This window comes from Papaver somniferum, chromosome 2 (genome assembly GCF_003573695.1).
Source record: "Papaver somniferum cultivar HN1 chromosome 2, ASM357369v1, whole genome shotgun sequence".
NCBI classification, from domain to species: Eukaryota; Viridiplantae; Streptophyta; class Magnoliopsida; order Ranunculales; family Papaveraceae; genus Papaver; species Papaver somniferum.
This window is the reverse complement of record NC_039359.1, coordinates 153,382,764-153,454,852: the sequence shown is the minus strand read 5'-3', so window position 1 is coordinate 153,454,852 and position 72,089 is coordinate 153,382,764. Positions and strand designations below refer to the sequence as shown.

The following is a 72,089-nucleotide window of genomic DNA, read 5'->3' as shown; positions in this document are numbered from 1 at the left end:
ATTCAGACAAAACAACTCCTACCAAGATACACATACTAACCTAGTTACCTGGTCTATCTTTTCGTCGTCTGTGTAACAAGAGGTGTCTACATACAAGACAATTTCTATTTTTGCAGGTGCAGTGCAGCATTATAAATGAATCTACTGACCATCTCCTTAGTTCAACATCGACAAGAAATGGAACCACTTATTGTCCAGCTTCAAAGGGTTAACCCCTAACTTACTAAACTTCAATTAGCAAGTTGGTTGCAAAATAAAATGTTCAAAAAAAAAAAAAAAGTAAGTCCTTTCCGAGAATTAATCATATGAATCAAAACTAAGAAAATGGAAGATGAATTTAAGATTTTGATATTAACCCATTAATCAATTAGACAAAAAATACAAAACCCAATACTAAGTTTAGTAATTGATGGAGAAAAAGGAAGAAAATTTTAATTTGAATTGGGTTAAAAAACGAACCTGCATTAGGGGATTGAGTGAGAGATAAGAACCCAGAGCAACCTCGAGAAACGAGATCATAGAGATGAATGTGTGATGATGAGATTTGTTTAACTAGTCCATCGCCATAAATTATCAGGCTTCTACTTGCTTTGTCCGCCATTTTTTCCTATTTTCGAGAGAAGAAAAGTGCGGATTATGTACGCGGATTGATACTTTGGTGATTTGCGTGTCGGTGTGGGTGTAAATAGTGTGTGCCTGTGTGGCCCGCACGGATTAGTTGAGGCCCGCACGGCCTACACTTGCATATTCTTAACCTAAAGCCCCCCTACGGCTAAATTTGGGCATTAAATTATTGAAAGCCTAGTTTAATTGAGGCCATAACTTCTAATTGGAAGCCATGCATTACGGGACAAAAATGTCACCCAATCCTAATTTGGGTCACCCCTTAAAAAAATATTTTCTAAATGGCAAAACTGTCCTTATATGATTAGTAATTAGTTTGATTAGTGTGGTAAGTGTATTTAGATTAAAATCTGATTTTAGGAGAATATTATGGAAAATGTGTTTTATGTGTTGAGAAGAAGAGGAGGAGTTTTGAGAGGAAAACCTAGGGTTTTTACAAATGGGTGATTCAAGTGGAGGGAATGAGATTGGTGAAGCTTCAAATAACAACAATGATTGTGTTGATGGTAAGATTGTCTCAACTAATGATATGGGTTGGATGTTTGATGAGGAGATGTTGATAGAGGAAGGCATGAATAATGGTTGGAATGAAGATCCCATTGCTCAAGATGAAGGAACCAACACTCAAAATGAGAAACCCCAAGGCCAAAACAATCAGGTAAACTTCCTATACTCTTCAAATTGTCTGAATGGTGCTCCAAGTGGTCGAATCATCCACACTATGTAACAACTCAGAGAAAGGGTCGTCATAGTCGGGGGGTGTATACCCAAACGACTCTCTGAGGTCGTCAGTATATTGACACTACCAATAACGACTCAAACCTGCAACTTTTCCAGGTTATGAAAAATCGTTAGGGTAGTGTGCTAAACATTGACGACCCTTTAACACTAGGTCACTTAGAGTCGTTTTGTTTTTTTGTTTACACATAGACGACTCTAAAACCAAAACTCTCTGTAAAAAGTAACACTTAGGGTCGTCATACATGTAGTCATATGAAATGACGATCCTAGCTATCAATTACTAATTTCTTTTAGAGTGGTTAGTTTGATTAGTTATATAAAGTAACGACCCTTGCACTAGATTCTCATAATTTTTGATTTCATAGAATCATTTCATTGAATCGTAAAAGGCATACATCTCGCATAGCGTTGCATTGAAGGAAATGAAATACAATAGAAAATAAAGGTGCACTTATACACTTAATCATATATGGCGTAGTTATATCTAGTGCCTTCCAAGATAAAGTAGCAATCGTGGAGCTCAAACTTTTCCCCACGAAGCTCCTCATAATAGCGATACGCCTTCCCCAACTGAAAATGCAAATATACTTAATTAGTATCGATCAAAGCTTTTTATAAGTTTTACCTCTTGTTCAAATACTTACTCTTACAACACTCAACATATCCGGAAAGGCTTCCCTAACAGCCTTAAGTTCTCTTTTCAAAACATCACACTCGAATTGTATCTTCTGGAAGCGTTCCTTGACTTGTTTCAAAGACCTTGAGTTGCAATTTTCGTCCAACGCCACAAAAACGATGAATACACGGTACCACCAAGCATCTAATGTTTCATCAATGTCTTTGTCTAGACTTTCAAAGCGGTTAGTGACTGTTTTCCAAGCTCTTGTAATGGCAAAATTCTCTTCATTAGTGAATGAAATCATGTTGTTTCTCTTTTTTTTGCTCTTAAATGGTAATTAAATGAGAAGGAGAAGAGGAGGTTGATAATTAGGGTTTTGATATGGAATAGGTGAGATATGGACCTCTTTATATAGAATGGAGCGACCAAACTGCCTCAACCACATTTGGTTGAGTTAAATTCAAAAACAAATGCACCCACTAACATGAATCGTTAATCCGTAAAGATTAAAACCAAACGAATCTTCATATGTATCATAGAACGACTCTTAGAGTCGTTATTTTATATGTATACAAGGTGACGATTCAAGGTGAAAACTGGGCAGAGTTGGTTATATCTATCAATGTAGAGTCGTCACTTTATAAAGAAGAGTCGTCATACGTCGACAAAAGGGTCGTTTGTCTACAGGAAATCTGGGTGACGACTTAAAGAGTCGTTCACTTGTAAATTTTGCTGACGACTGTCTGGGTCGTCATATTAACATCTTAAAGAGTGACGACCCTATACTGATTTTTTTGTTCTTTTTCTTTAGTTGGTTGTACGAGTGAGCTCTCAACCTGAACCCCTCGACACTATCGGCCCGGATACCTCCCAAGCATATATGACCGATTTGGTACGTTTTTATTGTTTGAGTCAATGTATATCCATATGAAAATTGTTTAATTAGTATTTTATAATGAACATGTTATTTGTTTAATGTAGACGTGGAAAACAAAGACTGAGGTCAAGGAATGGATTATTTCCAAGGGAAAAGAGAATATGTGCGTAATTGTTCAAAGCAAACACGTTGATTGTAAGCAAATGGAGATGGTATGCGAGAGAGCGGGGGATAAGGAAGAAAGTCACAAAGGGAAGAACTACAAGTATGTGAAGAAGACGACGAGGGTCTACAAAACTTCGTCGAAGAAAATAAAATGCCCCTTCAGGATTGTTTTCAAAAGGCATCTCAAAACTCTACTATGGTGGATGTATAGTATTCCGGATGGTCGTCACAACCATCCTCCACCTAGTACTCTTTTAGGGCACCCAGCATATGCCCGATTGAAACCACATCAAATGGAAAAGGTTCGGAAGATGAAGTGATGTAGGCCCCTTAAGATTCTAAATGCAATAAAGGCGGAAGATAAGTCAAACTTGTCTATTCTTTCCACAATCTACGCTGCCAAAGCAACGATCAAGAGAACTGAATGGGATGGTAGATTAATTATGCAACAATCAGAGTGGTTGGCAGAAAAACATAATTATGCCATGCAAACAAGGGTCGATCCGGGCGACAAAGTGACTCATATTTTTCTTGTCCATCCCAGGATGATGCATTTGGCACAGTGCTTTTACCAGGTCTTGTTCATAGACTGCACCTATAAAACCAACAAGTATAACATGCCGTTGTTGAACGTGGATAGTCATACTTCGGATAAGCAATCATTCACCGTGGCATGGTGCTTTATGGAAAAGGAAGAAATAGAAGACTATGTTTGGGCTTTGGAACAAGTTGGGTTGATTTACCGTGGCAAAGAGACACCGCAGGTTATATTTAAGGATAGGGATTTTGCAGTCATGAGTGTCGTTCGTCAATTTTTTCCCCTTGCTCAACATTTTATTTGTACGGGGCACATCCAAAAGAATCTTTTTAATAATTGCAAGAATCAAATCCAAAAGATCAAACCTGCAAAGGGTAATCAACATTCCAAGGAAGAATATGAGCGTCTTAGTAAACTTTCAAAAAAAGAGATAACGGAAGAGAAAAAGAAAGCCAAGGAAAAATTTGATGAAGAGGGGGATGTATAGGAGGATTTATGAAAAGATTGGGACCTTTTGACCCATTCGAAGACCGAAGTAAAGTACTATGCAAATTTGCCAAAAGTTCATCGATGTTTGGAGTACGGATTATAAGAAGGTGGTCGACTATTGCCAAGATACCTGGTTGAATCCTTGGAAGGAGAAGTTTGTTTATGCATGGACCAATAAGTACAAACACTAAAAAAATGAGTCCACTAGTATCACAGAGTAGTCCCATGGACGTTTGAAGAAAATTCTTCGAGAAAACACTGGTGGGGTAGTTACTGTACATGAAGCTATTCATGAGAACGCCCAGGATGATCTTAGCAAGATAGTGACTCAGATGGAGTGTATAGTAAGGACCGTTTTTTAAGCAATACCTGGAAGACAAACAATTGCTACGCGGGGTTTCACACTAAGTGTCATGGTGGGCAATAAAGCATATGATGGCTGAACTTCACAGATTTCGAGCGAAAGCTTCAAGTGGAAAAGTGATGAACTGTAATTGTACAACTGAGACGTGGCTTAAGGAAAAAGTGAGTATTCCGTTAATATTTATACTTCTGTCATGCTTCAAATTTATAACATTCCTCGTTTAATTTCAGCTGGAACGTTTCGATGGGTTATGGACAATACGTAATGGGGAAACTAAGTTCCATTCACCATAAAGAATATACAACATTGACGAACATTTGATGCATCAACTTCAAGAATACCCATATTAACTCTTATGTAATACGAGATAGATGTAATGTTATTTTCCTAATGAAATCAAAATCCTTTTTAGTTTCAAAATGAGAGTCGTCACAGGTATCCATAGCAGAGTAATGACTCCTAAATCCAACAAACAGTTGTCATTGACATGAAAAAGCTAACGACTCTAGCCAAATAAATTCAGACCTCCTGGATATATTTTGTTAACCAAGGGTCGTCATTGATTTCATTATAAACATTGACGACTCTATCCAGAAATATTCTTCCCATCTCCTAGATGTTTTGGGAAAAATGGTCGTTAGATCTCTATTTGAGGATATTAACAACTCTGTGTGTTGAAGTGGTAAATAAAATTAGGGTCGTCAAAGTAGTATGAAACGAAGATGGCGACCCTTGGTATGAGGAAGGGAAATGTTGTGTCCATTGGAGTACTACATGGTTCTAACGAGCATACTTGAAAACATAGTATTTTCAACAAACACAGGAGTTACCAAACATAAAAGTACTCGAAACGAAGACTCCAAACCAAACACATAAGTTTTTTCAACACACACTTAAGTTCAATTCATAGAGTAAAATTAACATAAGTTGAAGTCGACCATCTCGACCTCGACCACCACCTTACTGCCTCCCTGACCTGCTAATCTTCGACTTTTCTTAGGAGGAGCACCCTCTGGGGAACCAACATCTCCTCTAGTAATTTCTTGTACCTCTGAGGGATGTTCATCATGATGTTGGCTACTTTGGCCATGCTCAGCAACTTCTTGTGCTCTTTGTCTACGGGATTTCCGGCTCCTCTTACCTTCCTTAGCCAGCTCCTTGAACATCTTCCTTGCATTGGGATTTTCAATGTGCGTGCAGTAATCAGCGTACCGACGTTGCTTCGCAGGATCCATCACTTCCCCTTTGTCAGCCGAGCAACAAAAAGCCTTGAAAAGAAGCTTCATTCGCTCCCTCTATATGCATTTAAAAACAATTTCACATTAACTCTCTTATATGTAGATGAATAACACAATTACAAAATTAAATACTCACCACTAGTGTCAAAATGGAAATAGCATCTCTACGGTCGACTTGAGAAGAAGAAGAGGTGGATGCTCTGTTGGTCCTCCTACCCGGAGTCGGATCTACCCATATCACCCTACCATGGGAGAAGCCTTCATATCATTCGACGTAATCCGGTGTTGCCTCATGACCTTCATCCACATGCACCCACCATGAGATGTCTACAAGACTATAGTGTCTATCATTCCAATGCTTGACATCAACTTCAGGTTCATAAGCCACCTTTATACCCGCTTCGCCAGCCTCACACTTTTCCAACTTGTGCTTGAACGGAGGTACATAATCTTCATCGGGTGAATCTTGAATAAAACCAAGTTAACGCATGATTCTTATCGGATTTTACATTGAAAAACCGTTAGGGTGAAACAAAGGGCCATGGTAATACACGACATCTTCCATTGCACCAACTCTATTATTCTTGTACGGATTGAAGACTACCTCTTTAGCCGTGATTTTGTCAAGTTTTTGACGCATTTGTATCAACGCATCAGTTTGTTCCCTATCTTGAGAACTAGTGAACAAGTATTTGGTTCCCGTTGGACTACCTTTGCTCCATTTTGGCTTGAGTTCTACATATTCATTATCTTTGATCAGTGATGGGAAATGATCATAAATCCACACCTATAGCAACCAATGAAATAAACATAAATAATTCAATTTTTAAAATGTACAAAAATAAGAAAACGTTCATCAATCCAAATACCTGGATTAGAGCCAAATTCCCATTAATTTGAGAAGTTAGTTTGCGAGATCCCTGAGAAAGCTGACCATTCAGGTGTGCAATTATGGCAGTTCCCCAAGAGTACTTGATCACATCTTCCAAGGGATCCAAAAGCTGAAGAAGGTTGGCGCTCACCCGGTTACCTTTGGTGTCAGTAAATATAACCGACGCAAGGACATACAACAAATACCCAGCCTCCGCATAGCGACATTCCATATCAGAGAGACCTCCTTCTTTTTCCTTCTTTTATGTCCCAGAAAACATGTTCCTAAGATCTAAAAGTTTGAACTCTTTCTTCGGGTACTTATGTCCCTTCTCGAAAAGCCCATTAGTCTTCTCGGAATCCCAGCCAAACAAGTTCTTGGTCCATATATAGATGTCTTCCCAACTAGGCTTTCTCTTGAACTTCTCACCGGTTGATTTTCCTTCGACTTACAGCCCTAATATATGTTCTGCGTCATCAGGAGTTATCGCCATCTCACCAAAAGGAAGTTGGAATGTGTCGACTTCAGCGTGATACCTTTCACAAAAACTAGATACTGCGACATTGTCATACGCAATCACAGAGTTCACAACGTCATTGTACAAACCTGAGTTTTCAACCAAATCTCTAACTCTTGCACATTCACCTTCTAGCGGCCACAACTCCATTTTCTTGAAAGAAGATTGGTGCCGGAAAAGACGTGCGACATCCTTATGATCCTACAAAACATAAACAAACATGTATTTAAAAAACAAAACATAAACAAGTTAACACCAACTAATCAAATAGCAAGCAAATTTGGGATTCTTACGATTGTCTCACTAATGCAATGAGCCCACGATCCAGGATATCCAAATAGAACTTTGCCCCCATATCTAGGTTCTCCTCTAAGTTTACCACCTATAAGAGGAGGCAACATCAAATGAGTAGCGGGAACGTGTCTCGCACTGGGTGCAATATCTGTTACATCCTTCTTAACCCTCTTTACCGGCTTTTTCGCCTTTGCATTCTCTTCCTCATACTCAACAGTGGTTTTACCATCATCACCACCTTCATCCTTTTCATCATCATTACCTTCATTCTCTTCCTCCTCATCATCATTATCATCACCGCCATTATTACCTTTATGTTGTTCCTCCTCATTACCATCATCCTCATCATCACCACTACCATTACCTTCACCCTCTTCCTCCTCTTCTTGCTCTTCTTCTTGTTCCTCTTCTTCTTCTTGAATCTCTTCTTCTTGTATCTCATGTTGTATACCATGTTCCTCCTCTACTTGCTCTTCTTCTTGTTCATCTTCTTCTTCAGCACTAGTGTTAGCTGAAACAACAGGAGTGTCTGATTCTGACGAATCAGACAACTCATTACCTTTGTCTCTTGGTTCGGTGATAGAAAATGATACCTCACTTGGCCTTCTTCCGCGCAATAGACCGGCAAGTAAGTATTTATTGTTGCGGGGAGGTTTCGAAGGAGGAGTTATCGTGATTTCAACCTTGTCTTTCGTTTTCTTGTCACTACATTCCAAACACGAATTTTTTTTATAAGACATCAACTTTATCTCTATCAGTTAAAGAGTCGTCAATGATATGCTCTAACAAACTAACGACTCTTCATTACAAGGTAACGACTGTAATTTATAAGGTAACGACTCTTTCCAAAAATTGGACAGTGAGGATGATTTTGGTCCTTAAAGGGTCGTTAAAGATTAAACTTGGGTCGTCAAACAAGTAACTGCCGACCCTATAAAAGAGATGACGACTCTAGGGATTATAAATTACTGAAGACTCTAGTCTAGGGATTATATACTACTGACGACTCTATCATTTTCTCCAACAGAAGGCATTTCAACTTCAACCCAGAGTCGTTACGCACTAATTTGGGGTCATCAAACTACAGTCGTCATCTTCAACCTAATATGGCGACGACTCTATTCTAGGGCACAAAAGGTCGAAGTAGCAGAACAAGGGTCATCATACTTACACTAACAGGTTAACGATTTTTCATAGAAAAAGCATGCAATGTAAGAGTCGTTAGGGTATTATTTCTTCGATGCTAACGACTCTCACTCTGTAACTTCTATTTTTCAGTTACCAATCTCGATTACACAATCAAAAAACAACCAAAACATCTAATAGGATGTGGGTTTAAGTTCACGTACCCTCTAATTGGAGCCATTCCCTTTTTGGGTTTCGATTTGCTTGCTTCAGGAGCTCTTCGCACGTACACCTTTGCATTCACCGTATCTACAAGATTAGGAATTTGAAGTGCTTTGCGAGCGGTTTGCTTTGTTTTAGCCATATTTGTAGAAGAAGTTAATCGTCGATTAAATTTTTATCATCGACTATTAAGCGATGAATCGGTTCGAAGAATTTTCCTCGGTGGAGGTGGAGTCGTTAATGGTGGAGGTGGAGAAGAGAAAGGGAGGAGAGGAAGATGAAGATAAAAGAGAAACTGATTTTCTCTTTGATTTAGTTAGGGTATATAGATTAGGGGCCTTAATTAGAATAGTTAATTAGTGAAACTGATTTTCAATTAGTGAAGGGTAAAATAGTATACTCATATTGCGATATTTACACCCCTGAAAATTTTGGGGGGAAAACAAAATTCCATGGCCCCCAATTGGAAGTTATGGCCCCCAATTAAACTAGGATTGAAAGGCGTCCACATATTTAATTATATTGTGAAGCCCTTATACTTGTAGCATGTTTGGATACCAGAAGCAGAAGTTTTTCTATTTTTTAGAAGTCAAAAACATAATGTCCTTGCTTCACAAAAAATTAACTTTTTTCCTCTAAAAGTCATTCTAAAATTGAATATCCAAACTTATTTCTGACTTTTCAGCTTCCAGAAGTCAAAAAGCAATTTCTGGAGTGATATCCTAACAACCTATTAAGCCTGGAATTGTTAAAATAAATTTATGTCCTCACCACCACGATTGCTAAAGCCGGGTACCAATCTTAGCGAGGCAGATACCATTTGAGTGGTCCAAAGGTTATGAATTATTATCATTATGGTAGTGAAATTAAACAAATATATGAGAAATTAGATGCTTTTGGATGTCGTATTTCTGATAATGAGATTGTAGTTGTCACCTTATATTTGGTCTTGATTCTGATTATAATTCCTTTGCTACTTCGATCCGGATTTTTCATCCACCGGTCAATAGCACTGGATTGCATTATCTCATGCTTAATGGAGAATTGTTTTAAATAGTACATCTACTAATTCTCATGTTGAATCAATAAATCATGCATTCTTCACTAATGGTAGAGGTACTGGCAGAGGTTATAACAAAAGGTATGGTAGAGAATTTGGTATAGGTTTTAATAATGGTTTCAACAATAACTCTTACTCTGGTAGAGGTTTTTGTCATAATAATAATAAAAATTATAGAAGAGGCTCTACTGGCTTGTTTCCCACACCAGTAACTACTTTTATTGGCTCTTTCACTGCTTATGTTCCACCACCACCTGACATATATTATGGAGACAAACCAACTTGCCAGATATGTAAGAGTATGGTCATGAAGCTAATGAGTGCTGAAATATAATGAATTTATCTTATCAAGGAAGAGGTCCTCCAAGAAATTTTCAAGCAATGCTTGCTTCTGCAAATCTTCTAGGACATAATCCCTGGTACATGTGGACTCTGGAGCAACTCATCACCTCACATCCAATGCCAATAATATTGACTCTACTTCTGGATTTCCTAATGATACTTCTATTACTGCAACTAATGGTGAAGGTATGCAAGTCTTAAATTCTGGCTCTTTTTTAGCTTCAGTTCCTTCACATGACTTTGTTTTACATAAAATTTTCCGTGTTCCTCTTGCTGCCCAAAATTTTATATGGAAGACTCTTTTTCAAGGGCCCAGTAGGAATGGTCTTTATCCTTTTCAATGAAGTCTCTCTTATCCACCAAATAAAGATCAGTGCAGTCTTTCTTATCATCCAGTATGATTTCATTCATCATATAAAGTTCTCTCATGTGTCAAAGCTTCACCAGCCATTTGTAATAAGAGATTGGCTCATCCTTCTTTCCAATCTTTTACAAGAATCTTTAAAAACTACTCATCATTTGAATAATCCTCTCTCTTGCATTGACTTCCAAGTAGGTAGAAGTCATAAACAACCTTTTACTCTTTCTACTTCTATTTCTACTGCACCTTTACTCTTACTTCATATGGATGATTGGGGGCCCTGTTAATTCAGTTGATGATTTTAGACATTATGTGAACATTATTGATGATTATTCTAAATTTTATTGAGTATATCACCTTTTTCTTAAGCCTGATTTTACCTCTGTTTTCAATTCTTTCAAGTCATATGTTGAGAATCAGTTCAATTCCACAATTAAGACTATTAGAACAGATGGTGGGGGTGAATTTGTGAACAAAATTCTTAAAGAAATTCTTTCTAAGTGTGGCATTGTTCATGAAATAACTTGTCCTCATACACCTGAGCAAAATGATGTAGCTGAATCAAAACACATACATCTTATGAAAATCACTAGAACTTTGTTAATACAATCCTCTCTACTTCCTGAATTTTGGTTTGATGCTTTTTCCACAACTAATATTATGATTAATAAACTTACTACAAAATCTTGTCCTAACTCTAGTCCTTTTAAAATAACTTTTAAGAAGAAACCTGATTATTGCTTTCTCAAAAACTTTGGTTGCCTGTGCTTTCCTTGGTTGAAGCCATATACTGATAATAAACTTCAACCTAGGAGCTCTCAATGTGTCTTCTTAGGGTACAACTCTTGTCATAAAGGATATAGATGCCTTGATATTAAATCTAGAAAGGTATATGTCCCTAGACATGGTGTCTTTCATGAAGAGTCCATTCCTTTTTCAAAGCTCAATCAGTTGATTTATCTTCTTTACCTAACTTACTAAACTTCCCCTCTACTACTATTGACTCCCCTTCCTCTAATACTGAACCTCATTCTTTATCAACGTCAATTATATTACCTACTACTTACACTCCTACTACATCTTCCACTTTTGTATCTTCCTTCCACTCTTTGCAAACCATAGGCAAGAGTGGTATTTTTAAACCTAAAGTCATGTTTAACAATAAACATGTTCTTCCAACAACTTATCTTAGTTCTCTATCCATCAAAGCTCTAAGTTCTTATTCTAAAGCCTCTAAACTAAAAGTCTGGGTTAAATCTACAGGAAATAAATGTTTAGCTTTAACAAATGCTGGCACATGGGACTTGGTATCCCCTGATCCTTCTCAGAACCTTGTTGGATGTAAGTGGGTTTACAAGATTAAATATAATCCTGATGGCATTATAGAAAGATACAAATCTAGATTAGTTGCTAAGGGATTTAGTCACTTAGAAGGCATTGATTATAATGACACATTCATTCCAGTTGTGAAACCTGTTACCATAAGAGTTGTGTTATCCTTGGATGTTAATTTTGATTGGAGACATCAGTAATGCCTTCTTACATGGTGACCTGAAAGAAGAAGTTTTTATGACTCAACCACCTGGATATGTTGACAAAGATCATCCTGACTTTGTTTTTAAACTCAAGAAATCTCTATATGGCCTTAAACAAGCTCCTAGAGCTTGGTATGAAAAGCTATCAGACTCTCTAATTGCTCTGGATTTTGTACCTTCTATAGCTGATTCCCCTCTAATTGTTCAGAAGTTGGGTGATCATATTACAATTATATTGGTTTATGTAGATGATATTATCATCACTGGTTCTTGTCCTTCTCATTGTAACAAAATCATTGCTCATTTATCATCTCAATTTCCTATCAAAGACTTAGGTGACTTACATTACTTCTTGGGGTTGGAAGTTAAAAAAACAAAATTGGTTTATTTCTTATCTCAGACTAAATATGCTTTAGATCTCTTGTCTAAAACAAACTTGGTGCGAATTAAGTCATGTAATACTCCATGTCATGTTTCTTTTAAGCTCTTGCCAAATGATGGGGAACCAACAAAATACAAGTTTATAGTTGGTTCTTTATAATATCTCACATAGAAAAGGCCTGAGATTTGTTTTGAAGTGAATCAAATCTGTTAGTATATGCATGCTCCTACTTATGTTCATCTAGTTGCAGCTAAAACAGTTTTACGGTACATTAAAGGTACTCTAGATCATGGTCTTTACTTCACCAAAGGATTCACTGCTCTTCAAGGGTTTAAAGATGCAGATTGGGCTGACAGTCCTTCAGATAGGAAATCTATTAGTGGATACTGCATTTTCTTTGGTGATAATCATGTCAGTTGGTCAGCCAAGAAACAACCAACAGTTTCAAGATCTTCTACTGAGGAAGAGTATATATAGGTCTCTGGCCTCCACAACAGCTGGAGTTTTATGGCTTTGTCATCTGCTAAAAGACCTTTATGTGTTTCTACCTGACTCTCCTACACTATCTCGTGACAACAAAAGCTCTATTGCCTTTGCTTCAAATCCTGTTTTGCATAGTCGTATGAAGCATTTGGCCTTGGTTTTTCACTTTGTTTATGAACTTGTTCGGTCAAAATCTTTGCACTTTACTTATATTGCTTCCATAGACTAAGCTGCAGATATCTTCACCAAGGATCTTGCTCCTCCTAGATATGAATTTCTGAAGTCCAAGCTGAAGGTGTTACCACCCCTTCACCTTGAGGGAGGATAGTGAAATAAAAGTGCAAGTCCTCTTTTGACTTTTTTTTGACTTATGCCTGTGATATTTCTATGGGTGTTTATATGTCCCATGAGGTCTTAACACTTATATTGTCCTGATTGATCAGTTTTCATTGTTGATAGAATCTCTTGATTGAAATTGGTATTTGTAATGTGTAATTCTCTTCTCTTCGGTTAATCAAAACAATTCTCTTCCACTATCCACCACATCTAGGGGTGACAACGGATCCTATCGGATACTACCTGGAACGGGAACTGATTATTTTATTCGGTTCTGGGTTCTAGCGGTTCCGAGTCCGGTTCCTAAAATGATGGACCAAGAACCGGACCCGTTAAAGGCACTAAATACCGGTCGGGTCTGGATATTTATCAGGTCTTCTAAAATCAACTTAGTTTTTGCTAAAAACATGTACATGCACCATGTTAAATTTATATAAATGTTCACATCTGCTAACTCGTTAAATCGGGTCCGGTCCGGTTCCGGGTAATCGGGTACCCGTTGGCAGTCATGCAGTGACGTGGTCCACATCTGCTAACTCGTTATTCCTGATTTTTCTTACGATGAGTAAAATGCCATAAGTGTTAGCACAATATCTGGGATAATCATTGGATGAATAACTCATAAGAGTTCTGGTTCTGTAGTTGAGACAGATCGATGGGTGAGGCTTCCCCGTTAATCATAAAACTCCATCCCAATGTGTATTTCTGTGAGGTTAAAGGAGAACTCGTTGATGCTGACAAGCCAGCGTACATCCAATATAAGAAGATAATAGCCGAAAGATCTGGGTTATAGGACAATAGAGGAACATGAGGTTTAGGCACCCCTATCGGAGCTAATGTAATGGGTATCTCGAGTAGATGGAGATTTTGGTTAATCTCGAGTAATGGGCATCTTCACAATTTTCTTTGAACTGCCTTTTTAACGATCGCAACAAATTTTTGTCCCCTATGTTACAGAAATACGAAACGTGTACCGGTTAAATCATTTTCACCCTTTTTGGTAATGCAACATTTTCGTTTCCAAGGATTATAAGAAAATAGACTTTGAAGGATTTAACTATTAACCGAGCTTAACCTAAATTTATTATTTTCATTAATTCCTTGATTACAATCATACTGATAATAATTAATAAAGTCCAGACCCAACATGAAATGAAACAAGCTTAATTTAAAAGGGAAATTCACCCGGGACTCGGGAAACAAGTCAACTAATGGGAATCAACACAAACAAACTAAAACACCCAATCATCGATCGATATATAAACACTAGATCAAACACCATTCTTGCAGTGCATCACGGATGCTTGTGGTGGTGTTGCTTCATTCACAACATATGCACACTATTGGTAACTCAAGAAATCTAGCAACAAAATTATCGTTACTGCAATCCAGAGAACCAAAGCCACTAGCATATGCGTTACAGAAATCTTCACAATAATCGCATGAAGTTAAACCTTTGATCCTTTTCAGTTCCGCCCCAAGACCGCAAACTGGACCTGATGAGGGCGCTGTCGAACTAACATCCCTGTGTTGTGTATATAAACATGTAAACTGTAGTATTAGACAAAGAGATCCGTTTTTATTATCTCTAACTATTTACACCTAGACAAAAAGTTAGCCAAAGTGGAGAACCATCAAAACGAGAAACTAAAGAAAAACTGACGATCGTTTACCTGAAGTGGAGAAGCATCAGAACAAGCACAAAACCGACGAAAGCAGGCCGAGAGAAACTGAATTGAGCTTTTCCCATAGTTTTTCAAGTTTGATTAATTTGATTGCAGTATTTTTTTGATCCGCAATTTCTTTGTATTTATAGGGGATCCAGTTGTGTTCACTGTGTCATTTTACGGCTTAAACAATTGAAATCACCCTCTTGTTACCGTATTCTATGCTGCTTGTTTGCAGAGTTGGTAGTGTTTGATGCCTTCTAGCGTTTACTTTGAAACTTCCATACGAATTATTGTTTTATATTTCACGGTAGATGCTAAGAGACTTTCGCATTATCATTTTTTTTCTTCATGTAACCATCATGGACATTAATATTCATACCGTTTTATCATCCCTGTGTTGTGTATATACATGTAAAATATATTTTGATTTTCATCGGTACTAAATATTGAAACAAGAAACTAAAATGAGGTTTTACCATAGTTTCGAGTTCAATTAATTGATAGCAAAATATTTTTGATACAGTTGACATCCACACAATGTCCTCTGACAACATAAAATATTGGAACCACTTTGTTGTTACCGTATTCTACGCCGCTTGTTTGCAAAGTTGGTGCATGCCAATAACGCTTATATATTCTTAATGCATTCTTGGTAGTTTATGTTGCTTAACTGTTTCTGATTCTCTCTTTTGGTTACCTGACCTCCGTTCAGAACTTAAGGAGGATGAGACAAAGTTGTGTTTTTTTGGAACTATCATCTTTGAATGCTTTAGCCAAAGGGAAAAATCAAGGGTAATGCTTTCCCGCAACCATGGGAAAATCACTTTTCCGAGGAAGTAAAGTTTCATCTTCTTATTTAAATTATAGTCTGCACTATCTTATTCAAGAGGGAAGGGAAGCTATATCATTCACTAAACTTGCATCAAAATAGCTATCTAAAACATTTTTAAATTAACGTGGCAGTGACCTTGCACCCTAAACCTTGATTATGATAGCCCAACTGTTTCTTTTTATTTCTTTTTATTTTTTTTTTGTAAGTTCAAATACATTCAAAAGACTAACTTAGGGAGTTAGGAACCCTTACATCATTGATAGTAGAGCCTTTTAATGCTGGATTAGGATTTTCATCCCTTGTTAGATTTATCTATTTCTAAACTTTGCAAAATACAAATAGGTTGAGTACTATTCCAATCAACAAAATTAAAGAAGGTTTTTTGCCTCTTTTGCAAAAGTGTCTGCCACATTGTTAGCTAATCTAGGAATGTAAAAAAAAAAACCCAAAAATCTAATGGGGGCCTTAGCTTGAGTAGAATCATAGTATACTATTATCCTACGTGATCTGTCTGGCCTCCTAGGTAGGCGTTCTGCAAATTTGTGACATACGACAGACTACTTTTCGTCGAAGCTGCTAGACTTTCCCATTCCTTTCCCTCATTCCCTTCCCTCAATAGGTGTCACTGATATTAGCCCTTCATTCTTTGGATTGGGACTAGCAGGGGTCCATTTATGTGGCATTAAGGACTAATATCAGTGACGCCTATTGGGAGAAGGGAGTGGGGGAATTTTCGGCTTTTCGTAGCGTCTGATAACCAAATATTTCACTTGGCATGCACACATACATGCATACGTATAAAAGATAGGTGAAACTAGAAAATGATAACCAGATATTTCACTTGGCATTACTGGGCAGGTGGTGAATAAATAAAGGGTAGGCTAACAGCTTACATTAAACAGATCATTATAATATACCACAACTCTACTTGATCAATTTTTATTCTTAATTCCTACGAAAATCAACTTATGGAACATTTTAAAATGGAATACCTGCTAGTCAACTTATGTAGGGAGTAACCACCTTGAAACAACTCTTTGAATGTTTCAAAACTAAATAATTTTACATCTCTAGTAGTGAAAACAGTAATGCTATTATCCCTGTTCTCCACCTCCCTGTACCGTTACCTCAATTCTAAACCACACGTCTGGAATTTATTCGCATTTACCAGATGTGGGATTCAGATTGGAGGGAGGAAAGCAGAGAGGTGGAGAATAGGAAGCTGAATAGCACCACCGATAAGAAAAATGTTTTGTCTCTTCTTTTTTTTTGATCAATAAGAAATATATTTGTCCGCTTATACTATATGAAAAAGCAGATCCTCTACTAGGTAATGAGTACACTGTACACAGATGCCATACTAGGAAAGGCTCAGATGTGCGAGCTCCTATTTAGGGAGTCTCAAGACTTCTTTTAGTAAATTTTTAGAGTTGTAAAAGGATTTGGAAGAGAGACTAAAAGAAGAAAAGGAACGAAACCCAGTCCGCTATAATCCCTATTTTCTCTGGAAAAAAAATGAGAGATTTACTGTTCAGTCCAGAAAATCCGACCCCGGTTACTGGCTAGTCCAGCGCCAAAAAATATTTACTCCCTAGTCCAAAAAAGTTTTGAAAAGAGTAAAATTACTCTACTAACCCTAGTATATAACATTACGTATAATAAAACATATGTTACTACATATTACATACATAGTATACTAGTTACTACTAGTATACTAGTATATACTAGTAGTAACTAGTATACTAGTAGTAATTATTAGTAACTAGTATGTAGTATGTAGTAATAACATATGTAGTATGTAGTATACTAGTAGTAACTAGTATGTAGTATGTAATAATAACATATGTAGTATGTAGCATACTAGTTACTACTAGTATACTAGTAGTAATATGTTATGTATTGATACTACATATTGATATGTAGTATGTTATGTATTGATACTACATATTGACATATACTATGTTTGATATGTAGTATGTTATGTATTTTCAATATGTAGTATGTTATGTATTGATACTACATATTGATATGTAGTATGTTATGTATTGATATGTAGTATGTTATATATTGATACTACATATTGATATGTAGTATGTTATGTATTGATACTACATATCAAAAAAAATTGTTATATATTGATACTACATATTTTACTACTAGTACTAGTTACTACACTAGTATACTACTATAGTAGTATACTAGTATACTAGTTTAGTATAGTAAAGTAGTTACATAATTTACTAGTAACAATAAGATATTTTTGTTACTACTAGTACAGTACATATTAATATGTAGTATCAGCGTATTCATATTACTAGTATGTAGTAACATACTACTAATAACATTTACATGTGTTGATATTAATTAGACCTGGAAGGGTGTTTTAGGAATTTATAAATACACTTTATAGTCTCCACAAAGTTTTTGGACTAGAGAGTAAATAATCTAGTCCAAAAACAGAGAGTAAATCTTTTCCACGGGTGGACTAGCCATTAAATGGGTCTGCTAGAACTGGACGAGCCAGTAATTCCTACAAAAAAAATTGGTTAAGCCCGAAATTCTTACGAAAAAAGCAAAGTTATCTACAAGCAAAGGCGCCTGGAAAAGGATCCCTAAAGGGAAGTTACTTATTACGGAAATAAGGCCATTCAACAACAACAAAGAACAAAGTCCTTCCAAAGTAACTCTCCATTTTCTCTTGATGTGACATACAAATCGCTTGGTCATCTCATCTGCTGCAAAGTTGATACTAGTAAGTTGTGAAGGAAGGGATTCTCGAGCACTACTTTGATTTCAGAAAAAATGATACTCTCACCTTTTCATTTTTGCCTAAAAAAATAAGTTAAATTGATTGTTTTTACGGGTTCAGGGTTCCTTGGTCACGAGTTCAATGGCATGCACATATGATTCACTTAAAGCATATGAGAAAAGTAACCATAGTTTAGTGTTGTAAACAAGACTTGCGGTAGGTTTGAGCCTCTGCATAAATATGAAGTACGTCAACTACGTACACTTTTTTTTTGGGTTAAGTGGTAAAATGCCCCAATTTGGACTACAACGTTGTGAAAATGTCCCAGACGTTAGGCAAAAGATCAAAATGCCTTAATCCGTTACTTTTGCCTATAATAGTCAAAATGGGGCATTTTGATCACTCTTGACTGGTCAACGGTGTTGTGAAATGTCTTTTTTTCCCTTGGACAGAAATACCGCCCGACTTGCTGTCACACGTGTGCTAAAAAATTCATAACACGTGTAGACTTCAAACTAATGACACATGTGCAACGTAAACTGGCGACACGTGGAAAGTGATGAACACGTAGACTTGAATGACATGTGGCTGAGACACCTGTACCACCCGTGTGGTTCGCACGAATACTTCAATTCTTATCTTCAACCTTGGTCGTGTTTGAGCCACATAAACCAAAATACAGACAGAGATCGAAAGACAGAGAGATCGAGAGATCGAGATACAGACGTTGACCCAGTGAAGATAGATGCGGAGAAGATAATAATCGCGTTTTTTAACCCAGTGAAGAACAGATAAACTTTTAACCCTAAATTTGTTTTGGGTTTTACGATTTAGGGTTTTCGAAACATTGTGAAACTGGTAACTGTAATTAGGTTTCAAAGAGAAGAAATGATAATAGGGTTTCAGAGAGAATCAATGAAATTAGGGTTTGAAAGATAATAAATGAAATAAGGGTTTCAGGGAAACAAAATTGGGTTTCATAGAAACAAAATTAGGGTTTCATCAACTCTAAATAGGGTTTGAAGAAAACGAAATTCAGGATTAAAATGTTGGGTTTTTGAATTTTTAGCAGATGAAAAATGTTTATATGATTTAGGGTTTGGTTTATATGATTTAGGGTTTCAGAGAGTAGAAATGAAATTAGGAATTAATATTTTTCAATGTTGATATGATTTATGTATGGAATGTATCTCCCATGTATACTCAATTGGGATATTTCTCTATGGAGTGTTGTTTAATTGAATTAATTCTCATGCGATGTAGAGCTAAAGCTCATTTTGTCTTGTTAGTGTGTTCCCACAAATAATCCTTGTTTAGGACAAAAATATTTTCTTTGAGACCTGTTTAATTTAATTGATGACAGCTATAAGCATTTTCTGAGGATCCTCATGGTAGAACAAATTACAATTTATGCATAAGCTTAGTGTTATCAAATTATGCATAAGCATTATCCATTCACATTAATTAGTGTTATCAAATTATGCGTGCCTTGTCAAGACGTCATTACCTCTCATTTTTTATCTCATCTTCGATCTCTCTGCCTGTTTGCTTGTTTAGCTAAACATATGAAAATCACAGTCTGTATTATTTTCGTTTATGATATGCCATCAGGGGGAGTTGTTTCACACATGTGTCTAGTGCTCGCTGTAGCAGTGTGAAGCTTAAAAAAATGAGAAGTGTCTAGTGCTCGTTGTACCAGTGTGAAGCTTAAAAAATGAAAACTGTTCTGAAAATGTATGATCTCTTTTTTCGAGTAATCATTTGTTATTTCTCGACTGTTATTACTCATGTTCTGTGCATAACAACTGAATCGATTCCTTTTTTCTTTTTCCATTTTGAACTCTTAAAAAATGTCTAGCACATGTTTCATGTCATGTCTTTGAAATTTGATCTTTATTGTCTCCAATACCACATTCTCTTGACTCGAAGATGTCTTTAAGCGTGAATTTGGATTTCTCATGAGATTTTTACTATATTCACCTTTGCCAAGCAGGCTGGAGTCGCTGGACGAATGAATGGTAAAAATTTACATGTGATCTTCGGAATAGCCGTTTGTGTCAGTCTGGTCTATTTGACCCCACTTGTTTCCTTCTTTCTACTGTAGATCTAGTCTCTCTAGTCTCCTTAACAGAAATTTAACACTTTGTTAATATTTTAATTTGATTTAAAGTACTAAAACAGAATAATTAACGGTTTTCCTCTTTTGGAACTAATATTAGTTCATGCAAATATTAGTGTTCTTTTAATGTTTGTGGATGTTTTAAATTGTATAAGTTGCTCTTCAATCTTTTTTTTTTGCTGTGAAATGCAACTTGAAGTTGCCCTGACTTGCATTTACACCGGTTAGGTGACTAATGTAAAATCATATAGTGGTTAAGTGTGTGCAATTACCCTTATAATCTCACCTTATAAGCTTGCTGCAATAAAATGGACTCTGTGTAGGGGCTTGTTAAATGTTTCATTGATTTGTTTTATTTTTGTTTACTGTTTCAGAATGGGTAGTGAAGATAGGGATTTCCGGATAACTGATATGGGTGGAAGATTCGAGGAGTTGTATTGTTATGATTGGCGTTTACACTCACTGTTATAGGGAACAAACAAGTGGGCATTGCATTGGCAATTCTATTGATCTGTGGACACGTCGCGTTATTCTCGGTTGGAATTGGTCCAGTTTGCTGGGTTCTGACCTTTGAGATCTTCCCGCTTCGGGTTCGTGCTCAAGCAGCAGCGCTTGGTGCATTCGGAAACAGATTATGCAGTGGCCTCATTGCCGTGTCGTTCCTTTTTGTATCCCGCACCATTACAGTTGGAGGAACCTTCTTCATTTTCTCTTTGATTTCAGCTGTTTCAGTTGCTTTTGTTTACAAACATGTTCCTGAAACAAAAGGAAAGTCTCTGGAGCGAATCGAGTTGTTATTTCGGAAGGGAAATGAGAATAGCAGAGATGTGAGGTCGAGATTGCAGATGTGGAGCATTTGGTACAGAAAGAATGAATTGGTAATTCTTTGGAATTTCATAGATGACTTAATGCTAGTCACTTGATATACCATCCATCTAAAGGGAAGTCGGAAAGAATGGTCAGCAAATTGTAAACAACATTTTTTGTTTGTATCTTCATAATCAGGAAACAAGAAATTTGCAAAAGGAAATACGAGACAATAAAGAAATTTGTCGGTTAAATGTGAATGCCCAAATGAGTTCTTTTGTATCAGCCAACCATTTTGTAAAAAATAACTATCATTTCGGCAAAACACACTCATCTGCGACCGTCCATATTTCTGAATCTTTGCCAAGTGTTTCATTTTTGGTACACGATGCTAAAGTGCCCCAGAAGCCAAAAAAAAGTCACCCTTATGTCATCAAAATGCCCCAAAAGGGAATAAATGTCATCTTATCACACATGCGGACCACATACTTCTAAATTTGACCACTTAACCATGTCTAACGACAACTTTAACGGATTGGGACATTTCGATATCATTTTGGGGCATTTCAATGTTTCGCCTAAGGTCCGGGACATTTTCATAACCATGGTGTCCATTTTGGGACATTTTGCCACTTAACCCTTTTTTTTTACACTACTCTGCAGAATACATACAAATAAATTAATTAACTTTTGCAAATGTTTCACCAGTCAAGACATTGATCCGAAGTCGTCGTCTCAGAACAATTAGGTTCAATCCAATTGCAAATTAAGAACTCCTTCGAATTACCGTAATCTTTAACAGAATGCTTACACCCAAGACAATGATACAAGCCTGTATCAAGAGAATAAAATAAAATCCCATCCGCATGCAACTTCGGGAAGTAGATTTTGTTCTCCATTTGCCTAGTTGGTGCAGCTGCAGAGACACTGGATGTACGGCTAATAAACAATATATATGCCGCCCCAAATGTTTAACTTCAAGCCAAACCATTTCATTCTTGTTCAATCTAAAAACACGAACCCATTTGCCTAATCGGCCTAGTAACACACATAAGAGATTACCTTCGCACTCCACCAGAAAATTCTTATAGATAAACTCGCAATTAAGCCGGGGTACCATGGCTAGAATTTCCCAACTAGTACCATTCTCTAGTTTAAATACTCCCAAACTTCCGTTTAAGTCTAAGCAATAGAAAGCTCCACTGTGGAAAACTGGATTGTTAAAATTTGGCTCGAACTCGAACTTATTCTTATTGGGAGGAAAATATACGTTACCGTAGCTACAACTTGTCCAATCCTTATCTCCACGTTTAATGAAGGCGATACTAACCTCATCAGGCATAATACATTCATCGATGCCAAAGACTACGCAATCTGAAGAAGTTGGCAAGGATGAGAATGAGATACCTGAGAAGCTACAACCATCGGGTAAATCTGGAAGTCTGACAATTGATTTCGAGAAGGGATTGTAGAAGAACAAAGTCTTGTTTTTTGACATGAGCAACCAGCCATCTTTGGAGAAGCGAACGTAAAACCTTTTAGCAATTCAGGGATGTTCACGAGGTAGTTCTCATTATTATGCATCGGGCTTACGAAATTGTAGAAGTGTTGTTCATAATTCACAAAAACCAGCCACGGGGATAAACCAGTCGTCCTCGTAATTCTATTAGAAGAAGACCTTCTTAGACTTAACATCGATCGATATTTTTTACTCACTGCACGTAAATGTATGTAATCCACTGTATGGAGTTGGTCTGATATCAACCTTACCATGTCATCGTTATCTATAAACGAAGGTCTTGCTTCCCCAATGTACTCTTTGTTGGCATCCTTATCTACACTAGTTCTGGTTACAGTTCCCATAATGACTTCCTTTGCTTCATTTCCCAACACATAGTTTCCTGTTCTTCTAATATCGCTACAAAATTAAAAGAAAATGGCGATTAAAACAACATTTCAAATGCATAAGTCATACTACTGACTGCGCTAGCTACATGCATACTCAGAAAAGAACAAAGTTTCAGAAAGATATATATATATATACCTTGGTGTTGCAGTAATCATCAGCCATTCAGACGAGGACCACGGGGTTGGTAGATCAGGACATGGTAAACAATGCAAGACACTTATATCTTCCAAGTCATACTTGTACAAGCTTATTTCCCCAGGTTGTGTAAAATACACACAACCTTTTGGAAGACCCAACTCGGAGGCCAAGCAACACAACTGACTATCTTTGCTTAGAAAGAAGACGTAGTCATTCAAACTGTTTACTTCCTCCCAAGCCATTGAAGAGAAATCCAATTTTTCTATCACTATATTGGTTAAAGATTTGTAATCACCTCTTGGAATGTAAAATCTGTCAATCCTAAAAACTTCGCCAAAACACGCCATAACAACACTTTGACGAACGTAACCCAATCTTCCAGCTACTGTTACAGACGTAAAATTGTTGCCGGTGTCAATACTTTCACTTATCCTGAGAATTTCTGAACAACCATGTTGTATTGCTATCTCAATAAGTTTTCCGCACATTCCCATTAGAAACAACTTCCCTTTAAGGTGAAACACTGACCGAGGCTTGAGTGATTTGTCAATAAATTCATGTTTTCTCCATTCTTTATCACCAGGACGACAATAAATAATAAAGTCAGATCCTTCATGTCCTCTAAAAAGGAAAAACACCGTGGATTCATCTCCAACATTATCATCACTGTCATCATCGCTACTGATACTACTACTAATATCACTACTGCTGCTGGTGGTGGTGCTAGAACTACTGGGCAGAGGAGGTGAAGTCAAAACACAGACCATGAGAAAAGTTGGTACTGGGTTAACAAAAGGCTCTACATTAGGTAACATGACAGTTTCTAGTGATTCAGGGTTCCATAGAAAACAATCTCCAAAATTGAAATTCGGGTCATCATACCTACCAACAACAGTGATTACCCATCCTTGATGAGATGGTTTCTGCCAGAAACGTTTTTTACTTAATTCTGGTATGAATTTTTTAACACACTTATACTTCGGATCGCATTCCCCTATATCATAAAAGGTTTGAAACTTACTTTAACTACTGGAAACCCAGTAGCACACCCAAGTAAGAGAAGAAACAGATCTAAGACATGATAAAGGTTTTTGATAAGAAATTCTTTATTGATTAACCATTCAAAGTGGTGAAGAATACAAGTTTTTTGAGTACAAGGAAACCCTAATCTCTCACTCTAAGCCAAGCTCTCCCTCACCAAAGAATCTGACCCTCATAGATTGCCCAAGGACCCCTATTTATAGACCAACCAGCCTTCGTGGTGTACAACTCATTTTTCTTCACCTGGATCTCGTGGAGATGCTTTATACTTCGCCCAGATCATTTTCTATGAAGTTTCTCCCCTTTCTTTCTCTGATAACTTTGGATGTTTGTCGGGACAGCTGTCTCTTTTCTTGATCCATAATTTACTTACTTCGCAAGTTATCTTTCTAGCGAAGTAACCTTACTTCGTCAATCTTTATTTCGCGGCTGGTGCCTTGCCGGGTACTCCAACTGATTCTTCGCAATTTAGATTCCTTATACGAGGTACTTCGTTTTAGGATGCTTCGTGCTTTGTATTATTAGTTAGTGGCGAGGTAATTCTGACATTTGATTTGACAAGTCATTGACCGAGATCTTTAAGTGAGATTTTTCAGTCCTATTTCGTGCCTTCCTGTGTGGCCACGTGGCGAGCCTATTTTGTGTACCTATATTTTTCCTTTTCTTATTTCGTTCGAATCTTATGAGAATGGAATAAGAACCGGTTGAGATTCCTTGGCCGCCACGTTCTCCACCTTCTTGCTTCCACGTGACCACGTTCTCCTGGTAACCAGCTATTACCGGTCGAGTTTCCTCGAACGTGTCGACAACTTGCTCTACCGGTAATCTTCCACTTGCTATAAATATTTTGTTTTAGCCCTAGTTTAGATTTCTTTTCTCTTCTCCATGAACTCAAGCTTATTACTTCCCTTTATCTTTGCAAAAGATGGGTTTAACTTTAGCCCATGCCATTGATTCTTCTGTAACCCCCTCTATCTTTGCAACTCAAGAAAAGTGTAGGATCAGAATCTCACAGCAATAATGCCTCAGCGAAATTATTAACAACACAACACAACAGTGTCGCAGAACAACTTCAGAAATGACATAATAAACGACGTCAGCTAAATCATGAGAAAAATGTGATGGTCCTGCGAAAATTAGGGAGTTTGCGAGATTAACATTTGTAAGGTTGCGAGAATGTCGCAAACCATATCTGAAAATAAAGGACAGATTAGCTGTCATCCACTATGTATTTCCCTATAAATAGTCATTCAGTTGTAAAGAGAATGAGAGAGATCTTTTTCGAGTTAGAAGCAAGTAAATAGGAGAGAGAAAATTTAGACTAGAGATTATTCTTGTTTCCTTTATCTTTTCTTGTAAGATTGTTTAAAGATTCATCAATAAAATTAAGATTGTTATTCTAAAAATGAGTTGAATGTTAATGAAATCTTGTGAGGGGTGTAGTGTAGGATTTCCTGCAACTACATAATGGCGTTAGAAACAGGGAGGGGCGAAGATTGAAGATCACCCTAGAAAAAGTTGAAGATTAATATCCTGATTGGTGGGAAATTAGAATAACTGGTGAAGAATTTTACGGAATCTCTTACAATTCATTAGTATTGAAGAAATGGCTAGAAGGAGAAATGTATCGGAACAACCGACAACTTCTAGAAGAAGAAGTAAAAGACTTGCTGGAAGGGAGAGAAGTGAAATGGGAGAATCTACTAGAAGGAGAAATGATGGAGAAAATAAAATTCAACAACCAGTTCAACAAACACCGGTACAAACTAGAACTATGGATTATGATAGAGTGAGCGTACACACTTGGTAATCAAATTCAGCAGAAGAAGTAGAAGAAGAGCAGCAAACCAGGAACCATAGACAGGTAGAGAGAAATCAAGAAGAAGATGAATGAATAATTCATGGAGATGAGGAAATTGGAGCGTTAGAAACGCTGAGACGAAGAATACATGAAGAAAGAAGAGCTGAAGCAGAAGAACGTGCAAATCTAACAAGGAAAAATCACGAATTAAGGATGGAAAATATGAGACTACAGAGTAGAAGATCGAGAAGTACTACAAGATCATGTTCAAGATCGACTAGAAGATAAATGAGGCAAAACTCACCCACATTTAATGCAGGAAATAGTATTCGAGAAGAAATACCAAATCCTAATGAAGAACATTGCGAAGATAGAGAAATGACTGATGATCGTTACGTTCCACAAAATAATACTTTTGATGATAGGCAAAATGATAGAAATCAAGAGAATGAACAATATCAGGGACGAAATAATCAAGATGGCGAAGGGAATCGAGAGGAAGGAAGGAGAATTTTACATGAGAGAGAAGCTCAAAGAAATCAACAAACGATAGAAGAAGAAATTGAAAGACCTATGCTGAACAAGCACGTTTAACTCGCGAACGTGAAAGATTGAGAGCGGAAATGGAAGAAAAAGAGCTGCAGGAGGCGATTCTCCAGAATAACCAAGACAATCGAGAAAGAAGGCGTACACAAAACCGGAATAACGGTAATCTCAATGAAGAGTATGATAGAGTACAGAGGAAGCAGAAAGACAATGAATGGAATTGATAAGAAATGAACAAAATCGTGGAGGGGAAAATGAGAGACATCATCATATGCGAATTCAAGATAGAGATGAGGAAGAGAATCGCATGAGAAGACGAGATGAGGATGATGAAGAAGAAATGCATAATTTCGCAAGAGAAAAAAGACATGAACGTAGAAGAAGGGGAGCGAAATTAAAGAGACCAATGGATCAAAACTCAGATGTAAATGGAAAAATCTTAAAAGAATTGGAAGAAATGAGAGGAATGCTGAACAATAGAGGAGAAGTAGGCAGAAGACAATTAGATGAAGCTATAGAGGAAGCTGCGAAAACTCCATTTACAAGAGAAGTACAGCTAGGAGGAATACCCCCGAAATGCAATTTGCCTGCATTAACCAACATTTTTGATGGAACAACTTGTGCAATTCAACACATTAAAGGCTATGTGAGGTGCATGCTACAATGGGAAAATCATGATGCCGTATTGTGCAAGTACTTTGCATCCAGCCTAACAGGAGAGGCGTTAAAATGGTTCGAAGGTTTACCAAAGAATACAACAACATCCTTCAATCATTTGCAGACTACATTCCTGGGGGCATATATAAGTAACAACCTTCGCGACCTGGTATTGAAAACGTGTTTGGATTAAAACAAAGGATTGGTGAAAGTTTGAAGCACCTAACTAAAAGATGGAGGACTATGTGTAGCGAAATGGCTGGCCGTGTGGATGAGAGATATCTTATCTTATCATTTATCAATGCTATGTTCGCAACCAATCTATTGTATATCCAAATTTTCAGAGTCAAGAATACAATCACAATGACTGAACTGCGAGAACTTCAGGAAGAGTATATTGCTCTAGAGGAAAGGCAAAATGAAATGGAATCATACCCAGTTGCGAACACCAATTCACAAGCAGCGAATGCAAGCTTATTACCTAAACTAATAAACACAGTGGCGAGCACTTCGCAAGTACAACAAGAAAAGGTTACGGGCAACAATCAACAGAAACTGGTGGCTATGGGAAGCCGAGATCAAGAGGAGTATGAAAGAGAAAGAAATTTCTACAATCGTGGTGGAAATAATAAGATTCAAAGACTTGATCAGCCGCAAGAAACTTATGGAGGTCAAAGACAAAATTATAATAGAGGACAAGGAGGTCACAAGTAGTATGGGAAGAAATCAAATGCCACCTCTGAATGCAAGTGTGGAGAAAATATGGGAAGCTATAATTTTGATGGAGAATATACCAACACCATGGAACATGGGAACGGAACCACCTCAAAGCCGCAGAAGTCATGAGTTCTGTTCTTATCATCATTTTCACGGACATACTACAAATGATGTAAAGAGAATTATTCTGAGAATGATAGATCAAGGAAAACTAAACCACTTTCTGGTAGGGCACCCACAATCTCAACCATTACTACCACCACACCACAGAGCATCACAGAGTAAACACGGTGAAAGAGAAGGAAACATTCTTCGTAGAAGTTGGCAAAAGCAAAAATCTATTCTGTCACTCTATCGTACATTCATACAAGACAATTGAAGATTTTCATGACAATGTTTTGAGTAGAGTGTTCGCAAGAGACAATGATGGAAGAGAAATTATGATATTGCGAAAATCTCGCCGCTAGAGGAATGGCAGAAACAGACTATTTCTTTTACCGCAGAAGAAGTCCCTGAAGGTGGAGAAGTACATGACAATCCATTAGTGGTAAAATTAGAAATTAATCCAAAACCGAAAGAAGATGAAGATGATGAAGCTGAAGACTCATGGGCAATTAATAGGATTCTAATCGATACCGGAAGCTCTGAACATCTTATTCTATCATACTTATAAAACTATGGGAGGAAGAGATGATGATCTTATACCATCATATAAGATATATGGTTTTAATGGTACTGCCAACAAGCCTAAAGGGGAGGTTACTATGCGAATTCCATTGAAGGGAATATCTTCTGAAATTGTTTGTTGTTGACGTAGAGTCACCCTACAATGCATTAATTGGTCGACCTTGGCTACATGGGATTCTAGGTGTAGCTTCAACTTTCCACCAGTGCATCAAATTCACCCCACCCGCGTGTAGGAATCATAAAAGGAGATTGGGTTGAAGGAAAGAAATGTTACGAAACTGAGGTAGAATCCTGCGAAGGAAGAGCAAACAAGAAGGAAAGTTGGCGACGCAAAATCAAAGAGACACAAAGAAGTGAGAGATTGATGGTGGATGCAATCGAACGAAAAGAAGAATGTTGCGAAACTAATGCTAGCTCAGAATAAGAAATGGTGAACATACCACTACCAAGGAAGCAGTAGCAGAAAATAACAAAGAAGCAGAGAATGGCAAAGGTAATAAAAATAAGAAGTGTATGAATGATTGATTTGTTGCGACACTCTCGCAACAAATAAAATTCTCAAAAGTACATTTTACTGAATGATAAAAAAGATTGAGAAGTGCAAATACGATGATGATGTGCGAGAATCTCGCAGAGATAATGAATTCTACAAAAGACAATCAGAGAACAATGACAAAAGAGAAAGGGGCGAACCTTTATGGCGTACACCCTAGTTCGCGAATACAATTTCGCAAGAGGCAAATGTAAGACCTAAAGTACGTCATATAAGGGGGTACCTGTTGCATGGCTCAGGGAAAGGCTACACCGCCCCCGGAACCTGAGTCATGGAGATTTGGGGTCAATAAAGCCCATCCGGGAGAGGCACCTTGGATTCTCAACTTAAGCATATGACTTAAGTTGGGCGACTAAGGTAATAAGGACTCTCCCAAGGAGTGCAGAATCTGACCAAGGCGCCGAGGTACACGGTTGAGTCAAGAGTGCCAGGGGCGTCTGGAGCGTACCTTGCCATTCTTGACAAGTCTTGGCTTATACTGCGCTCGGCCCGAAGAAAACCCCACTTAGGGTGCAGTCTCGTAACCATAAGCCCTATAGGTAAAAGGGATAAGAGGCTGCGAAAACAACTGGTTGTTGTTAAGACCGGATGGGAGGAGCCAACCTTGTATGGTAGAGGTACGCCTCCTTGAAGGGGCAACCAGGGGGAAGATAAGGGCGGCACCCTCCATTAGGGAGCTGATAAGTGTCTTAAGACGCAAATGTCATGAGGCTTTTTATTCGCAAGGGTATTAAGGCTTGTCATATTTGTGCGACAATCCTGAAGAGGCAATAATACAAAAGAAAAAGATAAGACGAGATCAATGGGTTTTCGCATGAAAGTGCGAAGACGTCCTGCGATTTCGTCGCAAGACGGCAATGTAATGGGGCTTTATTTTCGCAAGAATATTTAGGCCTGTCATATTGTCGCAACATTCCTGAAGAGGCAATAATACAAAAGAAAAAGTTAAGGCAAGATCAATGGGTTTTTGCATGAAAATGCAAGGACGTCCTGCGATTTTGTCGCAATGACAAGAGGTGGCATAATAAGACCTTTAACTAGGAAGGCAAAATAAGACCACACAGGAATGAGATTTTGAAAAGAATCAAAATTCACTTCGCATATGATTGCGAAATTATACATAAACAATTGCGAAGTTGAGGCACAAAATAAGAAAAATCTGCAAAATCTCTCATTTGGATACAAATAACAGAGGCAAGTATGGGAATGAATGAAATTAGAAAATGTTATTTGTCTCCACATGATAGATTTACGCAAAAATTCAAAAATTAATGATTATGTTGATTAACCATATTGCAAGGAAGAATTGTTTTAATGAATGCAGGTCGAAATGAAAGAAACTCATATATTAAGGAATATGGGGAACCAAAAGAATTCGCAAATATACAAAAAGAAGGAATAAATGTACAAGTATTACAGAAGATCAAAGAAAGAAACAAAGACTACTTCTTAGTTGATCCTTCATCATCTCCATCAGACTTGTTCTCTTCTTCGTCTGCATCAGAACCTTTATCTCCATCAGAACCTTCATCACCATCAGATTCTTCATCATCACTTCGCTATCAGAGATGTTCAGACTAGGAATGTTCTTTGGGATCTCCTCCAAGAGACAAGGATAATCAGAGTGAGGAATACTATGGTCATCACAAACCATTTGAATAGTTTGATTGCGAAAGTGCAGAGCGTCGTTCTTAAAGTTCGCAACAGTGATCTTGATTTGATCTTTAATCTAGAATATTTGTCGTTGCGAGAAAATTTTTTGCGAGTTCCTCTTTTTCAGCTTCAAGTTCCTCAACTCTTTGGCGATATCTACTTTCAGATCCTGCGAAGCATATAGCAATTAATCAGTAACTTGATAAAAACTCGTGAAAAACCAAAGATTAATAAAGGAAAACAGTTAATGACCTTCTCTCTCAGAAATCATATCTCTAATCAAGGTTGTATGCTCAACTTGGAGACTAACATTTACACCTAAATTTTTCTGGCGTTATCCAAGATTGTCGCGGCCCAAGCGAACTCATCATCACTATTTATGAGAAGACGAGAACGAACTTGGTTTTCCTCTCGCTAAGCACACATTTTGACGATTGGCTTCATCTCGTTCAAGTTGAACCTCAAGAAGAGTCTCTTGGAATTTCGCCAAAGCCTTAACACCTTGATCAGAGATACGATCTTTATCATCTATAAGTTTGCTAATCTTGGTTCTTAATTCATTGATCTTCTCTTTAGAATTGAGATAAAAACGTTTAAATTGGTTGGCTAAACCTAAACTAGATCTATGATCAATCTCTAAGAGGCGAAATTTGGATTTAAGTTCATTCAAAGGCAGAGATGAAATTTTATCATTAGAGAAACTATTCAAAGATTTATTAAGATGTTCAAGAAGAGTGTCATTATCTAAGGCATCGGGAAATGAACGAAGAAGAATGGCTTCATCAGAAAGACCATAAATGTCTGCAAAAAGGATTAATCAAATAAGATAAGACAATAGGATGAATGAATGAAAAAAGGAGAAAAATTGCATACCATAGAGCTGATCATTAGCTTTTTGAAGAGTAGAGATTTTGTTCCTTTGCGAAGAAGTGTCGGTTTCCAGTTGTTTGTTCTTCTCGCGAAGACCTTTGACTTCAGCTTCTAATTGTTCGTTCTTCTCACGAAGACCCTTAGCTTCAATTTCCAGTTCCTCATTCTTTGTACGAAATTGAAGATTCTTCTTTTCAAGAATTTCGCGTCTCCTCTCCAGATCTGAGGCAACAACGAAAGAAGCTTTTCCAGCCTGCGAGAAAATACAAGAAATGCTAAAATAAAAGAAATTTTGAGTCACAATAATGAAGAAGTAAAAAGACGAAGGCATACCAAACTATTGGAGAATTTAGGAAGCTAGGAGTCACTGATCTGGAGACCCACGAAGAGAACTATCACCATCCAACAAAGGAGTATCGCAAATAGTTGCGAGCTTTGCATATACTGGCGAGGCAATTATCTCCCATCCCTTGCCAAGAATCAGAGAAGATACCAGATAACTGTGCCATAGAGGATTCAGGTGGAGAATCTTTATTCGCAGAGTCGTCATCATCATCTTTGTTGTCTTCATCATCTTCAGAACCATCAGGGAAATGAACATCTGAAGGAGGAGGAGAATTCCTCTCTTTTTTTCTTTGAAGAGGATGCAGATGATTTTCCTTTGCGAAGAATATCTTTACCCTTATCACCAGCCGTCGCAGCTTTGGTGGGTTCTTCTACTTCAGCAATAATCTTCACACACAAATGAAGATAAGAAATAGAGGCAACAATATATTGTTTAAAATAATAAAAGAATATTTCTTACCTCATCTGTGTATGAGCGAAGAGCTAACAAGGTACTGGCTTTCCCAGTCCTATGGTAGCTATCTTTCAGTTTCTGGATCTGTAGAATGTCGCAAGAATCAGCGAAAAAAAGAATAAAGAAAAATAAAGAAATGTAAAGTGGGCGAAACTGGAAGAAACATACCTCTTTCTTCTTCTTGGGCCAAGAAAATACCCAAGGTTGATAAGTAGCGAGATTCTCAGGAAGAACATTTGACCCAGCAATGTAAGGTCCTTTCAGCATCAAGGGAAAAACGCACCATTTATCATCTTTGGATTGGCGAGGGGTTGTGTTCTTACCAGAGTGCCAATTAATGTCATGCATGAGAATTTTATCTTCAGCAATAACATCCTTCCTTTTCAAGCGAATACCCCAGCGAGTATTCTCTTTCTTCATGGATATTAATTCATAATTTTCGAAGAAATTCGCTACTGTATACTTCTCAACGACTATTACTAGATATACGAATTTAGGATCCCTAAGTTCTTTGGAATAAAGAGATCCTTTACCAGCACCACGGTTAGCGAACTCCAGCATCAGACGGATGCAATCCCCACTCAATTGGAAGATAGCTCGCGAAAACCCCGAGTGAGCAAGAATTGCATAATACAGAGGAATATCTGGGTCATAAAGAGGAATGGGGAGACCTGCGAGAATTTGACCCAGCGAAACTATGATTGATTGATCATCACAATGTTGATCAGAGAAAAGTTTGATAGAAAGAATTGACTTGGAACTTTCACCAGGAATGGTAGAAAGTGTGAAACCCTTCTCAGCAAGATCTTTTTGAACATCCTTTCAGGTTTTCTCATGTTTTTGACCGCTTGGAGGCATATCTGAATATAGAGTATTGGAATGGATGAAAAGTAAGAAGATTGAAGAGGGAAGAATTATAGTAACAGAACTTACGGAAGAACAATAGAGTTGCAGAGATGAGAGAGTAAAAAGAGAAGAGAAAGTAAAAAGAAAATGGAAAGAAGAGTAAGAAGAATATATAAAGAAGATTTTTTTTACGCGAAGAAATAAACACCATTAATGCGAAAAGACGTGAGCGGTTGAAAAGCAGCAGTTACAGAAGACGTGTCAAGAAATAGATGGAAGAAAGGATACGTGTGATAAATGCAGAATATAAAGAGATGGACAGCTGCGGCATTTCTCACATCATTCTCTACTTCGCAGAGAAGATATGAGAAAAGGAAAGATATAGGATCAGAATCTCGCAGCAATAACGCCTCAGCGAAATTATTAACAACACAACACAACAGTGTCGCAGAACAACTTCAGAAATGACATAATAAACGACGTCAACTAAATCATGAGAAAAATGTGATGGTCCTGCGAAAATTAGGGAGTTTGCGAGATTAACATTTGTAAGGTTGAGAGAATGTCGCAAACCATATCCGAAAATAAAGGATAGATTAGCTGTCATCCACTATGTATTTCCCTATAAATAGTCATTCAGTTGTAAAGAAAAGGAGAGAGATATTTTTCGAGTTAGAAGCAAGTAAATAGGAGAGAGAAAATTTAGATTAGAGATTATTCTTGTTTCCTTTATCTTTTCTTGTAAGATTGTTTAAAGATTCATAAATAAAATTAAGATTTTTAATCTAAAAATGGGTTGAATGTTAATGAAATCTTGTGAGGGGTGTAGTGTATGATTTCCTGCAACTACAACAAGGAACTGAACTACAGATGGATTCAATCCGATACTTGGTCTGCAGACAAGATGATTGTCATTGTCGGTCAATTGAGAGCTGGGTTGTCTTTTCCCCTCTATAACCCTTCTAACCCGGTTTTTCTTGAGATTTTGAATAAGCTCCATTTTCGGGCCTTCCAACTTTCTGGTAATGCAATTCGTATTTCCAACGAGTTTGCAATTCGCTTAGGAAATGGTACTTCGCTGGTTGTACCAACGAATGAGGAATTCAACCCTCGCGACTAGAATGCAGAATCCTTCGCGGCTAACTATTCCGCGAGGTTTACAAGCACTAGGAAGTATCATGAGTGGGGCGTTGAGCTCACTCAGAAGACTATCCCGACCTCGTCCAAAGCTCTTCTTTTAAACGTGGATCTTCTCAGACTGGAGCAGGATGAAGACTGGGCGAGGTTCCCTCTGGTGGTAGGGGGTCCCTTGGTCTGGGGTGTTGACGAGAACGGAATTCCTAGAACGGGTTATCATTCCAAATATCATCACCTCTCCGTCTGCGCTCCCTGGAAGCTTCACTGGTCCGTGCCAGCTGAGGTATCATTTTTTTTTCTCTTGAACCTTCGTCTTGCCTTTAGCTTTATCGGCTCTCACATCCTCGTTATTTTGTACTTAGTACGAGATGCCTGTTGTTGGTCTACTCAAAGATCACAAGGAAAGGGTCGTTGCTATTGAGTCTCCTGTTCTAAAACAGGTAACCACTTCGCCCATCACTTTCTTTTCGGCGTGATTACCTTAAATTATAACCCTCTATTGTTAGCAGGGTGACGTTCCCCTTGTCAAGAAACTTTCTTCTGAGTTAACTAAGGGACGGAAAAGACGTGATCATCCAACTCCGCCTCCTTCTCTTATTCAGGTATCTTTACTTCTCCCAAGTTATCATCTCGTGTATTTTGACCCTTTCATTTATCATCTTTATTGAACTTGCTAATTCGCAGATTGATGCTCCACCTGCTCCCTCTTCTGGAGAACCTAAAAGGCGACATAGGGTCTTGGACTTGGTTGCTTTGACCACAATGGGGATCTCTGTTGCTGCTCCAAGTCAACCTTCAGCTCCTAAGCATCAATCTTCCTAGTCCCGTACAACTGCTTCCCCAAAGGTTTTTGATTCTCCTATTCCTCCTCCTCTAGGCGAGCATCCAGAGAAACCCACGACGAAACCCCCTTCTTGTGAAAAGTGGAAGCAAGCGGCTTTGTCTGTGATGTCTAACCCCATCTATGATTCCAATATGAAGTTCCTTCAAGATATATATAACAAGGCTCGCGAATATCCTTCTACGAGGTCTCATGCACTTGAATCTTTGGTGACTTTCAGTGCTGACGACTTTCTTTATCATGATTCCGCCGTATTATTCAATGCTTCTATGAACTTGACTCTCCAACGACATTCTGCTTTAATGAATTTGGTGAGTCCTTCATACCTTTTCATCTATATTTTTGCAGTATTTCGTGATTTACTACTAAGTTCTGCTTCGTTGGTTCACAGGAAGCCAATCGCCACATGGCCAGCTTAGTGGAGACTAGGTTGGTTCGAGAGAAGATGAAGAAGGACAATGCCGATATCAATACTTTGATGAAGGATCTTAAAGAGGAGAAGGAGTATTCCAGAAAGCAAGATAAGAAGATGGATAAGCTTTTGAGTAAGTCCCTCCCCTTGTAGATCCGTTTCTCGTCTTTCTCTTATTGTATGTTATTTTCTTATTTGTATTTCGTCAAGTGCGATGCATGAAACGTCACATGGATGCTTCCGAAGTGTCCTCCTTGCTTGAAGACATTCATGCCGATAATTTGAACCTTTTGACTCAGAGTGACAGCTATGTGTCTGAAAACTTGATTTTGAACGAGAAAGTCGAGACTCTCTTTTCGCGAGTGGACCGCCTGTCTATCGATCTGCTCGTAACGAGAAGCTGAATCTTCATCTTCATGACGACAATGAGCGCCTTAAGTCAGAACTTCAGTGGGCCAACAATTCCCTTACTACTTCGGGGCATCTTCATGCTTCGTCATTATCTAACTATAAGAGACTGGAGGAAGACAACGAGCGTGTGATTAGTAGAAAAAAATCAGATGATGGTTGATCTTCGTAAATCTTGCAACAAAGTGGCTGGTTTAAACGAGTAAATTGATTGTCTGAAGAAAAGGTGGAGTTTCTTCAGACTCAGCTGGATAACCCCTCGAGCTCGAAGTCTGTCAAATCTTCTTCTCGGGTCAAGTCTGCAGATCTTCGCAAGAACAAAGGTGCTCTCGTCATTCAACCTAGCCAAGATACTTCGAAGTCTGATCATGGTAAAGGTTGGGACAATGCGTACCACAAGCTATGAGTTCAGCTCCAAGAATCAGATCTAGTTTCTCCAGGCTGGGTCATTTGTATTCCGATATCCAAGAAACTTGGAACACCACTATCTTACAGATGGAAGGCAGCTCTAGGTGTAATACGAGATATTATTGGTCACGTCCAATTTCAGTTTTCTGATAAAATTTTGTTCTGTTTGCAGAGTCCGAAGAGGGTTACAAGAATCAAGTTCTTCTCCTTTCCCACGAAAGGGATGAGTCTCGCGGGGAAGTTTCTCTCCTCAAAGATAAGGTTAAATATTTGAATGTTGATATTGACGAGATGATAGTAGATTCTTGGAAAGTAGCAAAGTTAACTCGCAAGAATCTCCAGAGCCACCTAGTCTCTCTCTTCAATAAATTCTGCGATGAGCAAGGCATCCCTCATCCTACCTTTCCCCCGGAGGCGTTTTCTGATGATGAGCAACCAAAGGACTATACAATCATCTTGGGTGAAGATGAGAGATTTCCTGAGGACGATGAAAAGCAGGAGATCGAAGAAGAAACATCCAAAGAGGAAAAACCCCAAGGTGCCTCTGTTCTTACGAGTCTCCCTGGTCAATCATCGGGTCCCAATGCAGATACCGCTCCTGGCGAGGCTGGTGCTGGAATTCCCGAGGTGTTAGTCACTGATGGCACTCCTCTTCAACAAAAATCTTAACTTCTTCTCTTTTATACCCTTAACTTCAACCTTGGTTATATTGGGAATAGTTTCTCTGTCTGGGCGCTCCCAAGCTTGGGGGGGCAGGATATCTTGGGCTTTTTATGTATTTCCAGTTTTCTTTAAGTAATGCATTTGTTGATCACATGATTTTTCTTTGAAGAGTATCACTTCTCCCTTAATCCGTTTGTTATGTATATACTCTCCGAGGGAATACACAAAAGAATAACAAAAATTTAAAGTATATACTTGACTCTTATTCTTTTGCGTGTTTCCGAGGTATAAAATGAGAGGGTGATATTTCGCCATTTTGACTTCGCACATAAGCTTTAAGCCTTGTTATCTGTCTCGTTGCGTGTTCTTACTTTGAGTTCTCGCATATACCTCTTGTGTTGTTCTTGCCTTTTGTTGCTTATTGCCTTATCTTTCCCTTTCTAATCTGTTTTACATGTTTCATATTTCATGTGTTACTTTTCGAGGTCTTACGTTGCCTCCTAATTAATTAAGGTCTTATTGTGCCTTATCCTTTTTGAAGGATCTTAATTCGACGAAGTATCAGGCGCTCATTATTCTTTCAAATAATAATCCATCCACCTCGTCTTAACACTTTTTATGAACCCCATTTCGCGACAATGTGAAAGACCTAGCCATTTCCATGAATGTTATCCCCATGACGTTGCCGTCTTTTTTGGTCACGCAGCTCCCTAATCTGGAGGGTGCCATCCCTTTATATTCCCTCTGATTGCCCCTTAAAGGAGGTTAACCCTAACATACATGTTGGTCTCCTCCCATCCAGGTATTACGACATTCAATTATTTTCGTGACTTCTTATCCCCTTCGCCGATATGGCTTGAGGTTGCAAAGTCACACCCTAAGTGAGGTTTCTTTGGGATCGAGTGAATTGTAGCCAAGACTTGCCATACGGTAATGTTCGGTAACGCTCTAGACATCCCAGGCACTCACAGCTCAACCGAATACGTCGGCGCCTTGATCATACCCCTCACTCCTTACCGAAGGACATCATAAAAGGGACCCTCAGCGGATAGGTCTTATCATTGCCCCTAGCTTCCTTTCTGAGAGTTGTTCACGACATGCATTAGGTCTTACCTCTTGCACTTTCATGCGAACTAGGGTGCATGTCGTGGACTCTCATCTTTCCTAGGCGAAGGGTTTAAGTTTCCCTAGAAACCATTTATTTCGTGTATCTTATTCGCCTCCTAATCTGAGGTCTTACTTGACTATATATCTTGGGGTTTGTTTCGTTTCAAATGCCTTATAAAATTCATATCTTTGAATCGGTTCTTCAAACTTCAAAATATTATTGTTATTATTTGGTAAATCTGATACATTGCCAAATGATAAGTTCGCAAGTACATTTTCGTCTCTATGATTCTTCATTGATATCAGCGTTCTTCTTCTAGGAGGATGTGCTCAGACTGGTACATTTTCAACTCCTTCATCTTCACCTCGTTCCTGATCTTGAACAATGTTGAAAATAAGGGGTGTCTGGCCGACAGTGCGTAAGTGAACGGTCGTACTAAATCTTCTTCTGATAGCCTTCCCCTTAGTTATTTGCAAATCGTATCCCACCTTGCCACAATACTTCGCAAGCTTTCATTTTCTCTTTCTTTCAACGAAAATAGTGCTGCTATTTCTGGTTTACATGGCTCACTTCTTGCACATTTGCTCATCATCTCTAGTTCTTCCCGCGTTCCAGATTTTCTCCTTGTCACTGGGTCATTGCTCGTTGTGCCTTTTCTCCTTGTCACCATCAATTTCTGCATACTATATTCCTTTTTCCTGAACTCCCTCCTCCTGCTTTCTATTGCTCTTTTCAGGTCTTTTTGTTCATTTTGTTCACATCGCCCCTTTCTATCTCGCCAATACTCATGACGTCCTTCAGTTTCCAATTCCTTTCCCGAAGCATTTTCCCCCCCTTTGGGTGTTATGTTCTGTTTGTTTTCTTTTTAGGTGATTGTTCTTAATCAAGAGCTTCTCGTTTTTCCTTTCTAGCCTTATTCGTTCTCTTACCAAATCTTCCTTCCTTCGTCTTTCTTGGTTGAGTTCATCTTTTAATTGCTCCATCTCCTTGTCTTCGTCGCACGCCTCATTTTCCTTACCGAAATGACCGGGAAATTCAACATTTTTCTCTATCTCTTGTATCGATACCTTATTGCGCTTGGAGTTGTTTGCCTTTGCTCCGCCTTGCGGGGTTCGTTTTTCCTTGGCACTAGGGGTTTCTTTCTCGCTTCTCACTACTTCGGTTCCTTCAACTATTTTTCCCTTCTTCGTTTTTTCACTTTGCTTTATCTCAATTTGTCCTTCCTTTTCCGGATTTTTCTCGCGATCCCTCTCATTGACAATCGTCATCTTGTCTGCCTCCTCCATGCTTTTGTACGTTGTAATCTGCTCCTCGCTAATCCCAATGGTGAACACCATCAGTTGTTCCTCTCTTTTGGCTTCCGCATACCCTCTTTTTTTGTTCTATCCTCCTCCTCAGTGTTTCATCATAGTTGTGGAGATCCTTTTCGATACAATATCGCGCATCTTTTAGATCTCCTTTGATCTCTCTTATTGCGCTTGGCATGGGAAACCGTATGGCCTGATGATATGTAGATGCAACCCCTTTTATCCCATGTATCCCGGTCGACCTATAAGAGCGTTATAAGGTGAGTTTATATCTATCACACAAACAGTAACTTTTGTTTCCAACTCGCCCGCGAAAATCTTTACGATTAATTCTCCCTTCGGCTTTGATGCAACCCCATTGAACCCGTATATATTATATGTTGAGGGCACAAGGTCTGAATCCTTATACCCCATGGTTCTAAATGTATGATAAAAGATAATATCAACCGAGCTTCCCTTAACCACCAGGATTCTGTCTATTTCCCAAATATTTTATTTCCTGACTTCGTCATCCTCCCACTTTGAGTATTTCCCCAAATTAAAGGTTACGACCAACGGCTCTGTGTGCGAAGATCCTTCCTCTGGTACGTCCTTTGCTTAGAATGTTATCTCCCTCTTTTGCCACTCTTCTAATAGCTCCTTCTTCGCCACACTGAATATCTCTTTCCCTTCGAAGTCCCTATACACTCTTTTGAGTATATTATCATGGAAATTTTGAATGCTCTTGGATGAATGTATTATCGAATTACAATCCAATTTGTGAGTTCCCTGATCTATTTCGATTCGGTACACCTGTTGATTGTCACGAGGTGGGGGTGGGGACGGTTGTACATATTCCTCCAGAAAATGAGCGATCTTCCCCTGTTCCACTAGACGAAGCATGATCCTTCGGATGTTTTGGCAGCCATTCGTATGATGTCCGTGAAACCGATGGTACCTGCAAAACTCATGACTCCTAGTACTCGAAGGTGGTTCTCTTTCCAGATTTGGTGGGGGCGGAATCTCTTCTGTCAGTATTATTGCTTCCCATACCTTCTCCACAATTGTATTGAGTCTGGGAAGCTTTACATCTTCAAAGGCCGGTGCATTTGGTCTTCGTTCTCAAAACCTAGGTCCTTGATTGTTTCTGTGCTGATATCCTGTGTTATGGCTTCGTGGCTCATAATTCCTTCGTCTTGACTCCTCATACCTCTGTTGATCGATCCAATCCTGATCTCCCCTTGATACATCTACAAGTTTCGCTGGAACTGGGATTGAAGGTTCCCCTTTCTCATATTTCGGATCATACTCCACGACATTACTGTTGTCGGTAATATCCTTGAGTTTCCTTCCTTTGCTATAATTGGGGTTACTTCGCTGACTTGCCTCTTCTTCTCTTCCAACGCTATGTATTCCTCTTGGTACTCCCTTAATTCATTCATTGTCAAGGAGTTCCGGATTATAAATATTTGGGTGTACAACAGGTCGGTCGGGAATAAGGCATTCACGAAGGCTAGGATAAAAAATTTCTCGTCAACTCGTCCCGCGAGTTCACTACACATTGTAGTCCATCTCATCACTATTCCTCGCAAACTTTTCGTTGGTCTTCGCCTTAAGTTGAACAGGGTTTTGATTCCTGGCCTCAACAGGTTGTTACTTATGTACGTTGTTAGGAATATTCTCTGCAGGTCTTTGAATGACGAAATTGACCTTTATGGTAGTCCATCGAACCATGCCAACGCTTTTCCGGTCAAACTTGCCGGGAAATACTTACAGAGTACCGCTTCGTTTCGTCCCCGTTGCATCAATGATAAAGCATACTGTTTCAAGTGTTGCACAGCACTTTTTGATCCACTGAATATGCTTGAAAATGTCGGTAGCACGCACTTCTCAGGAATGTCCGCATATATTATCTTGTAGGTGAATGGAGATTTATCTGCCTTCTCCATTGCCTCTGCCAGCTGCACCCTGGAACCTCTTCGCGAATTTTTTATCAGCGTCCTCATATCTCGTAGCTCATTCAACACCTCTTGGTTCAGGTTTCCTCCATTTCCTTCATGATGGTTGCCTCTCATCACGCTAATCCTTCCCTCCCCACGTCTGATTGCTTCCTCGTGTCTCCGGTTTACCTCGTGTTTCCTTTCCTCCTCTCGCCTCATTTCGTTTTCGTTCCTCTTTTCTTCCTCATACATTCGTCTTTGATCTTCCCATCTCGTTTCCTCCATCGTCCTTCTCAGATTTCTTTCTTCACTACTTTCTCTTCGTTGTCTCCTTCGCCGCTCTCCTCCGTCGTCCTCGCGGGTGTACCTTCTCTGTCACGCCTCTTCTTCTCCTGACGACATCATGTTTCCTTCCGAGTCCATGGCGTCTTCCGCTTCTTCCTCATTAAGTTGCCGATTTTTTAGTGCCAACATAGCGTTTTGCCTCATCTACCGAGCATGCTTCTCCGCTAGGTCCCTGTCTCGTTCCCGTTCAAGGCGGAGTGTCTCTCTTAGCTGCTCCAGCGTCATGTGTTCCTCATCAATGTTTTCTTCCAACTCTTCATGTGTCATTTCTTCCTCTACAGCGGTGTCCGCGTCGGAAATGTGTACCGAGCCTTCCCTAAAATCATCTTCATCGGTCTGATTATTCCTTTGTTGGTTCGCGCCTTGTCTTTCCCCTGCAATCGATGTTTCTTCCCTTTCCATTCTTCCTCCTCTCTTTGCTTCCAAGCGTTTGCTCCTTCTCGTCGCTATCAAGTGCCTCGCTCGATCTGGTGTTCTGGCCATCAATTGATCCTTGGTTCGACCTCTTCCGACTAATTTCTTGCCTTCAATCTTCCGATACAATACCCAAGGGTCATTTTCTCACTTAGATTTCTAGTCTTGACTATTAATGAATCGTTTAAGATCTACAAAACCCTAATTTTAAAACAACTCGCCAAAATCTCTAACTTCTACAATTTTAAAGCAATTTCAACCTTTCTCAAACTCATAGATGAGGATGAATCCCCAATCTAAGTCCATGTTTCTGGACGCCAAAATGTAACTACTGGAAACCCAGTAGCACACCCAAGTAAGAGAAGAAACAGATCTAAGACATGATAAAGGTTTTTGATAAGAAATTCTTTATTGATTAACCATTCAAAGTGGTGAAGAATACAAGTTTTTTTAGTACAAGGAAACCCTAATCTCTCATTCTAAGCCAAGCTCTTCCTCACTAAAAAATCCGACCCTCATACATTGCCCAAGGACCCCTATAGACCAACCAACCTTAGTGGTGTACAACTCATTTTTCTTCGCCTGGATCTCGTGGAGATGCTTTATACTTCGCCCAGATCATTTTCTATGAAGTTTTTCCCTTTCGTTCGCTGACAACTTTGGATGTTTGTCGGGACATCTGTCTCTTTTCTTGCTCCATAATTTACTTACTTCGCAAGTTATCTTTCTAGCCAAGTAACCTTACTTCGTCAATCTTTATTTCACGGTTGGTGCCTTGCCGGGTACTCCAACTGATTCTTCGCAATTTAGATTCCTTATACGAGGTACTTCGTTTTAGGATGTTTCGTGCTTTGTATTATTAGTTAGTGACGAGGTAATTCTGACATTTGATTTGACAAGTCATTGACCGAGATCTTTAAGTGAGATTTTTCAGTCCTATTTCGTGCCTTCCTGTGTGGCCACGTGGCGAGCCTATTTTGTGTACCTACACTTACCGTCATTTCCATGTGAGAAAACAAGCCAAGGTGCTGCCTTTGGTGGTGGGGGAAGCTTACGTTCACCTCTTTGAGCAGCAGCTGATATTGCTGGTTTCGCCATGAAACTTAAGTTTGAACCCTATAGCTCTTTTTTAACTACTCTTCGATTCAATCTTCCGAGGGGTTAAAACCATTATATATAGGCGAACAGGTTTCTAAAAGGAGCCCCATTTGTCTTGAGTAATTTGGTTTGGAATCGGAATGCCATTGCCAAGAACTTCGGATTCTATGCACCAGTGGAATAAGGAAAGGGAGTAATCAGAGTCCTAGTTTGACACCGATACAGGGATACTGAGACAGATTCTCGGACCGCATGGCCGAGGTGTCAGACTAAGATGCATTCTACAATTGTTATGACGGATGCACTCTAAACCCAAATTCAGACTCATTTAGCCAAAGTTGTTCGCAAAATGATAAATGTCATTTCTAATCTACTTGGTTGTAAAAAGAAGAACAGAAATTGGAGAAAAATAGTTTTCTACTAGCGAATTAGTCTTAGGCTAAAACTTTAGCATATGTACATTTCATATAATGATCCATCAAATTGATATACAAAGAAGAATCGCATCCGTCAGAAGGAAACAAAATATTTTTCAGCTGAGGACTTTCAGTTGGGACATAGAACATTATTGTTCTTTTTGTTGGTATTATGCCTATTTCATAGTGCAGAGAATAAAATGCCGTGGCTTACATGGTTGCTTCCATGAGGGTAATCTTGTATCATCTGTTGAGTTCAAATTCTGCAGCTGAAATTATCTGGTTCTCGGAATACCTCACGGAGGAAAGAAAGATAGCTGAAGCTTCCAAATTTCAGTCTGCAACCGTCGTGTTGAATATGAAACTTGGGAAAACGGTAGTGATATCCCTGTACAAAGAGGAGATGAAAAGAAAGATGAAGCCATGAACAAAAATGTATACTCAACACCAAACTCGTACAAGCAAATCATATCCAGGCAGAGTAATTAGTCCCGAAGGAAGTTAAATTTGCATTCTGATAGATCAATAAACAACAATGGGAAGACATATTCCAATTAAGTGAGTTGATAAAGGGAAGAGAAGTGAAGACATAACAGCAAGATAAAACGCAGTAAGACGGATACTGGAAGTTAGGGAGAAAGCTTGGGAAAGGAAGTCGTAATCAAATTTGAAAAGAAACATAGAAAAGGAAGAAGTGACTTACTTCAGGTAAGGAAGAGTCATGTTCCTCAGAAGTGAGGGATGTCGAAGTACAAAAGATTTCCATTCTTCTTTGTTAATTTTACCATCCTTGTCGGCATCAGCATCCACAAATGTCTGCAGAACATAAATAAAAGTATGTAAGTATGAAACATCAAAAAGATGATACTGAAAGAAGATATTAAATGGACAATACTTTTACGTTTTAATCATCTCTTGCCTGATCAATAATAGACTCCAGAAGGTCTTCGGATAACCTCAAGTCTGACTCATTTAATATTGCAATAACCATTTGCTGAACCTAGAAGCAGCAGATGTTGTGTCCCAGCGTAAGTATAACATGATAAAATTCAGAATCAGACGGACAGTTGTATACAACATGAAAGTTCGCTAAAAAAACAGTCAACCGAATCTCTACAAGATGGGGTTACAACAGAAACAAATTACACAAAAATGCACTCACTTCTTCTCGCTCGATGTAGCCAGTTTGTCTTAAATCATATAGCCTAAAGGCAACTGCAGAAAATTCCAAGAGGAAAAAAGAAAGAGAGACGCATTAAGAATCGAGATGAGAATCAATAAGGAGTATAGAATACAAAATCATTTTTAAACCCATACAATCAATTTTTTCCTCCACGGGGGCATAAGGATGGAAAACACTAAGCGAATGAACAAATTCCTCGAATTCGATAACGCCATTTTTCTTTTCATCAAATAGATCAAAAACCTGTATATATAAGTGCAAGCACAACAGAAGAAAATAAGATTCAAGGAAGAGAGACAACGAAAAATAAAGAGAAACATGCCAAATGGTTAACATCTCAATTTAGACCAAGAATAAATCTCTGACTTGGCAAGCTCGAAACTATGAGAAACCTGTAGTTATGGACCTATCAATATTGCTACCACTTTCTAAAATCATTATGTGAAGAACAATCTATTTGATTGAGCTGAACGGAGGGGGTTCTAGGTGGTGCAAATGGGTTTACCCTATCAAGAAAAAGATTCTCTCCATGAGGTGCCTGGAACAGTGCCAGTTGAAGCTCCTCCTGCAAAACATAAACAAGTGAAACGTAAAGATATGTTCTTACATTTTTCTAATCAAGATCCAAAATGCAAAACACAAAAGAAAGGACATCTCATTAACAACTTTGCGCTTAAAAGCACGAATTTGTGATTCTCATATAAGATGAAAAACAACTCATAATCGTGGTTACTGCAACAACAAAATCTAAATGCCTAATTTAACAACAGACCTACTCCTATCTAAAACGAACACTAACTGATATAATTGCTAAGGTGCACAATCCATTACCCAAAAGACCACAATGCTATCCATGCCGACAGAATGAGCTCAAAATATACAGACCAGGTAACTTAGCTACAAGATCCTATAGGTATACAAAATTATCCACCCACTCACCCCAAGGATCAATCAGTCTCCCTAGTCATCCTCTCTATGGCGTTCTTCATGTGTTGTTACATAGAAGCTAATAGAACATACACAATTTCCAAACATAATAGTACAAAATTCAGTGACGACATCCATTAGCTTAACTTCAACACCACGCATAATGTGCACAATTCTGTAACTGTTTTCCACTTAGCAAGAATGCACCTTATCTTGCAATAGCTCAAATTCAAACAAAAACTCCATTTTTTCCAAAAAAAACCCGATTTTTACACAACAAATGCAAACAATAAAAGCCCCAATTAACAGAAACACAAAATAGATTCAATTTTGTTTTAATTACCTTGTGAATTAGTCCATCTTCAATAATAGAATTACTCAATTTCTTGAATAGCTCAAATAAAGCTTCAACTTCATTCACTGAAACTACAATGAACAAAGAACACAAATTCAAAACCTGTAAATTCCAAATCAAAATTAAACCCGAAAAATTGAATCAAAACCCAAAGAGGAAGAAAAAGGGGCAGACTAACATTGGGTTTCATTAGCAAGGCGAGCAAGATCGTCATAACGACGTTTAGATAATTTGTTTTTAGAGGGATTCTTATTATGCCGATCTGAAGAAGAACACTCGAAACAATCTGATACAGCGAATATCAATATCTCGATTAATGCTACGAATGGTATGAACGCCGCACACAATTTTTCTCCTATTGTTAAGGAACTTGATGATGATCTCTGTTTTTCATCATATTCAAAGACAAAAAATCAAAATCAATGAATCAGATTCAAACCCATTATTTGAATTCTTATGAAAAAGAAAGAAAAAGGAACTTACATTATTGATGCGGTTAGATTCCATGATTTATGTTTTCGTGGGCTGAACATGGAATGATTGATCATCTGTTTGTGTTTATCTGAAAACAGAAAGAACGCTGTGCTAAAAGTCTAAACATTAATGTTGGCGAGGTGAGACATCAATTATATTTCTGTCACACACCCCACATTTTGTAAGGTGGGTGGCTAATGAAGCCAAATAGTAAATGGTTCGGCATTACTAGTGTAGTATATAGTAAATATAAAACTTCGGATTCATTCACTTTTAACGAATATCAAAGGATTGTGGCCGCACGTTATCATTTACATCAGGCTCACGGCTTCATGGGCTAACCTTTATCCCATCCGTCTTAGGAAAATTGATACTCTCATTTTTATTTAATGTGGTCTATTCCTAAAGGGTCGGGATCGCTTAACAAAAGGTTTTGAGGAAAACGACAAAATTATACCATTCTAGAACCAGGTGAGGAAGACGATACCGGTTCCAGAAGGTACCTTCTCCTCCCAATCAAGTCGATCCATATAAAAAAAGTTTCCACAAGATGAATGAAAATAAGATCCACTATGAGGGGAAAAAGAAACAGAAGCACTAACTGATTTTTTTTCCTAAAACTTCTCATCAATCTATCTTTTCCTATATTCACGTTTGGCTTGTCTCTTGTTACGGCCAAAATAATTAATTGTCACATTGTCAAAAATATAAGCCTTGAGATGTATGAGATCTTACGGATGGAAATTTCTGTCAAAAGGTTTTAACCAAACCTTATGTCAAGGGATCCTGACCCTTATTGTAACTACTGGAAATCCAGTAGTACACCCAAATGATAGAATATGCAAAATCTAAGACATGATTACGAGAACAAGATCAAATCCTTCCTTTTTGATTGCACACGAAATAGAAATTCTTTATAAATAAGTTAAGTCGATGATGATACAAGAATGAAAACTCACAAGAACCCTAACTTACTTTCTTTCAACATGACCTCTCCAAATACAAAATATCCAACCCCCATTACAATGAACCAAGGTCTTTATTTATAGGCAAAACTAAATAGTGGAGTACAACTCATTTTGCTTCGCCGGAAATCACACAATTCACATGATTCTGTTTTATACTTCGCCCAAGCTATTTTTCAGTAAAGTTATTCCATTCTTTTCGCCGATAACTTCGGTAACTTGTCGGTACAACTGTCCCATTTATTGCGCAACAATTCATCTTCGTCTGAGACTACTTCATCTTGTTGCTTCTTCGTGAACTGCTTTCTCGTTTGATAATTTTTATCTCACCTGTTGGTTATCCATACATATTTCGTAGATCTAATACTCAGGATGGATTTATACTTCGCAGATTTAATATTCGTAAAAGTAACTCTGACACTCGATTTGACTTATCACTGACATTCACTCTCGGGTTCCACAAAGGATCTTTTGCTCAAGATTTACTTCGTCTATTTCGTGCAACCTCCTTCGACCACGTGGCGAGTAAGTTTTATGTACCCACACTTATAAAAAAGTGAATGTATCACTTTTTTTAGGGACGAAGTTGGTATTATATTTATTTTCATATTGACTTGACAATATTTGAAGATCGATCCTTGTAAATTGGTCAGGAATGTTTCTTATGCTGTTTAAGGTTCGATGTGTTTGCTTATTCTTTGATTATGATATTTCATTTTAACAAACAATAAAAGATTTGATCCAAAGAAAAAAAAGTTGTCTAAGGGCATGTATAAACTGAGAACATAATCGTTTACGTTATCTTCCATCGTAATTATAATCTCATAACCATTTTCTTTCAATCTTCAGATTACTTAATGTTGTTATTGGTAGTTTGTTATTTCTATTCCCAGCTGATTGATCAAAACGAAAAGAAACAACAAAAACGAAAAAGAGAAAAAAAAATTTATTCACAAATTACTCTTGGTTAGTACCTTTTAATTGTATTTTGATCATTGATCTCGATATTTTTGAAGTCCATGTAATCTCTGTTTTATCATGCATAAAATTTTATGGAATTTTAAGAAAAGAAAAAAAAAAGGAGTTCCATTATACTGTCAAAATAAGCTTTCCGATCAGGGGCGGACCTATAAGAAAGCTACGTGCCCATTTCATATGTTTCATTTTTTGGGTTTTGCTATTACTCTCATCCCAGGTCAAAATAAAATAGTTCCAACTCTTGGGTCCGTGTATTTTTTTCAATTGGAATAAATCGTGAAAGAACAAATCAACTCAGATAAAACTCATTTCCGAATAGTATTAAGCAGATTAGGTTGACCACTTAAAACTACTCATTCACTTGACGTCTTCATCATGTTCAACCTTTGAATACATTCGTTCCATATTTTTTTTTACATAAAATTGATTAAAAAGATCAAAATCAATAATTTTTGGGTGAAAAAGACATATAAAATTTGATATTGTTTAAATGGACGAGAATGTAAAAATAGTCAGGATATAATCTGTTTCATCCTACCCATTTTCAAATACTTTTTTTTATTTTTAATTTACATCAGGATGCATCTAGTTTCATCCTCGCTCTTTTTTAAGTTCAAACCAGGATGAATCCAGTTTCATTCTTGCTATTTTTTGGTGTCCATTTCACTCATATTAATTTTTACTCGTCCATTAGAACCATATTTTAAAAATATTTGGCCAAATGACCCATTTTCCGTTTCTTTTACACAAAATTGGTTGAAAAGACCAAAATCAACAATTCCTGGGCGAAAAGGACATTTAGATTTTGGTACTATTTAAATGGACAAAAATGTAAAGTAGCAAGGATGTAAACAATTTCATCCTACCCATTTTCAAATATATTTTTTTATTTTTAATTTACATTAGGATGCATTCAGTTTCATCATTGTTATTTTTTAAGTTTAAGTCAGGATGAATCATCCTTGCTACTTTTTTGTTGTCCATTTTACCCATACTAATTTTTATTCGTTCATTTGAACCATGTTTTAAAAATATTTGGACAAATGACCCATTTTTCGTTTTCTTTAACCATTTCGTAAAGCACGAAAATGACTGCAACTCATTTGTTAGACGTCTTCACGTTCTTTTGATGCCACACGCACGCAATAACACAATACATAACGTATTGAATCTGAATCTGATGTAGCTACCACCGAGAGATCATCACATTGCCAGATCATGAGACTTTGCAATTTAAAAACTCAATTATTGAATCCATCCAAATTTTTTAAAGAAAAATGTACAAAACAATCTTAGTATTAGGATCCGATTCACAAAAGCATCATGCTGTTACAAACAATTAACAAAATAATCATGCTTCCGTTAAAAAAGGAGTTAAGTGGTGACTCACAGTTAAATATGTTAATGAAATTACCTATGTGTCCTTCATATTTGTCCCTCCATACACAATTTTAACTTTTGCTTTCATTATAATTTTTTGACGGTGGTGCTATTTGTAGATGGTGGTGGTGCCGCTTACATATCGCTACACAACATTCAGGATCGTAAAACCGCATTCAGATTCGTTACACTGCATTCAGGATCGTTACACCGCATTCACCCAAAAAGTTTACCGCTTTCCCTTTGGGGTTTAACAGAGATTCTTGAGCTTCCACCACCACCACCACCACCGCTTTATCACCACCACTTCAACCAATTAGTTAACTAGAAAGGGTATTTTAAAGGAGGGTATTTTCGGAAAAGATAACACCGTTTTATTCAAAAGTGTTAAAACAGATGGAAAAAACCATTTTGTAAATGAAATATAAAAATACGATCATTTTGTAACAGAATAAAAAAAAGCATGACCATTCTGTAATTTAAACCCATAAAAGCAAAGATTCTAAAGCAACAACGATTGTACACTCGAAAAGATAAATGTTAGTGGCTCAATTATTTTCCGATGGCTCCCACCACATAGTGTACCTAGGACCCTAGTTAGTAAGTTCGCGAATGATTCGCGAATCATTCGCGAATTTTTCCGTATCACGAATTTTACCGTCTTATTCGCGTACGTTTGCAACTCCGAACCCAAGTCGCGTATTATGTGGCATTCCCGGATTATTCGCGAACCGTTCACGAATTTTACGTATCCCGAATGATACGTCCGCTTAATTCGCCATAAATTCTTTAGCTTTTACTTTTCAAAGACTCCACTTTTTGGGCTTTACTGCCTCCCGAACATACACGACCGAATATTAAAAGTGTTGTAATTTTTATGAAACAAAAACGACTGAAGAGATTTGAAGGTGAAGGTGAGAGAGATCTCAAACTCACTAACCAAGCATCTAAACCACCATACGACGTCCTCTTGGATAACTAATGTTGTATATATTATTAATATCATCATATTAAGTTTATTTTTTCTTTAAATAACTCACACATATGCATAAAAATTGGTCTATGACCTTATAAATACAAATTATTTGTTATATATAGATACCGAATTTTCAGAGCCGAACTCACATTTATAAATCGAATTATACACGTACGTATGCCGTTCCGAATTACTGACGAATCACGTCCCGTTGACCGAATTTTGGACCGAATCTGGATTTTACAAAACCGTATAATACTCGTACGTTTGTCGTTCCGTACGTTTGCCGAATCCCGAATTGCTAACTAGGCCTAGGACAAGTCCGAGATGACAAGGAACCACTATATTATGTTGGAGGATGACAGTTTTAAAGTGATAAATCATCACTGATGCGCGCATGACTACCAATAGGATACGAAATGAGTGGGTGTCAGTATCAGATTTATCCAGCTCGTATTGCACTTTGCAGCTTACTAATGCTACCATCATCCGCACCGAAGAATATTAATATAACTGGTCATCGTCGTGTGCAAATCGTTTTCTGATTTTGCTATATTATTTTTGTATTGGCTTCAAAACAGTTCTATTAAGAGATAGGAGACTTGACAACTGAGAGTGTTAGCTACAAGCCTAGAACTAACTCGATTTCTTTTCGTCTTTTGGATAAGATTGGTTTTCATGAAAATTAATACTTGCATCGGTAGAATATCAGTGATAATCAAAACAGTTAACGATTGGAAACCTGAAACAATAACACAAACTTGGTCAATTAATCCAATAACGATAATTTCTGGGTGAAAAAGATATGTAAAATTTGATACTGTTTAAATGGACGAAAATGTAAAAATTGTCAGGATGTAAACAGTTTCATCCTATCCATTTTCAAATATTTTTTCTTATTTTTAATTCACATCAGGATGCATCCAGTTTCATCCTCGTTATTTTTTAAGTTTAAGCCAAGATGCATCCAGTTTCATTCTTGCTATTTTTTTGGTATCCATTTCATCCATACTGATTTTTACTTGTCCACTAGAACCATGTTTTAAAAATATTTAGCCAAATGACCCATATTTTTCGAAACAATAATTGCGCACTAAAACATAAGCATAGTGCATCAATTATTTCCAGTGGCTCCTACGCTAGTAAGATATCAGATCAGATTTGTCCAATTGGATCTCATCCAGCTCAACTTTGCACCTTTAATAATAATATTATCATCTACATGGTCGTTTACTTTGTTCTTTTCAGAAATTATAATCTCACTCGTTAATTAATCAAAACCATCATGTATAAATCATTTTCTGATTTTGTTAAATTATTTTCATATGGGCTTATTTGTTTCCCAAATAGTTTCGCAAAGTGAAAATTACAGGGAAATCCATTCTCCCAGATCTTGTCAATGTGAAACCCACGCTTCCAAAACTAAAGGCGCGTACCCATTTTCTGGAAGAAAATTATTCTCAGACCCATAATTTATAAAATTCGGTTATCGTTCTTTTTTCTTCTTGATCATCTTCAATTCTTTTTAACTCAGATAAGGAAATCGAAGAATTTAGACAACGAAGATTTGAGGGAGAGTTTGCTACTATGATTTTGGTTGAATCAAAGAAGAAACTGAGATTGGGGTTTTTTCAATCAGATGGAAGGTTGTTGTTCAGGAAGAGGAAAGGGGATCTGTGAGATTTTGAAATCAAAGCAGATGAGAAGAAATTGCTGATTTTGAATTGCGAAAAATGGGTTGTAGTCTGTGTGTTGGTTGGAAAGGAAGAGGAATTCGAAGGTGGGTCTGTGATGTTGAGAAGATTTAAGAACTTGGGTTTTTCTTTGATTCCAAGATGGCAGCAGATGGTCTCGAAATTGTGATGTGAGTTCAACACAGGAAGATGCAGAAATTGGTTGGTCGATTCAGAAGTTTGGCAGTGGTTCCGTCGTCGTATGTGAAGGTATCAATAGAAGGTTTAAGAGATGGAAGTTATGGCCGATGGAGATAAAGAAGAAAACGAGTTGCTGCCATCGATTTGGGTGAGTAATGGAGGAGGTTAAGACAAGGAATGTGAAGCGGAGAAGAAAATGAAGATGTGTTTTTATCGAATTTGGCTTCACAACAAGGATTGATAGTGAACAGTTTCAGAAGTAGATCGGCCAGGGAAGAGAGGCAAGTTGTTGTTGTTGTTAACTTCAGTGAATAAAGTGCATTTTGATGAATGTCTGAGGTTTATGTGAATGTTTAGGACAGTGGGTTTGTCTCTAATCCACATTTTCTGGTAAGAAATTGATTCTGGTAGTTTCCAAGATGCATCCATTACACAATCCGTCACCAACTCAAAACTGCACACAAGGTGCTTGGCTAAATGCTTGAATGACCGTCCAGTTCTTGTTGCCACCTTTTAACTATAGAGTGGTGAGTCTTTGCACAGGTTTTGGAGAGGATTTAAAGTGGTGTCTGAGTCCGTTTAGAAGATTACCAGTTGAGCTGGATTCAAGAACAAGTTGCTTATGAATACATGAGTATTTGGCTCTGGTATTTGACGAGAAAACAAGGAAGAAAGGTGGGTCAGTTTGCCATATTTTCTTGACCCTGTAACAAAGGTTTGCTGCCGGTTTCAATGGGTTCATTGGTTGTTTTTCAAGGGGCAATGGAAAATAGTTGTTGTAGATGCTTTTGTTTTGTTGCTTTTTTCAGAATTGTTATGGTACTTTATAGTTTTAGTCGTTTTTGAGAGGTGTTGGTGTTGTTGGTTGCGAAGCCACATATGTATTTGGTCATATTGGTGTTGATGTTTGGTCATAATGGTCGAATAATTTGTTATGCAGCTGTGAAAATGGTTGCATAACCTGTTATGCATCTACAAAAGTTGTTGCATAACTTGTTATGCAGTCCAGAAAACGGTTGCATAACACGCTATGCAGCTACTTTTTTCTTAGTATTGAAACCAACAAAAAATAAGGTTGCATAACTTGTCATGCACCTACAATAATATCTACATAACATGTTATGCAGTCGTGAAAATAGATGCATAACCTGTTATGCATCCGAAAATATGACTGCATAATGCATTACACATCGATAAAATTGTTGCACAATCTTTTATGCATCGAGAAAATAAATGCATAATCTTATATGCATCCGTAAATATGGATGCATACATCATTATGCATCAATTTTTTTATGTACGCACTAAAATCAATCAAAACAATGCTTACATAACTTGTTATAGATGCATAACTTTGTTATGCAATCGAGAAAATGGTTGCATAATTTCGTTATGCGTCTGCAGAATGTGTTATGCATTTTTTTTGGTGGCTACATAATGGTTATGTATCAAGTTTTCGAAAATTTTACATAAATTGGTGATCCCCTCCGATTTTTTCGTGAAAAACAAAAATTTGATATTCTTGTTTGTGCTCGTTGCGTAGCTCTCTTAAAAGATTTCCAACGATATAAAATTTGTAAAATTCCAACGCGCGGATTTTTAGATATGTAATGTCCAAGTTGTGTTGCCAATTATACCCTTGAAAAATTAGGGTGCATAACGAGTTATCCCTGAAAAAAATAGCATGCATAACCCGTCATGCGGATGCATAATCCGCCATGCAGACATATTTAATAATTTCATATAATTATGGGTGTCACAAAAATAATTATGAGTGTCACTATACCCAAAATTAATTGTGGTCCTGACAATGAAAATCTTTTTTTTTTGATCTCCCCTAATTTTCCCTTTCGCAAAACCAAAAGGCTAAACCCCGCAAAATCTGCGGAGGCTCACATTTTTGTGGGACCCACCTCCGTTTCTCCTGCAAATCTATCCGTAAGTGTTGGTAAATTTTGCGGGATATCCATTCAGAAAGACCAGACCTAATTAACGCACCTTTTAAACCTACAGAGAGCAGATCGAGTCTCAGCTAGAGCTGGAGTTCCATGATTTCGTAAAACCCTCTCATGTTATATATATTTCCCTTTATTTCTTCTGGATACGAACTTTTTATGAAAATTCTAGTAAGAAATACGTTACCCATTTGCAGTGTTTCTTTGTTTTGTTGCTAAAACAATGCTACAGTCACAACCACTTGCAAGTGACTTTGATTCCTGGTAAGCAAATTCTGGACGGTGTGTTGGTTGCTGGTGATTTGCATATCTTACTAAGTATCTGGGCTTGCGGCATATATTTTCGAGATACTTGCGGACAAAGGCATCCCCAAGTTGCACAATAAAGGTCTACATGTTTATACATACGAGTTGTACAATTTTGACTGGGAGTTCCACAGTTTTCAGTATTGACTAAACAATCCAAATTCCAGAAGAAGAAAATTGGGAAGAAAGTTGGTTGGGAGATGCATCTTGCAGGATAGAGTTTTCATTTGATACATGAGTTTTGCTATAAATGTCTGATATTTGCAACAAATGACACCCCAACTTTTTCCTCTGTCAGTCTACAAAAAAAGAAGCTGAATCAGAGGAGAAGAGCATAGCAGCAAAGATGTCAAGCATCCCAGAAGTGCTCTACCATGATATCCTTTTAAAGGTACCAGTCAAATCTCTATTAGTTTGTAAGTGTGTTTGCAAGAGTTGGCTTGCCATAATCTCCAACCCCGATTTCGTTAAATCGCACCTTGATCTTGCTATTCAAAGAAACAACCCCAATTTCTTGGTCATGAATTATAATGTATTCCGTACTATAAATTATGATTCATTAACATCGTCAACGACTGAGACCGGAGATGATCCATTAAACTTAACAGATAAGGTTGTTCGATTATGGGGTTCATGCAATGGCTTGGTTTTCCTGCAATACTATTTTGGTACTACTGGTTCTTGGGATAATTATTGTCTTTTGAATCTTGCAACCAGAGAATACAAGATGATAGTCGTACCCCAAGACCCAGATGAGCTGTGCATATGTGGTTTAGGTTATGATTGCAACACTAACGATTACAAGTTGATAGTTAGTGATGGATGTTACGATAAAATTTCGGTAATTAAAGTATATTCATTAGCATCAGATTCATGGAAAAGCATCCCAATAACTATACCTTACACTTTTCCTTATAGAAGCTATATTCTAGAACAAGGGGTGCTTTTTAATGGCTACCTTCACTGGTTAGCTCTAAACCAAAGCATTTCCAAAGTTATAGTTTCTTTTGATATGAGCAATGAAAGCTTCAAAGAAGTGCAGCTACCTGACGAATCTTGGAAATACGGTTGCCAGGCTATTTTTCTTGAGAGTTTGGGAGTGTCAGAAGGGCGTCTTTGTGTAGTTAAAAAAGATTACTTTGGTCCTGACGCTCGTCTTGAATTCTGGGAGATGCTGGATTATGGAGTTGAAGAATCTTGGACTAGGCGTTATATAATTATTCATGAGAGTATTCTGATGGACAATAATTTTCGCATGATGTGGTCTTTTGAGAATGGTAAGTTTCTATTCTTGAGTACTGGTACTCTAGCTTTGTATGATCCAGAAGATGGAAGTGTAAGAGGACTAAATAATAAGCATGATATTTACTTCATGGACGGAGCGAGTTATTTTGAAAGCATGGTTTCACTCAAGTCTGGTACTTATTTTGGGGGAGATGGTCGAATAGAGGAATTAAGAGAACCTTGAGGAATTATAAGCTTTAGAAGGAAGAAAAATGGGTGAAATCGAGTATGTTATTGGTCCTTGTTATTGGTGTATTTCTCCGGTTTATGTCTTCAGTATTTAGTGAATTATCAGTACCAAATTATAGTACTATGTTACATTTCGGTTCTCATGCGATATTTTTTTTCAGACCCTTAATATGTGTCTTGGATTCCTTAAACGGAGGGAATAGTATTAGTTTTCTGCAACTAGCGTAAATTTATTTGTTTTGTGCGATTGCAGAGCTTATGAGCAGAAACGTTTCATTATAAGTTTATAATAACTATGTGAGGAAGATCTATAATATGTCAGTTGTTGGGATAATTGGATCGCTCTGATACCAATTGTTGGGGCTCAGAGCCATCTACGTGCTAATCTTGCGGAAACATATTAGCTAACAAGAAACACTTGATCTCTCGGATTGCTCCATGAACCTTCCCACGATCTAGGATAAGAACAAGAGAAACAGAACCACATAGATGCAAGCCATAAACAAAGAAACAAGAAGTAAAGTACTCACGGATTTAACGTGGTTCAACAATATACAATGTGTGAATATTGTCTACATCCACCAAACGGCTACGACCTCTTTATTCATTATAGAATCACCACTGAGAATTACACAACTGATTGACTATATCAATCCATCGACTCACCACAACGTGACCGAACACAAGAACTCTCACAAGCACCCTATAAGATCCAAAGTAGTGTCTTCACCCATGCGAGATAACGTTTACCACATTATCTACCACAACGAGATGATCTTCTCTGCACACCCTGATATAATTATTATGGACGCCTTCAGCTCAACATCAATAATCTAATCCAGCACCACCAAGATGATCATCTTCTCAACAAGATGTCTTACCAAAATCTCCATATGAATACTCCATAACGACATATCTTCCAACATCGATAAGTATCCCATAAGCACCATAATGATGTACTCCTTCCACCATTAGGTCTCTCACATAACCACCTCAATAGGTGGGATGAATCCCTCACATCTCTACGAGATTTACATTGAGGATTCCATGACTAAAACACTTAGCCTAGACCTCCTTATATAGGAGTCATAAACTTGGTTCCCAAGTCTAGGCCTCCTTGGTTTAGGAAACCATCTCCAACTAGGAAACCATGGTCAATTTAGGTATCCTATCTTAATATGGTAATTAACTCAAACTAAGAATTTAACCTAAACTAGGAAACCATCGTTTCCCTACAATTCTCCACCTCGGATCATGAATTCATGCATGAGACGATCAACTTGTTATCCCTCCATCTTCTGAACATCGATTGCACCATTACTGGTTGCCTACATATCCTCAATAGGAATCAAACCGAAAATGTAGTTCACCCAAATTGTTCCGTAGAACCTCCACTAGAAGAGAGCAAACCAAACTTGAACGTCACCAACTTAGACTTAACAATCCAAACTACTGGCGATTGTACAAATATCCACCACGGTGAAAAATCTGACCATCTCAACAAATCAACATCATATGATCATCCGTTATGCAACATCTTGAGAAAATACACCTTACTCTTTTATGTTCTCCACATTGATTGGCATCATTCTAGGTGTATTGCATGCCAACTCAATCAGGCCATATACCATTGTTATCCATATGCTTACATCGAACTTAGTTACGGTCATTATGCGCCCTTGAGCCTTCGCCACCTCCGAACTTGCTCCATACAACGAACACAGCTCCGTATTGGCTTTCCTTGCTCCACCTGAGTCAATGTTCCGCTCTTCTAAGCCACTAACTCCAAGTTACGCACAACATCTATTAGGGTTGACATCTATAACTACTCGATAAGAAAATGAAACTACCACAGTAGCCTCCATGCGCCTGTCTAAGTATTACCTTAGCAGAACCATAGTCTTCATTTTCGTCTCTAAACTCCAGCCGAGTCAATTGCTTACTTAAGCAACTGATCACATACTTGCTCTTTTCCATGAGCATTTCCTCCAAAGCGAGTTAACGAGAAACCTTGCGTTAGTTTTTCATAAACCAACCTTCGTGTTAGCTTCCAAGAAACTAATCATCTTGTATGTACCAAAGCATATTGAGCATGACTCTAACTGCGCACCAAATACAACCAATTCATGGATCATTGCCACTGCGTGCCAATCTCGAGTTCATCTGTATGAATCTTGTTTTACGAGGCTATCTTCGATTGGATCATGATTCTACGACCATATTTCCCCAATTGAGTTTTACTCATTCAAAAAGCTCATCATATCTTCAACTAATGCATACATACCATACTAAATATGTCCAGCTTCACAGAGTCTTTGACAGCTGACACACCAATCATCTTCATCACTTCAGCAACCTCAACAGGCTTTGACAACAATGTCCTTTTACGGACTTTAACATAATTTTCAAGATAGTCTTTTATCAATTTCATAGCAAGCATGTAGTTTCGACCTCGCGATAGTCAAACCACAACACAATCGGACTCGAGTATAACTGTGACCATCGTCGAAGAGTTCACTGCTACCCTCGTAACAATGCATAATGTCACATTCTCTCTTGTACATATCCCTTTTCCAATCTTTCTCCAAAACGTACACCAACGTTCGAAATCTGATAACCCGTTCTTCACACAAAGACCCAATCACGCCCAGCCATAATCTTAAACCTCGGGTAACTTCCTCAAGCTCCAAGCAATTCAAGACGCTGTTTTGTTTATCTTCTCAAACAATATAGAGAAAATAACTTGACGGAAACTATATCGTTGTTGAACCAAATTTCTCAAAAGAAATCTTTACCTTCATCTCTACAGGCTCTATCACTTTTGGAATTAATTTCAATACCTGTAGCAGACGAGAAAACCCCCAAGTATTATCATTGATATAATGTAGCTCTCTCCAACAGAAAGTCTCACACCGATCATCAGGAAATCAAATAGCCAATGGATAATAAAGGTTGACGGAAAAACACGCCGAAATTGTAGCCCTTTCAAATTCATGCACCGTGTTTTCTCTTAAGTAATATGTGCTAGCTCGTAGCCATACCACCATACACATTGTAGTATTGTATCTTTATTCTTTAAAATCTTGAAGTGTCCAAGCGATACCTTTTTAATTCCTCACAACGGGTCTTCACCGAAGTAGGAACGTATCCGCAACACAAATAGACCAACCTATTTCTCACAACGGTCTTGCACTTCAACTAGCCCCGATCGACTTCAAATGGTATAAACCAAACATAAATCTTCGACTGAACGTCATCGACAAGAATCAAAAGATCACAAACTATCTAGCTTCTCCATCGGAAACAGTACGAGAGAAACTCCAGAAAACATTGTTCTACCCGACACAATGCCATACTCAACATAAACAAACAAACCCTACAAATTGTGTCCACAAACTGAATCTTATATAATAATAAGAAACCATAGCTCCACCACAACCAATATCACATCGCATCCAACGGTCCATGTCTTGCAACTTATTTGTATCCACATGCTTCAAATACTAAGACTGAAAATCAAACTCTTCACTTCTGGAACATATCAAACCCTGGGCAACAATCAATACATCCAAAACGAAACCTACTAAGATATTTCCCAAATCCTTATTGTAACAAACAACTAAGGCAAAACGAGTATGAATTCATCTTCACATTCTTCAACTTAAAGTTAAAGAAAATCACCAACATGATCGTGATGACGATTGATAACCAAATTATTGTTTCCCTTAATATGGAACCATAATGAGACTTTGACATGCTTATATTTCATTTTTACTTTCACCAACATACAAACCAATATTTTTATCTCAACTACGATACTCTTGCTTTCTTGTGTCTTGCCAAGCAAACACCGATTAATTGAAGAAAAAAATCTACGTAGGTCTTTCAAACAGTTCACAAGAATATAGTACGAAGTATAGACAATAAATAAACTTACTTGGAGCCATGCATAGGTTTATGCTCCAATAAGTATAAATGTCAAATCTCCAATGTAGAGCACCATAAACATCAAGACCATACATCTTGACCACATCGAATGCAGATCACCTGATATAATCCTATTCCTTCAAAAGTACGCTTTACTTTGCTTTGTTCTCAAAACTGATGAAATCAAATCCTACACATACTTGAAAACATCAAACTCTGCATCTTCGGAAGTTGTAACATCAAATCCTCACATACTTGATGAAACCAAATCCTTCGTTTTAAAATTTTATGCCGATCCAGAAAACCCAAAAATTCTCTCTTCAAACCTTCTATCCAGCCTAAAGCTTTGATACCAATTGTTGGGACAATTGGATCTCTCTGATACCAATTGTTTGGGTTCAGATCCATCTACGTGCTAATCTTGCAGAAACATATTAGCTAACAAGAAACACTTGATCTCTCAGATTGCTCCATGAACCTTACTACGATCTAGGATAAGAAGAAGAGAAAGAGAACCACATAGATGCAAGCCATAAACAAAGAAATAAGAAGTAAAGTACTCACGAATTTAACGTGGTTCAACAATATACACAATGTGTGAATATTGTCTAAATCCACCAAACGGATACGACCTCTGTATTCATTATAGAATCACCACTGAGAATTACACAACTGACTGAGTATATCAATCCATTGACTCCCCACAACGTGACTGTACACAAGAACTCTCACAAGCACCCTATAAGATCCAAAGTAGTGTCTTCACCCATGCGTTATTTAGACACCCAAGTCATTCAATAGATATAATATCCAAATAACTTCAACTGCGGCAAGAGCTAAGGCACGATACTCAGCCTCCGTACTGGAACGAGAAACTGTAGGTTGTTTCTTGGAGGACCAAGAGATCAAATTAGGGCCAACAAAAACGCAAGTACCAGCAGTTGAACGACGATCATCAGGGTTACCAGCCCAATCAGCGTCACTGTATGCAAATATAGGATGAGAAGAACTCCCAGAAACCTGAAAAGATGATGAAGGTGTAAAAAATAATCCTCGACCCAATGTGCCTTTGAGATAGCGAAGAATTATCTTGACTTCCAGAAAATGAATGTCAGTAGGAGCATGCATAAATTGAAAAACTTGGTTAACAACATAAGTAATGTCCGGCCTAGTCATTGTCAAATATTGCAATGAACCCTCCAAACTGTGATATAAAGTAGCATCATGAAATAAAGTACCCTCATGAGCTGACATCTTAGAACCAGCAACAATAGGAGTAGAAACAGGTTTCGCAGTTAATAAATCAATACGCTGAAGAATATCAAGAGTGTAACGCGTTTGAGATAAATGAAGGCCTGAAGAAGACCTGTGTGCCTCAATTCCAAGAAAAAAATTCAAATCACCCAAATCTGTCATAGAGAACTGTTGTTTGAGAGCTGCTAACAAATGAGAGAAATATCCATAGTCATACCCGGTGATAATAATATCGTCTACATACAGTAGAAGATCTTCGAACAAACAAAGAAGCATCAGATTTAGAAGCAACAAAACCCAATTCTGATAGATAATTTGTAAACCGCTGAAACCAAGCCCTGGGAGCTTGTTTTAGCCCATATATGGCTTTATTAAGCTTACAAACATGGTGTGGATATCTCTTGTCAACAAACCTTGGAGGTTGAGACATATAAACCTCTTGATCCAGAAAACCATGCAAAAAGGCATTTTTAACGTCTAACTGTCGAATAGGCCAAGAGCAAGAAACAACAATGTTCAAAACCAAACGAATAGTAACGGGTTTGTTAACCGGATTGAAGGTTTCTTCATAATCAATACCAAATTCATGAGTATACCCCTTTGCAACCAACCGAGACTTGCGACGATCAATGGTACCATCTGATTTACGCTTAACCTGATATACCCATTTGCAGCCTATAACGTTCGTATGAGGTTGACGAGGAACATACGACCATGTATCATTGATCTGGAGAGCATGGTGTTCATATTTCATAGAATCTCGCTATGCTGGGATTTTACATGCTTCATTGTAAGACCTAGGTTCAACAAAAGAATCTTTCATCTCAGAAAGAAAGCAAGAAGCAACAAGATGCTTCGTAACAGAAAAAAGATTCATCTTAACAAGAGGTTTACGAATACCATCACGTAAACGAGTAGTCACTTAATGAAGTGTAGGAGCCTTTTTAGGAGGAGAAGAAGTGGAAGCAACAGACTCAGTGTCTGGAGAAGATACCGGAGATGAAGATGCAGAAGAGGTAATCGCTGGAGATTGAGGTGGCGAAAAAGAGTCACTGCTAGAGGACGATGAAGTAGTGGAGAAGGTCGAAACAGAACCCGATGGAGCTGGTGCAACAGGACCATAAGATGAAGGTAAAACTATTTGTGTGACTAATGGCAAAACAAACCAAGTGGGCAAAAGTGAATTAGTTTCAGGAGGAGTAGTTGGATTGGTAATAGAAAAAGGAAAAGAGGATTCATCAAAAAGAACATGTCTAGAGATATAGACACATTTACTACTCAAATAAAAACACTTATAACCCTTGTGTTGGTTAGAGTAACCAATGAAGACACGCGGTTTTGTTTTGTACTCCATTTTGCTTTTGTTGTATGGAACCAGATGGGGGTAACATAGACAACCAAAAACACGCAGAAAATTGTAGTCAGGCTGCTGATTATACATCTTTAAAAACGGTGAATAACCACCTAGAATAGGAGTAGGCATACGATTAATGATGTAAACAGCTGTTGCAAAAGCCTCTGGCCAATAAGACTTAAGCATATGGCTATGATGAAGAAGAGTCAGGCCTGTTTCAACAATGTGACGGATCTTGCGCTCAGACACACCATTTTGTTGTGGAGTGTGAGGGAAAGAAAATTGATGTAAAACACCATGAGGAGGAAAAAATCACGTAAAGAATGAGAGATATATTCTCCACCTCCATCACTCTGGAATATTTTCAAAGATGTTGAAAACCTATTTTCATCTTGTGCCTTAAAGATTTTGACACAGTTAAAAACTTCCGTTTTATTATGCAAAAAAATATATCCATGTAAATCTGGAAAAACCATCCACAATGAGAAGAAAATATCGAAAACCAGAATTAGAGATAACTGGAGAAGGACCCCATAAATCACTATGAACTTTAAAAAGTATATCATCACTTACTGAATCTGATAAAGAAAATGGAAGTCTATGATGCTTAGCACAAGCACAACTATTACATAATGTGTGTCGTATTATTGAAGGAATAGAAACTAATTTCTGAGAAGCTAAGCTGGAAAGACTTCGATTGTGTAGATGGCCAATGTTAGAGCACTGCTCGGTCAAACTCGCATGCGTTGCTATCTCAAGCATGTTTGTCAATGTTAGTGATCAAAACTATAAGTCTTGATTTCTAGTCTCTTATAGCTAAGTATCGGACTAGGATAGTAAGTGTAGTTGAGCTCAAGGACTTCATGGCGATTCATCATACAAGTAGAAGATCTACTCAAGGAACCGGTGGAACTTCTCGACAAAAAGGTATGTGGAGACTTGAACTTATCTGTCACTCAAAAGTATATCTATTCTATCTCCTACTCTTTGAGACAAAAGTCGTATGCTATATATATTGACTAGATCATACACATTTGGTATTTCGAGCCGAGTATACCTCGTCTATCTATATCTCGAAATATGTGTTGGCAAGCTTTTCGCTTCGACCAAGTTTATCTTTACCTAGTGACGAAAGTCATGAATGTTTCAATCATTTTGAAAATTGCTTTGGCGAGAAATAGTGTAACAACTATATAACGTCCTCTAAGAATGTTTCAATGATTGGAATAAGAGTTTAGATTACATAACCAATGGATTCCTTGAATCGAAGTTTTCGAACTTTGTTGATCAAGAGAACCGGAAGTATGGCAAGTGCCAAGTCCGCGAACAGCCGAAGTTCTCAAACCCGAGAATTTCTTCTGGAGTTGACAAACTACTTGCGTGATCCAAGTTCGCAAACCCATTACGTGAACCCAGTCTGTAAACCGGCGTAGTTCTCGAACCCGAGAATTTCTGCTGGAGTTTGTAAACTCTATCCGGTGTCTTAAGTCCGCGAACCTAGTCTGCGAACTTGAGAAGGTTATATATCTAAAGATGATTTCTGAACTTAATCTTAAAATACTACGGAATGCATTTGCAAATCGTGGCTATTAAAGTTCATGAACCGATTCGAGTGAATCAAATCATCTTTGCTTCAATTGTGCCTTGTGTAGTTACATAAGATTTCCTTGCAATTGAACAACTCTCTTAACTAGTTCATTTGAGTCAATTGAACTAGTTATGCTGAAGAAGAACATGGTTGGTATGGAACGCTCATATGGTTAACCTCTTTGGGTAGACTATTGTTGAAACAACAATGTACACGTTTGGGTGCGGTTAACAAACCTAGAAGCGTACAGTCATTTGTGTATGACAAGCTAAGTTTTCGATCTAACGGTTGAGAAATATTAGCTTGAATCTAAATAAGGTTTTCATCTAACGGTGAATATTGATTGCTTTGTAACTAAGGAAAAACCCTGATTTGAAAGGCTATATAAAGGAGACATCTAGTATTGTGCAAAACTTATCCCCACACCTTATGTGTGTTACTAGTTTGCGTTCTAGAGTCGATTCTCCTTTAACCTTTGGTTTTCTTATTCTAAAACCAGGTTAACGACTTAAAGACTTCATTAGGATTGTGAAGCTAGACTGATACTACTTTTATCGTAGTTGTGTGATCTGATCTTGCATCTTCTATCGTAACAATACAATCATATTGATTGGTTTGAGATCGTGAGAGTTCTCCGATAGGCAAGATATAAAAAGTAATCACAAACACCTTCGTCTCATCGTTTGTGATTCCACAACATCTTGTTTCGTTACCATACGATTAAAATTGTTGTGAGGTGATTGATTAATCTAGGTTGTTCTTCGGGAATATAAGACCGGATTATCAATTGGTTCATTTTCACCTTGATTATTATCAAAAGACGGAACACAAACTTTTAGGGTTTTTCTGCGGGAGACAGATTGATCCTTTGATAGACTTGTCTGTGTGAGACAGATTTGTTTATTGTTAAAGCCTGCGATTTCGGGTCGTAGCAACTCTTAGTTGTGGGTGAGATCATCTAAGGGAATCAAGTGCGCAGTATCCTGCTGGGATCAGAGGCTAGGGAGTACAACTGTACCTTGGATCAGTGGGAGACTGATTGGGGTTCAACTATAGTCCAGTCCGAAGTTAGCTTGGAGTAGGCTAGTGTCTGTAGCGGCTTAATACATTGTGTATTCAATATGGACTAGGTCCTGGGGTTTTTCCACATTTGCGGTTTCCTCGTTAACAAAATTCTGGTGTCTGTGTTATTTCTATTTCCGCATTATATTTGTTTATATAATTGAAATAATACAGGTTGTGCGTTTGAATCAATCAATTGGAAATCCTACATTTGATTGTTGATTGATATTGATTGATCCTTGGACACTGGTCTTTGGTACCGTCCAAGTTATTCCTTATGTTTGATTATAGACTCGCTGATTTCTATTATCTTGAGTGAATCAAAACAAGAGAGAGATATTAACACCTTAAGATACTTTTACCTAGATTGAGTCTGACTGTCTAGTTGATTCTCTAGAAAGTGTTTCGGATTTAGTCCATACAGATTTCTAAGCGAAATATTGGGTGGTGTTGTTATACCCCCTCTTTTTCAATTGGTATCAGAGCAGGCAAACACGTTCAAGACCTTACAAGTCTGTGTTTGTAGCGATCTGACTCTATGGACAGCTGTGTTATCTCAGTAAACGTACAACCAGTCTTTGATGGCTCAAACTAATCAGGGTGGAAAGTTGTTGTAACGACCCTCAAGCTCATCAACGCTATTAGACCAGTCAAGAGACGATTTAGTCGCTAATGACTCAATTAGTTAACATAGATTTTAATTAATAGAAATTAATCTAACAATAATATAGATGCGAAACTAGTATCATTGATTAGATCTCGAAAATTTTTGCGCAATGGACTACTCGAACATGTCAATCGGATACCGGACGAAGAAGATATCATCAGATTAGAGTGAGGGGAAAAATAATAATTTTTCTTAGACCGACCTGGATGCCCTTATCCAAATCGTGGGTGCTTAAGTATTTTCGTTGGCCTTATCTGCACCCAAACGTGTCAAGAGAAACTCATTTTCTCTTTTATTTTTCTCTTTCTTTCTTATTCTTCCCTGTTTCTCTTTTCCCCTCTCTGTTGATCTCAATCTCGGAGATTTGAGGCCTTTTGCGTGGGAGTTTCATGGGAAGCGTGTTAGCTTGATTGATTGGAGACGAAGGTGATGGTGCTGTGGTTGTTTGAGCATGGGAAGATGATGATGATAGGGTTGTTGTTGTTAATCAAAGTTAGGGTTTTAAATTTGAGATGAAGAAATCAAGAGAAGATGATAAACTAGTTGAGAACCTTGATGATTGGTAGCGGTGATGTTAATGAGGGTTGATGTTTCATAATTTACAGAAAAAGGTAAATCGGAGATTGAATTTAGGGTCTCTATTTTTGATTTCTTTTATAAAATTCAGTTTGTTTTGGTGAATTATTTCTTGGGTTTGTTGTTAATAGGGTAGAAAGAGTTCTATAAGGTTTAATTTTGGTTTCTTTGGGAAATTGAGATTCGGTTTAAGGTTTAAAGGAATTTAAAATTAGGGTTCTTGAGATTGGGGAAGCTGCAGATGAAGTAGATAGATTGAATCCAGGTTATTGAAGTTGAAGTATTGATTTAGGGTTCTAGGAATTGCAGAGAGGAATTAAATGGAGGTTTGAAGAATGTGGAAGATGAATTAAGAGTTGTATTAAGGCTATTATTGTAAATTGAATTGGTGGTTAACTGTGATGGCTGCAGATAGAGTTGTAAGTTATGTTAATTGGGGGTGCTCTAGCTGAAGCTTGATGTTGTTGGTACTGAGACATGGAGATGCAAGTGGTGGTCCTGTGCAATGAAGGGAATTGTAAGTGGTATTGGTTCAGGTTGGATTAAATATTAAAGAGATGAGCTAGGAAATGTCTGAACTGGTGCAACAAGATTGAAATGAAGCTTCATATTGAGTGTGTATTGCTATGTAGATGAATGCTGTGTTATGATGGATTGAAATGCAGCTACAGCCTATGGTTGATGGTGATATGATATGTGGTTATGTATGTGGTAGAAATGTTGAACTGAGATGAATATAGGCAAATGATACAAATGGGTTCTGAAGCTAGAACTAGTTATTTAATATTGTTGGCTTATAAGTTAGATTGTTGTTGAAGATGATACCACTAGGATTAGGTTACTATGGTTTTGAGTGAATTGAACAGGAAGTGGAAGTAATGTGGATATGTAGATAATGATGTTGTTGTTGATCAGCTGTTGGTGAACCTAAGAAGATGAAGATGTTGTTATTGTGGCAGTGAAGCTATAATTGCATGGATGCGAGTTCTGGTGATATTAGGATTGTGATGGTAACGATGTAAGATGCATAGTTGAGTTAAGTATCTGCAGTTGAGGAAGGTGTGTGAATGTTCTGTCAGAATGGTAGTTTGCAGGGAAGAGTTGGCTCAAGTGTTTTCTGTAAATTGAGTGGCAGTTCATGGAGTTGGTTAGGTGTCGTTTGAAATGAAACAAGGAAGAGAACTTTAAGCTGTATACCTTGTCAAGGAGAGTTAGAAATTCGTTTGAGTCTTGATCTGTTGTTGTGTTACATCATGTTTGTGCTTTAATGCTTATAGCCTGTGCTTTGGCTCTGGCCATCACTCTTTCAATCAGTCAGATGCTTGACTGAATCTAACCTAGCCTGACGCAGACATCTGACTGAGGTCGACACATCTGAATCAGTCTAATTGATTGAGTTGATTCTTTTGACCGTTTTGACTCAGAGACCTGACCAGTTGACCTTGACTTTATGTGGATTTTGACCTTGACGTTAGATGTTGATTGTTAACTGATCCCATTGACCGTTAGTGACTGTCAGTTGATTCAGATGAACTGGGCCTTAGATTAATGTGCCGGTTTAGTGGACTTGGACTTAGACATAGTTTTCCTATTTTGATAACTTGGACCTTTATGGTCCGAATTGATCTTTGGTTCCTTCTACAAAGTTGTGGATCTTCTTAAGTCATATTTAATGGACTATAGAATGAACCTGATTGGATTAATAAACCTTAGATATGTTAAAGGCAGCGAATGGAAGAGATGGAAAACCATAAATGGGCTTAGAACCATTAGACAGTTCACTTAGCCTATAACTAGAGAATTGTATGAGATTATGATATGAGCCTTGTATGAGCCTTTTTGCTAATTCTTAGAGTGCTTATGTGATTAACAGTTGGTCTTTATTAACAACGATCGATTCAAAGGATGAACCAGTGGATTGAGAATCTTGAGGTAGGCGAGGCTTGTCTTCAGAACAGGTGGGAACTCTTGTAACTCTCTTGTAATCATTAATTATTTTAAACGGCGAGCATGATGTGTCTTATTATTTTTGAGCATGTTTGAATGTAACTATATGTTCTTATGCAATACATGTTTGAGTGCAATTGGATGAGTATGTTGCATATATGCATTGGTTAGTTTCCTCGCTAGGATTGTCTGTGTTCACCACGGATTCTCGCTTAGCGTTTATAGGTGAGGAAGGCCACGCACTAGTACATAGGTGAAGATCGGTACCCAATATTACTATAGGTCAAAGCAACCTATAGATTACATAGACCCTAGAGGTTGTCTGGTGGCAGTTGTGGGTTGATATTAATATTTTATACCTATTTTACTATAGGGGGAATGACTCTCTGCCTTGAGGGTACCTGCGGGACACATCAGCGTATTACTGGGTAGCGGAGAATAATATGCCCCCAACTATTGAATATATGTGGGGAGATTAGTCGTTTGCATATCATGCTTGATTGTTCAGTCTTAGTAGTTCGACTGGGTTACTATGATCTCGACTCAGGAAGAAATTCTAGGTTTCTGGTAGGATGTGACCTATTAGGAACCCGCTGTGCGGGGTCGAGTCATAGTAATCAAACCTTCTTATATATTCTACACTTAGATGGTGGCATCATAATTTATGAGGAGTGCGCATTCCACGAAAATATCATATGGTACCTGGATTCATGCTATCATTTGAGACTGGAGTTATTCTAGCATCTTCTCCTTCATTAAGTGAGACGAGGTTGGGATGACATATGTTTAGGTTGCTTTATTTCATCTCCGTAGATCCGTCCGGTGATGGATCTTTTATAGATATTGTAAATGGACACAATATCTGGGGAGGTGAGTTGGAGTAATCTTCTGCTTTGTGTTTTGTGTAAGTGATGTACAAATATTTTCTCTAGTAAAACTGTGAAGTATATATGTTAGTGATTACTTGAATGTTATAAAGGTATCCACTGAGCCCCCTTTTGGGATGATGTGCTCACTCGTTCCCACTTCAGTTTTTCAGTTATCAGAAGAGTTGGTGCTCGTGAAGATGTTCGTTTTCTTAACTTAAAGATTTAGCGTTGATGCCACTCATATGAATCACTTTAGGTCTGTACACTCTGTTGTAACTCACAAATACATTATTTTATTGATAAAACTTGAGAGATTCTTCATTTACATTTGCTCAAGTAATGGGTTTAGTTTTGGGTTAAGTTTTGTATCTGATTTCCAAATTGGAATTTAATTATAGGATTTAGAGCCTTAATGCCTCATTATATTATTTGATCTCTTAGATTAATAAGTAGCTTAATTTTGGGGTGCTACAACCTTGGTATCAGAGCTCACCATTAGATCTTACATCGGCGATAATAGATAATAGCCAGTGTTAGATAGATTATTAGATTGGTTTGTAGCTGGGATGGGTTTGTGAGATAAATCTTAATTCGCTAAAAACAATTAATAACTAAAAGATGAATTGAATTGATTGATTTTATTTGTATAACATGGTGAATTGCTTGTTCTTTGTTTTATGTGCGTATGTTATGTTTATAATATGAAGTAAAAAAATTGTAGGCTGAAACCAGTTATGTTATCGCTAGAAATTTTATGAGAAAATTAAATATTATTTAGTCTCAATTGAATGACACTTAGCAATTCTCAGTGCTGAATAGTGAGGCTTGCAATACGGATGTGTTCGTGTGATACTTGTTACCTTGGTAGGCATTGTCAGGCGTCGTGAACCTAGACAAGGGAACTATATTCTTGTACTGCCAGACATAAAAGGAAAACTTGTTTCTATTAGTTAATCGATATATCCACATTTTACTTAGAAACTAATAGAGTACCTTTTCTCTTAATTAGAACCATTATCCTATTAAAGTAGAAATAAAGTTAGGTTGTGAGAATAGTTAAGATAATTGTTCGACCACTAATGTCAATAATAATAAATCATAATAAGATCACTAATAATTATAATAAAAGTAATATTAACACTTATCAAATAGTATTGTATTGAATTTTATCTAATTAAAATCTTATTAGTAAATATATAACGATAAAAGTAATAATTAGCATCAAGTAGTTACGCAAAATTATTAGTAATTATTTTCGGTCAGATTTTGTAAATTTAATAAAATTAGAAATACATTTTTGAGCATTGAAACCAGATAGATAATATAGGACTTATTAGACTAGACCTAAGAACGTGCGGATATATTGCATAAAATAAAAGGACTAAATTTCTTAGTAATCTTATATCCAAATTACTGTTAGTCCAACATATGATTTACTAAATCACAAAAATACACACATGAAGAAATAATAATAATATTTTAATGGATAGTATAATAATAGGCTTGAAAGAAAATAAATTCATATATTAATAGGATACTCCATTAATAGAAAAAAACTAAAGATTATTAGGATACCTTAAAATTTTATACAGTCTCAAATTGAAAAATATTAAGTTATCAACACTAATATTTAACAAGATATATAGTATACAGACTTAATCTGAATAAATAAAATCAATTATAATAATGTTTACGTGAATGTAATCTCATATTTTGAAAATAAAAACTTAATGTACCAACTGGACTATCAACAAACCAATAATGTTAATATAAAGTTAGGGAGAATAGTAACACTGCAGATATAATATTATAATAATTCTATTTTTAACAGATTTAAATAAATACTATTTAGAAAATTAAATATTATATATCAGTAAATTAAAATATTAGATAAACGGATTTACGTGAAATAAAATTTGGATTAGTTATATAGATAAATATATAAC

General features: G+C 37.6%; 2 protein-coding genes and 1 long non-coding RNA gene across 4 annotated transcripts; 1 reads left to right on the top strand and 2 right to left on the bottom strand.

Annotated features, from left to right (window-relative positions):
* Positions 1 to 14,235: 14,235 nt before the first annotated feature.
* LOC113354143 lies at positions 14,236 to 15,126 on the bottom strand. The gene is made up of 2 exons (XR_003361692.1): positions 14,857 to 15,126; positions 14,236 to 14,708 (listed from the first exon to the last, which is right to left on the bottom strand). It is a non-coding gene; the product is annotated as an uncharacterized LOC113354143 (long non-coding RNA).
* Positions 15,127 to 44,036: 28,910 nt separating this feature from the next.
* LOC113349489 (calcineurin B-like protein 10) lies at positions 44,037 to 47,474 on the bottom strand. 2 transcript variants are annotated; one of them, XM_026593460.1, is made up of 9 exons: positions 47,002 to 47,468; positions 46,697 to 46,901; positions 46,507 to 46,589; positions 45,742 to 45,801; positions 45,371 to 45,479; positions 45,216 to 45,268; positions 44,973 to 45,053; positions 44,757 to 44,869; positions 44,037 to 44,441 (listed from the first exon to the last, which is right to left on the bottom strand). In XM_026593460.1, the coding sequence occupies exons 1-9, from the start codon at positions 47,023 to 47,025 to the stop codon at positions 44,387 to 44,389; spliced, it is 783 nt and encodes a 260-aa protein (XP_026449245.1). In that variant the 5' UTR covers positions 47,026 to 47,468; the 3' UTR covers positions 44,037 to 44,386. The 2 variants fall into 2 exon arrangements, with proteins under 2 accessions (XP_026449245.1, XP_026449246.1); XM_026593461.1 differs by lacking the exon at positions 44,037 to 44,441 and having other exon boundaries at positions 44,955 to 45,053; positions 47,002 to 47,474.
* Positions 47,475 to 55,181: 7,707 nt separating this feature from the next.
* Positions 55,182 to 57,204, top strand: LOC113349488. Its single transcript, XM_026593459.1, has 2 exons — positions 55,182 to 55,817; positions 56,502 to 57,204. Exons 1-2 carry the CDS (start codon positions 55,773 to 55,775, stop codon positions 56,892 to 56,894), a joined length of 438 nt encoding a protein of 145 aa, XP_026449244.1. The 5' UTR covers positions 55,182 to 55,772; the 3' UTR covers positions 56,895 to 57,204.
* The last annotated feature ends 14,885 nt before the right edge of the window (positions 57,205 to 72,089 follow it).

Coding starts and splice junctions, on each gene's coding strand:
- LOC113349489 (XM_026593460.1), bottom strand. CDS start 47,025: ATGGAATCTAACCGCATCAATAAT. Junction 45,054..45,215: donor GCTACATCGAGCGAGAAGAA/GTGAGTGCATTT, acceptor TGCTGCTTCTAG/GTTCAGCAAATGGTTATTGC. Junction 44,442..44,756: donor ATGACTCTTCCTTACCTGAA/GTAAGTCACTTC, acceptor CTCTTTGTACAG/GGATATCACTACCGTTTTCC.
- LOC113349488 (XM_026593459.1), top strand. CDS start 55,773: ATGTCAAGCATCCCAGAAGTGCTCTACCATGATATCCTTTTAAAG. Junction 55,818..56,501: donor ACCATGATATCCTTTTAAAG/GTACCAGTCAAA, acceptor TACGGTTGCCAG/GCTATTTTTCTTGAGAGTTT.